The 72,089-nt window shown below is 40.6% G+C and overlaps 1 protein-coding gene across 1 annotated transcript; it reads left to right on the top strand.

Moving 5' to 3' along the window:
* The first annotated feature begins 14,118 nt into the window (after positions 1-14,118).
* ajap1 (adherens junctions associated protein 1) lies at positions 14,119-71,110 on the top strand. Its single transcript, XM_085393814.1, has 7 exons — positions 14,119-14,737; positions 14,921-15,042; positions 47,312-48,054; positions 62,960-63,047; positions 63,188-63,430; positions 64,763-64,895; positions 65,813-71,110. Exons 2-6 carry the CDS (start codon positions 15,014-15,016, stop codon positions 64,833-64,835), a joined length of 1,176 nt encoding a protein of 391 aa, XP_085249940.1. The 5' UTR covers positions 14,119-14,737; positions 14,921-15,013; the 3' UTR covers positions 64,836-64,895; positions 65,813-71,110.
* Positions 71,111-72,089: the final 979 nt, after the last annotated feature.

The following is a 72,089-nucleotide window of genomic DNA, read 5'->3' as shown; positions in this document are numbered from 1 at the left end:
CAGGGACTGTGACACCAGGTCAGATCAAGCAAAGTTATATAAAAACAGGACCAAAAATCTCTATATGTTTACACTGAAATAACATAATGCAGTAATGTTAAAGCAACTTGGAAACTCTTTCTTTTTTCCTTAGTGCTTCCAACAATAACTCTAATAAATGCAAACATTGAAGAGCAGCTAATTAAATAAAAAAATGTCTTGTCTACCTTTCCCATCTGTAGCTCAAAAAAGAGAACGGAAACAAAAAAGTCAAGACGGTAAGCAACAAAAACTAGTAAAGTTTACTGGCTGACAGTCACTCACAATAACTCATGCTGATGAGAGGGGATTTGCTCCATGTGGTCAAGCTCTGAAACAGATTACTCAGCAGGTTTTGGGACTCTGGATAGGGGTTTCGATTTGTGAGGGAGAGTTAAAGTTATTTGACTTCCTGATTTAAGGGGCAGTGGTGGAGCATCAGAGATACGAGCTGTAATTAACATATCGCTGAAATGTTTGCTTTGTACTGATAATCAAACCAAAATGACTAATGATGACTGAATGATGAATATTTCCCTGTTTAAGGAAGGAAGAAAAGTGTGCACACTTACAATATAGTTAAGCTTTTAATTTGACTAACTTGTGGAACAGAGTCTTTTAGCCAGAGCCGAATAGCATTTTACTCACTATTTCATGTTTCCTCATAGCAGAAGGAGTTTCATCACATTTCCCTGCATGTGCATCCTTTAATAGTATATTTAAATCCTGTATACAGACACAGTTTCATACAACTCATTTTTGAAAAGCTCATTGTGAGAAATAAGTGAAATAAGTGAAATAAGTGTAACGTTTACCGAAGACGGTTGTCTTGCTTTAATCTTTGTAAACTGATGTTTGTGAGCTCTGCTTCATACTTGGATTTGTTTTTTTCTTTTAGTAAGTTTACAGTTTGGAAAGTAGAGGACGCCGTCCCCTGCAGCACCAGATTCAGTTTGTGAAAAAACAAGTGAGGGGCAACCAATCAGAAGAAAGCCTACAGAGACTGTAGCTTTAAATTGAGACACTTGTTTCAGACAGGGTATTAACTGAGCACCCGGCGTAAGATAAATGAGGATTAGTTTGAACTATGAGTCATGTAAAATTATTCCAGTGGAGTCCAAGAATAAAAATACGGAGACAGCACAATAGGTCTACTTCACTTTGTGAGCCTCTGTGCGCTTTCCGCTTCTGCTTCCAGTCACAGGAAACTTCTATTAAAGACAGAGCGAGTTAACTAATACATTATAAATAAACTGTACATAATTATTATCGTTCACTGGAAAACCAAATCCATCTGTGTGCTTACAAGCTCTTTTCGTATTCTCTTAAACATCTGTGCTTGTGGCCGTTTGTATAAACCTCTTAAGATTTCACTTTAGATTAAAGCCTTGGGCAGTTCAATTCAGTTTTATTTGTATAGCACCAAATCACAACAGATCTGGCTCAAGTTGTCTCAAGGCGCTTTGCACAGTAAGGACAAGCCTTCACAATATTATAGAGAGAAACCAAACAATTCCCTTTGAGCAAGGACTTGGCAGCAGTAGGGAGTAAAAAAAACAACAACTCCCTTTTAACAGGAAGAAACCTCAGGCAGAATCAGACTCGGGGAGGGCGGCCATCTGCCTCAACCGGTTGGGGTGAGGGAAGAGTGAAGAGCGCAAAGAAGAGCACTGAGAAGCAACAAACAACAAATACTCACCAGGTTGCTGAGGCCAGTAACAGATCAGAGACATGAGTCGGAAATACCCGCAGAAAGGTATGGGGGGGGGGGGGGGGCACAGGAGAGAGAAGACACAAGAGACATAAATGGCCTCTTCCTCAGGGAGAGACTGTATGTTCTCTCCGTGTACCCCCAAGCAACACCACAGCTTTAAACTTCTGCAGCATCAATTTCACCCTTGCACACTTAACTGTACCCACAACTGCTGTTCAGAGTGACTCAGTCCAGCTTAGCAGACACACAGCAATACCCAAATCCCTCTTCCTTTTAATTCGCACTCTCTTGGCGGGGTGTTAATGGCTTACACAACAGATGTTTAGTATGCTGCGTTTAGGTCCATGTGAGCCCAAGCCACCCGCAGCCTTATATATGACAACCTGTGACTCTTATCTCGGAGGCAAAATAAGCCCGTTAACACTTTACTGCACATATGCTGCTCGCATGAAGTAACAAAGGCAAAGGCACGTGCGAGTGCGCACACAAACGGGAAAGGGAGGAAGACGGCATGCAGAAACAGCGAGTGTGGGATATGGAGTGTGAATGAGAAGGGATGAGATGGAGGAAGTGACAGAGAGAAAAAGAGTGATGACAGCTTCCATCTGCTGCGGAGCCACGGACCGCTTCCTCAGACAGAGATACCCACTTGGATCAGTACGTACGTATACACAGTAATGGAGTAATGAGGGTATTTGACAGAAGTGTGCTTTATAGCAACAATTAGTGGGGGAGGAAAGTCGCATCTTCGCGTATAGAGCAGTTGTTACGGGTCCCAGATGTGAAGACCACAATAACAAAAAGAATACAAATCTGTAAAAATAAAGGTAGAGTCTCAGAGAAAGAATCACAGGAGCACTCGTGTCTTTTCCCGAATTGCATCTCTTATTTCAGATCAACAAATATAATTTACATCCAGTGCTTTCACTTGTCAGATATGCTCAATAACTGTAAAAGGTAAATAAAAGGCATTTGGCAAATATATGCATCTATGGTCATTACATTTCTCCAGTTTACACTGTTAACCACACTATTCCTTCACTCATTTACATCAGCAGTGCAGATAGCATATAATGCCTTAAACGTCTTATTGCTCTTTCTCACATATAGGGCAAACTCAAAATAGCTTATCCACAAATCTGATATAAGTGCATAAATCTTACTAGATTAGACAAAACACACCTGGATGTATTACTTTGCAATGTAACAACATAAATGTACATTCATTCTTAGCTTATTCTTAACATTTCCACATCACTTGAACCATAAAGTATATATAAGATATTTTAATCTCAAATAATCTGATGTCAGGGCCTTTACAGTTAAATTGGAGCACCACACACACATATTTGCTTGTTAAATGGAGTTTACCAAGTTTAAATACATCCCGCGGGCTGGCGAACTCTCGCGGTAACTCTCGCGATAACTCACGGTAACTCTCGCGAGACTTGGGGCTGCGCGGCTCGGCTTTACCACCGCTGCGGTGCCGCGCTTCAGTAATTTTCAACTAAACCCCACTTAAGGTTACATCGGCGGTGTCAACATAACTCTCAGTAAACACCGAAGTAGAACAAGGCACAAAACCCTCATACACTGTATTTTTAAGACGATACTGACCTGTAAAAATAAAGGTAGAGTCTCAGAGAAAGAATCACAGGAGCACTCGTGTCTTTTCCCGAATTGCATCTGAGAGGACAGGAAGTTGGTCCGCACTAGGCAACCGCGGGCGAACGACTACAGTGTCAACAGTTCCGCTTATTATTTCTCACTTTTACTCTCCTCAATTGTTATGGACTACACGTAATGAATGTAAAATAATAATTGTCTTAATTGCTGACATATGTTTTTCTTAAAAATAATAAAATTTCCCAAAATGTGGTAGCACATTTGTGTTCACCACACGCTCCCCAACAGCAAAAGTGGCTCCTGACACTTATAAAAAAAACCTTTAAACTAACAAAGTCTCTTTACAGAAGTCCCTGGAATATTCCTCTTGCCCAGGTGTCCTTAGACTTCAGGCATTCTTCTTCCTGAGATTTCTGTTCGATTCAATAGCAAGGAACAACATATGAAACAGGTAAGTAAGGGCTAAGGGTGAGGGGAGAGGGGTAGGGGGGTTGGGAGTAGAGAAGAGGGTAGTAGAGGGAAGGATATGGCGAAGGTTGGACGTTGATGGTGTTCACCGCAGGATGAGCCTGATAGGCTGGTTGACCCAAGGATGGGTAGGTGAAGAATGTGGTGGGACGTCTCTGCCTGCTGGACTGCCTAAGATGAGATGGTGGCTCTGGATGGATGTCATCCCCTGGCTCCACCCTGGGTTCTGGCTCTGGGTCAGGAAGCTCTACTGGATCAGGACTGGACTCAGTGACGTCAACTTCTTCTTGAACCTGAGGCATCTCCTGATCGTCACTTAGCTGAGGTAGGTCTGGGTCTCTTAACACAATTAGATCCTCTTCTGGAACCATGGCACTTTTTTTTCTAGGTTGGACACGAGCCCTTAAGACTTGTCCTAGTTCACTTGGACCGGAGCTCCGTTGCGCTCCACTTGGAACTGGTGTGACTGGAGAATGGCCCCCTCGAGGGTATCTGGGTACACCAAGCCAGTACAATGGCTCACCCTCTTCCGAGTCAGTTGTGTCAGGGTTCGGCTCTGGTGTCATTGGTCTTCCGGTGGACTTCTTGTTTCTCTTGTGTGGTCTTGTAGCCTGACTTTGGATAATGTCCACTGGCAAGTCATTCACTTGTAACAACAAGTTCCTGTGCAAGGTGCGAACAGGACGGCCTCCCGCCTCTGGACTCACTTTGTAGACGGGGTTGTCGCCCACTTGCTCCCTCACAATGTAGACCGTTTGCTCCCAGTAGGGTCTCAGTTTGCCAGGGCCCCCCCTTTCACTCAGGTTTCGTACCAGTACTCGGTCTCCTGCCTGTAGCATTACTCCTTTGCATCTTTTGTCATAGTTTGCTTTGCCTTTGGAACTTGACTGTTGACTGTTTGCATTTGCAATGCGGTATGCTTCTGTCATCTTCCCTTTCCATCTTTCTGCATACCCATGTGGTGTCTCAGTGTTGTTTTCTGCCATGAGACCAAAGAGAAGGTCTACTGGAAGACGAGGGTGTCGACCATACAAGAGGTAGTACGGAGAGAAGCCAGTCGATTCATGCTTGGTACAGTTGTAAGCATGGATAACATGGGGTAGATGTTCCTTCCAATTTTGTTTCTCCTTTTCTCCCAGTGTACGCAGCATCTGTAACAGGGTGCGATTCAGTCTTTCAGTAGGGTTGCATTGGGGATGGTAGGGGGATGTCCTTGAGTGACCAACGCCTGCGAGTTCTCTTAGGGACTTGAATAACTGATTCTCGAACTCGCGACCCTGGTCGTGGTGGAGCTTGGAGGGGTAGCCGAATTTGGGAATGTAGTCATTGAAGAGGCGGTCTGCCGCGGTCTTTGCGGCCTTATTCTTGGTGGGATACGCTTGTGCGAACCTGGTAAAATGGTCTACAACAACCAGTATATATTCAAACCCACCTTTACAAGACTCTAAGTGCAGGAAGTCAATGCAAACAAGCTCAAGAGGGGAGCTGGATGTTATGCTACCCATGGGTGCTCTCTCGTGTGTCGTTGGCTTCTTCTGCTTGATGCACTGACACTTCCTTGTGACGTACTCTTCAATTTCTCTCTTCATGAAAGGCCAATAGAACCGCTCTCGAGCCAGGTTCAAGACTTTCTCCACGCCGACATGGCCCATGTTGTTGTGGAGGTGTGTGAGAGCTACCTGTCTGTAGAGAGTAGGTAGGACCAGCTGCTTGCGTCCTGTAGTCTTTCTATAGAGAAGGTCATTCTCCATGTGCAGCCGACTCCACTCTCTCAACAGTCTCTTTGTGTTAGTGTCAGCCTTGTCATCTTCTGTTGGTCTTATGTCCTTCTCTACCATGTCAATGACTTTTCCGATTGCTGGATCTGCTCTCTGCGATTGTACAAGTTGGTCATGGCTGATTGACTGTAGGGGTTCTTTGATGGGTAGGTTTGGTGCGGTGAGGTTAAAGGCTGCAATCCATGCTACGTCTCCTTGCTTCGCTCTTCTGCTCCCTTCCCAAACTGCACATATGGCTTCCTCCGACAGTTCCTCTGAGCACTCTCCCATGAACCTCTCAATGTCAAGTGGGCAACGTGACAGCACATCTGCATCAATGTTTACTTTTCCCGGCCGATATTTGATGTCGAAGTGGAAATCTGCCAATTGTCTGACCCAACGGTGTCCAACTGCATTGAGCTTTGCTGTGCTGAGGACATATGTCAAGGGATTGTTATCTGTAAAAATGGTGAAATGTGGAGCATAGTAGAGGTAATCCTTAAACTTATCACAAACTGCCCACTTGAGGGCGAGAAACTCTAGTTTTCCGCTGTGCAAGTGGTAGTTTTGTTCAGCAGGTGTGAGCGTGCGAGACCCATACCCAATCACTCTCATCTTGCCTTGTTGGTTCTGATATAGGACGGCACCAAGGCCCCTCTGGGATGCGTCCGTGTGCAATATAAAAGGGCGGGTGAAATCAGGGTACGCTAACACTGGTGGCTGAGTGAGCATGCCGATCAAGCGCTCAAGGATCTCTTGGTGTTCTTTGTTCCACTGTATCAGGGCTCGAGAAGGCTGCTGAGTGTGTTTTGCTCTGCCTCTAGTTGGCTTTGGTGGCAGTGTGTTGGACGGGACTTGGAGCAAGTCATACAACGGTTTGGCTATGCGGGAGAAGTCCTGCACATACGTCCGATAGTAGCTTAGGAATCCCAAAAGCTGCCTGACTTCTCCGACGGTCTGTGGCCTTTTGTGTTTGAGTGCCTGTACTGCCTCGGTATCTTTGGGGTCCACCTTTACTCCATCTGCAGATACCAATCGGCCGACATAGCGAACCTCTTTACGGAACAGCTCACACTTCTCGGGTTTTAGCTTTACACCATGCCGTTGTAGGGCTTGAAGGACTTTCTGTAGCACTTGGACATGTTCGTCAAACGACTTGGAAAAACAAAGCACGTCGTCAAGGTAAGGGATACAGCACTCGTCTCTGAGGGTGTCAAGCATTTCTTCCATGCTCCGTTGGAAGGCTGCTGGGGCATTAGACAGTCCAAAGGGTATCCTCACCCATTCATAGAGGCCCCACGGGGTAGTGAATGCCGTCAGGTACCTTGAGCCTTCTGCGATGAAACCTTGATGATAAGCTTTACCCTGATCCAGGATCGAGAACCAGCTGTAACCACCTAGCGAGTCTGTGAGATCCTGGATCCGGGGGAGTGGGTGTCTGTCTGGCACAGTCTTGTTGTTTAAGAGACGATAATCGATGCACAAACGTAAAGACCCATCCTTCTTCCTTACGCAAATGACTGGAGCAGCATACGGCGACTGTGACTTCACTACCCATCCCTTGACAATCAGCTCTTGACTATACTCCTTTACTTCCCTGTAGAGGGGTTTAGGGATAGAAGCATAGGCCCTCTGGACTGGTGTATCATCTTTGAGCCTGATTTCCATTTGTAGTGAAGGGATACAGCCTATGTCTGTGCTGCTACGAGAGAACGCCTCACACTCTTCCCTTAACACCTTTTCAACTGACTTCTGTTGGTCCGGACTCAGGTGGCTAAGATCAACTGGGGGTAGCCATGACTCAGTGGACAGTTCAGAAACAGGGGTGGCTGCGCTTACCTCAGCTATGGTGATGGGGCTCTGTGTGGGTTGAGTCAGCTCTGATGTGTTTGTGGGTCGGTCTGCCTCAATAACTTTAGCGACATGTTGAATAGTACCCAGGGCTGTTCTCTTCGGTAGAATTATTTCGTGTTTGGAGTGGTTAGAGATGGGGACCTTAACAAATGGCCTTTGAGGGTTGTTGATCTCAAGGAGCCCTTCCCCAACACTCAGGTGTCTCAAGGCAGTGTTCTCGTCGGGTTCGTACAGCACCAGGGGGTCACAAATGTCAAAACTTTGGGGTACTCTGCACCACACTTGGACTGCTTTTCCAGCAGGAATGGTCACATTGCTCTTCCCAATTCTCACTGTGGCTGGGTCACATTCTGCTCTTTGTGGTACTTGTATGAAGTTTACCATAGCCATCACTTGCTCTTCGTCTGTACCAAAAGCTTTGCGTAGGAGACTATACAATAGAGCACTGGCCTCTCGGTCTGACTCTTGTGTTTGGATAATGGCGCCAAGCACGTTCGCTCCCAGGAGGGGCTGAGGGAGTGACAGCTTACTGACAAGGAAAGGGGCTTGCACAGTAAGATTGGGATCTTCGTGACCAGCGAGAGTGACTGTAAGTTCAACCCACCCATCATAAGGAACTGCTTGTCCGTTAACCGCATAAACTTCAAGTCCATCATTTAACAGCTCTTGGAGGGGTCGCACCTGATAGTTAGGAATAAACCGCTGAACCCACTGTCTGTCCACTAAACTCACTTGTGAGCCAGAATCAAATAACACTGTCACTGGATAGCCACCAATCAAACACTTGAGGAGGCTTTTCTTTCCAACTAGGGGGACTTTACAGCTGTTTGGTGTTAAACTTTGGCAAGAGGTTACCTGTTGCTTTCTCTGGTCTCGCTTTGGCTGCTTTCTTTTTAGCTTACTGCGACGTCTTGCACACTCAGTAGTAAGCTGTGCAGAGGAAGACCTTACTGGCTGGGACTGTGACTCTGCGCCGGCCTCTGGCTGTCCCTCGACAGAGACCGATTCCAGTTTCCCTGAGTTTTGGTCCGCTTTAAACATCCCACCGCTCGGTGTCCTGACTCGCAGCATACAAAGCAATGACTACAGTCCTGCAAGTTCTGTTCCTTTGGACAAAGGAACGCTTTCTTTTGAGGAGGTCTGTTGGGGTTGGCTGGGGTTTGGAAAAGCGGGTTGGGAGGTGGTTGTGGGGACAGCTGGCAAGGCTTTGCCTCCTGTTGTTTAATTAGGCTGGCGACCATGTTAGTTAGAGTCTCTACTTGGGCGGCGAGTTGTTTGATTGTTGGTGAGGATTGTTCTTTGGCTATCTTGTTGTTTGCTTCGATCCCAGCACTTTGGGCTTGTGCACTCTTTTGGCGGGCGACTTGGCCTAACCTTCGCTGGTGTTCATTTTCATCACTGATAATCTTTGTGACCTCACTAAGAATCTCTTCGTCAGTGACATTGTTGTTTGAGGTGAGAGGTCTTAGTCTTTGTCGCAAGTCTGCGTACTTAGCCCCCAGGCCTTGATAGATTGTGTGGAGGAAAACTTCCTGGACAGTTCTTGGGTCATAGGAGATCTCAGTGTTGGCCTGCTTCGACTGAAAAATAAGCTTCTGTTTAAGTCCAATCATGCGATACAGAAACTGCTGGGGCGTCTCTTGTTCACTTTGTCTAGCACACATTAACTCCTGGAGCATTTCAGTTGTCGCTTTTTCTCCGAGATGAGACCTCAGAAAGCCCTGAAGTTCATGGAGAGACAGGTCATCTTTGAGCATTAACATGTCCCGGAAAGTGCCAGGCTTCACAATTCTCAACACACCTCGAATAATTTCAGCCTCCACAAATCCTTCTTTAACTCCTTCATTAATCTGCTTGGTGAGACTGTTGTAGCTGATTTCGGAACTGTTGTCTCCAATCTGTCCCCCAAAAACTTTGAATTCTCTGCGTGGTAAGTACGAAAAGTCTCTTACAGTGACTGGCTGCTTAGGGCTAATCTGTATGATTGGTTGTGGTTGCAAATTGCTCTGCTGGCGTGCTACAGCAGGTGACTGGGCCCTTACAGTTCCACATAGTCTTAGCCTCTCACCCAGTGTCTCATACGCTTTCCTCAACTCCTCTAACTGTTGTGTTTCTGCGTTTGCATAGGGGTTTGGTGATATATCTGGTGGATCTTCCGGCGGTTGTGGGTCTAGCACGGTATTGGATGGTTGTGGACTGGGCATGGCATGTACTTCATTCTCACCAGCTGTTTGCACGGCAGGATTACTTCCCTGGATGACTGGATTAATCAAATCATTCAGCGTCAACAAATGACTCATGCCCTCATCTTCAAGTTGCAGTAGTGTGTTTGACTGTATGTAGGAGGTGATATAGTCCATACAACCTTCTTTATCATCCTGACTGAGCTGTGTAGTGTCTTTGTTTTCTGATGCGAGGCTCTTAGCGAGTTCGAAGAGGTCTTGACCTTGGAGTGAAAACAAGCGTCTCCTGATATTCCAGGCGAGTTCCTTTCTCTCGGTCGACATGTTGTATGTATTTCTGATTATCCTTCAGCTCGATAGTGACTAGGATGCGTCACACTCCCCTCACTGAAGTACGGTTCCACGTTGAGGCAAAGGTCCCCTTTTCACCTCACTACCTGGACACCTACTCGCTGGCTTGGCTGGAGTAACGGCCTTGTCACGATTGTGTCGTGGTTCTGGTATCACTGGATCTGCCCTCGACGACTGTAGAGGAGAGATCCCGGACGAGCCCCCACAGTTTGTTACGGGTCCCAGATGTGAAGACCACAATAACAAAAAGAATACAAATCTGTAAAAATAAAGGTAGAGTCTCAGAGAAAGAATCACAGGAGCACTCGTGTCTTTTCCCGAATTGCATCTCTTATTTCAGATCAACAAATATAATTTACATCCAGTGCTTTCACTTGTCAGATATGCTCAATAACTGTAAAAGGTAAATAAAAGGCATTTGGCAAATATATGCATCTATGGTCATTACATTTCTCCAGTTTACACTGTTAACCACACTATTCCTTCACTCATTTACATCAGCAGTGCAGATAGCATATAATGCCTTAAACGTCTTATTGCTCTTTCTCACATATAGGGCAAACTCAAAATAGCTTATCCACAAATCTGATATAAGTGCATAAATCTTACTAGATTAGACAAAACACACCTGGATGTATTACTTTGCAATGTAACAACATAAATGTACATTCATTCTTAGCTTATTCTTAACATTTCCACATCACTTGAACCATAAAGTATATATAAGATATTTTAATCTCAAATAATCTGATGTCAGGGCCTTTACAGTTAAATTGGAGCACCACACACACATATTTGCTTGTTAAATGGAGTTTACCAAGTTTAAATACATCCCGCGGGCTGGCGAACTCTCGCGGTAACTCTCGCGATAACTCACGGTAACTCTCGCGAGACTTAGGGCTGCGCGGCTCGGCTTTACCACCGCTGCGGTGCCGCGCTTCAGTAATTTTCAACTAAACCCCACTTAAGGTTACATCGGCGGTGTCAACATAACTCTCAGTAAACACCGAAGTAGAACAAGGCACAAAACCCTCATACACTGTATTTTTAAGACGATACTGACCTGTAAAAACAAAGGTAGAGTCTCAGAGAAAGAATCACAGGAGCACTCGTGTCTTTTCCCGAATTGCATCTGAGAGGACAGGAAGTTGGTCCGCTCTAGGCAACCGCGGGCGAACGACTACAGTGTCAACAGTTCCGCTTATTATTTCTCACTTTTACTCTCCTCAATTGTTATGGACTACACGTAATGAATGTAAAATAATAATTGTCTTAATTGCTGACATATGTTTTTCTTAAAAATAATAAAATTTCCCAAAATGTGGTAGCACATTTGTGTTCACCACACAGTCACTGTTCTGAAACAGCTGCAGTTCTGATTGGGAGATGAGTGACTTTCTTCATGACTAGATGCTGATCAAGGCAACCCCAGACAGGCACGCCAGAGGCAAAGTCGGCCTCGGGTTTAGACACTGAGAATTGGAGTGAAAAGCAAATTTAAATTCAGTAAATACAATGGCTATACATGCTTTTTTCTTCTTTTCCAGGAAATTCTAGAGCGGCTGCAAAGGCTAAAAAACAGGTGTGATGCGTTCACCAGTTTGACACGTTGACCCCGAGGTGTACAAGAAAGGCCGGCACATCCCCTCTTTCTCTCACGCAAGAGCTGGTCTTGTCATGGGTAATATTTTCACCTATCTCGCTGTGCGGTCACATGAGCACAATGATTCTAATGAAATTGGATTTTGCCTACCGCTGATATCTTGTAGTACAGGTGTGCAAAAAGCCCCCAGGTTGACAGTTTAATGCTGCATTCGTGTCATATGGGAACGATGGTAGATATAAGCCCCTCACTAGAGAATACCTGTCGCTTTAGCTTCAGCACTCAGCTAGCAAATGTTACAAGGAAAGAACATTTAACCTCAGATTGTGGAGCTATTCCAAAGCTCAGGTGATGTGATTGATCCTGATGTTCAGAGCACTTCCTGATATCTGACATCTCATTGTAGCTATCTCTGTTTATACTGTGTATTGTACACTATGGACCTTTTTGACTTGTGGGGCAGGGAGTGTGAAAAGCACTGACAACATCAATCACAGGTGAAAAACACATGATAATCAATTTGATTACATTGAATGATGGATGAGATCCCACATTTCTAATGACAAACTGATCTAACAGAATACAGAAATGTGTCTCTTTTCTGTCTCTTTTGAGCCTTTTAAAACAGTTAAAGTGTTACAGACTTAACTGTAACTCTACTCACGTGTTACAGAGTAGGGGACCCTTAAAGTCTTACTTCTTTGGCATACAGTGAAATAATTCCTGCTCATTGCCTGCTGTTGCCATGCTTTCCATAAACAGAAACTGGTTCTCTGATGAAGGACCATGTCCTAGTGGCATCAACAGGAACTACACATTCTGGATCATGACACCTGTACCAAGGAATATAGGAAGTATGAGCCAACACCAAACTGAAAAAGGATGGGAGGTGGAATACAAATTATGAATAATGGTATAAAAACGTATTTCAGTCAGGCAAGTTCTAGTTTGCTTAATACCACTTTCTTACAAAAGTAAGAAAGTGGTATCTTACAAAAGTAAGAAAGTGGTTCCATTATTCATTCATTCCATTATTTGTTCCATTATTCGTTCCAGTTCTTTGGTCAATTTACACCATCAAAATAAATCAAATGAAAAAGGTTTGAAACTTCAATTTTCCATTTTTTGATTACTTCACAAATGGGCTTGTCCGTGCCTCTGGTTAAAATGTTAATGTTTCATATTGGGCTGTTGCTTCAGAATTGGACTTTTGAACAAAAAAAGGGACTCTTTTTAATTTTCCGGGCACTCCTTTGTGGTTGGACTGGATCATTAGAGCATTCGCAGAGTCTAGAGCCAGTTCAGCAATAGACCCTGTAATACAATTGCAGTATGTATCATATAGGCCAATATTACCTTGGCTAATTTATTATCACACTGTGTTAGACATGCATAAAATGTCTTCAGCCACAGGTCAATGTATTGTTGTATTATACCTTACATGTGCTGTAGTAGACTGTGTCATTGATTGGCTACATATTTATTAATCATTTTTATTTATTTCCCAGAGATTTTTTAATCCAAAAATATTGCTTCAAAAATTTATAAAGCAAATAAGAAAAAAACAACTTCTTATCTAAACTGAACAACAAGTTTTGCGGCTTCAACGAAAGACTGTATATAAAAAATGTATCTAGTTACTGTGATGCCATCTATTTCAGCTTTTTGAAACCAGATGCTGAAGAGTATATGTGATTAAATCAGCAATCCCGCTCCATCACAATTCACAGGTTATTGCTATAAAAAAACAACAAATGCGACGTTGAACACGAACACAGTTGGGGTGAAGACCCATTAGGCAATCATCGTGTATAAGTTTCAATAAAATCTCTTTTCAGAGTAAAATCTATTCTGAAGGGAGTAGCAAGTCTTGTAAAATTGCCCATAAAACAATAAATATGATTTTGACCTTGACAATTCAGATGGCTACTCATTAGATAATCATTGTGTAAGTTTGATTAAATTCTGATCAGTAGTATAGGAGGAAGATTAGAGGAGAGAGGATGATTTTGACAACCTCCTTTTGCAGCCAGACGCATTTATGCTTATTGATGTCCTTGTTGTGTCCATCTTTTATATACAGTCTATGGCTTAAAAAAAGAAATAACAAGAATAACAAGCAGTTTGTGAGCAAGCTGATATTGAGCAGTGTTGTCGATCTGCCTGGCAGAACATAGCAACACCCAGGCTAAATGAACTGGGTCGTTTCTATTTTATGTGTCTCATATCATATAAAATATAAATTATTTTATGATATGCTATCTTACAGGCTACAAGGTTATTTGGCAATTCCCTTAGCTGGCTACAAAAGTGCAGATACGTAATGGTCTCACTGTTATATGGTCTTCCAACCATAGTGTGCAGCTCTGCACACTTCTGTACTCTACTGGATTTGTCATACCCAGTCTTGCAGTCATGAATGTGCACCCATATGACGTGAGACACTCCAGCACATGACATATTTGGCTTTAAAGTGACGTCACGGCAGCGTGGGGCTCAGCAGGCAGATCGTTCGTCAGTCTGAGAGAAGAGGAGCAGCAGGAGGAGACGTGCCGGTCTCCTCTCCGCTGTAATGACAAGCCCTCACAGCCACTCTCTCCAACTCCTCTGAAACAACCCTCAGCCTCCAGGATTTTCCTCCGCCGCTTCCCCTCTTCCTTTTTCTTTTCAGTTGCACCTTATTTCATTTTACTTTCATTTATTTTACTTTATCTAACCTCTCAACCACCCCCCTCCACAGAGATGTCAACAGATAATGAAGATCCCCTGCCTCTGGTGACTTGAATCCTCCCTGCTTCAGAGAACTGAACATTCTCATTTTCCGCCCCCCATTTTTTTTTCCAATTTTCTTTTTTGGACGTTCATCTGCCGTTCAGCAATGTAGGAGAAGTGACGGCGTCATTTCAGCAATGAGGATGCCAACTGCATGCCCCGATTTCGGCTCTCGGCATCTTGCATCTTTGCCTTTTCTGCTGGGGCGACTGAAAAATGAACGATTTGCGTGAAGGCAAAGTTTGAGGGTACCTCTTTCGGTTTCCCGCTCACCTGTCCGCCTGCACGCGCCTACCCCCTCTCTCTCCTCTCGGCTGGTGAGCAGGGAGAGCAAATCATCGCCAACAGAAGAACTGACGGACAACTTCAAAGAGACCCGACAATTGTTCTGGTATTTTTAGTGGAATTTTTTTTGTTTGTTTTTTTCGGCAGTGTTTTTTTCCTCCTCCCCCCCCCCCCTGTCCTTTTTTTTGGGAGGAATTTGATGTGCGCAACGTAGAAGGATATGGCTTAAATGATGTTTGCGTTGACAGCTGGAGTAAGGTCCGTAACTTGAGTGCTTTCTTCTCATCAGCAATTGCCGACTTTGGTGGAAAAACCCATCCAAATGGGAGGATACCTGGAGGACTGAGTCGGTTTTCGACAGTCGAGAGAGAGAGAGAAAAAAATGTGGATAAAACGGAGTGTCGCGCGCAGGTAAGGCACAAATTATTTTGTTCAGTAATTACTTTGTACTTAAATTCTTGAATGATTAAGGGGGGAAATGTAGACTGTGATTGTGCATTGTAATTTCTCTTCAACAGCGTGTCTCAATTTTTTCTTTTAAATCTACGCCACTGCAAGTTATTAGAGTCTGCTGGAATTGATGAACGAATAACATAGATCAATTGGACTGTGAAAAGCGCGAGGCTGTGGCTGCCGCTGTGTTAGAGTTATACACATATTAGCTGCTTTAGCGTTGGTAATAAAGAATATCCGGGTACAGGCTTTCTATAGATATGTTGTGTGATTTTTAAAAAAAATTTTAAGGAAGAAAATAATTGGAAAATTTCACATCCTGTACGCTGGGGGTCGCCAACAGTACGGCGCAAGCGACGCACATACATTCGCAGATAACAGACGCGTGCTCAAAGCGACACGTGTGTAGACACACGCGCGCGTGCGCGTGCACAGTCTCAAGGTTAGGTCTGTCAATTCCTCCCCACTTGTGAGAATAAACGCGTCCAGGTGAGCTCCACGTGCAATTCGTTGGCATAAAGTGAAGGTAAAATGATGAAATAAATAAAACTGAGAAGCTTTGCCCCCAAAATATTAAAGCACTTGGTGTTCTGATGAGTGCGTATCCAAGCACAAGGAGAGGATGGCATACAAAATATCTGTGCGCAGGGGTCAGCTTGATCACACTGAACAACACATCCCTTATCTTTTTAGGCTACATTAAAGTCTTTTTGCCTGAGAAATAGTTTTTTTTAAATGATAGATATGATAGAACTACATCCCTAAAGTGAAGATATAGAAAGTAGGCTTCAGACTTCAACTGATGAGTGAGGAAGTCCAAACAAAAGCCCTAAGTGAGATCATTCATTTGCCCCAAAGTGGGTTTATAGGTAATGACACACTGCAAAATGAGACCAAGTCTGTTTTCTTGCCACCTGCTGGATCCCATTCCCACCGGCAGCTCATATTCCTGCCCAGTTGCAGCCGTACATTTGTTATGCATGACACACGCTGTACATCTTTAGGGCTGACCTCGCAGGGTAATGGCAATGCACGTCTTAGACAGTGCAGTTGTGCGAGATGATGAAATGAAATGCCATGCCTTTAGATGGATCGGCAAGGGGCACAGAGAAACCAATTTCCATCATCGGGAATTTCCTTGTCACTTGCTCACACAAACTGGAATGTCCAAATGGGACATTGGACGATCTGCAGCCGCTGTTATGGACTGAAGTCGCTTGTTATTAGCAGTAATGTACCCTGTTTTGTAGTCAGGTATTTTTACTGGCTTGGGCCTTTTCAGGGCGCAGAAGTTATTGTGCACACAGGAATCTGTGCACATGCATTAAAGGCAATAAAGTTGTTTATGTGACAGAGATCTGTCCATTTTCCTTTAAGTTAAACCCCAATTATCAAAACTCGTTAAAGAATATTAAAATGCTCTCGGTAGTTCAGTAGCTGTAGCCGAAGCATCTTCATGAGGTGCCCACGGTTACTCTGTGCACGAGAAACCCCGCCACAGTCTAAAGTTTTGCAATGCTGTCGCTGATTATCAGACATTGATGGCAGCAGTTGGTGGCGGGGCTTTTACTGGAGTGATTTCCTTCCCTGCAGTATGGGTGGTGAAAATATTTACTTTCCTTTGTTTGAAAAAAAAAAAAGGATGGATGAACTGAATGTGTACAGAGAAAGCCACTGTACCTGTTGGAAGAGACAAAGAACAAACCACCTACAGAAAGTAAATATGTGGGCGTAAATGCAACCGCACTGGCTTCAGTAGACCAGGAGAAAAAAAAGGGCTGATGGAGAGTTACAGATACAATTTAAAAAAAACAAGGCTTCTAGAGATGACTACAGTAGTTACTCATCGTTCTGGGCAAACCGTCTCATTAAGACAGCCTGTGGGCTAAGGCTGGGCTTTAGTGATTATCACTATTATTTATAGACTTACTAAAAAGACTGTAAAGATGTGATGATAACATGGGAACGAATTGTAATTGGGTTCTTATTAAAGTAGCCATCCCAAATTGTAAACCAGCTGTTTGTTGGTGTGCATTCAGTTTTTCTCGTAAATGGATAACAATGAACGCTCATGACCTGCGACATGCTTCACTGTCTGTGATGTGTGAAATCTTCCAGTCAAAGCTAAATGCTGGTAATTTGCAGCGTTATAACGAGCTTGAACCAGAGAGCATCTGACTCGAGGGTTAACCAGCGGGGATTCGGCTCTCACACACTCGGGATCTCTGGGCTGAGCATTTCATGGATGTCACACAGTTTCAGGTCCCCCATGGCGAGCTCTTGTACAGCTGAGGCACCGGAGATGCTATCAAGCCTCGGCACACTGCGGCAGTAAAAAGCGTTGCTGACTGAGACACCAGTTGCCTTTTACGAAGGCTTTATTTGTCTTGTTTCACTTTCCTGGCAGAGGATTGTAAAGCATAGATGGCTGTGTCTTTGTATGTTTAGCCTTTTCTGCTCAATAGGGATACATTGAGTGATCAAGAGTGATACATCGAGTGAATTTGACAGTAGTGATTCAGATATGCACTAAAAAAGAAAAGAGAGTGGTTTTAATGAGCTGTGAGCTGCCTAATATTGCTACACCTGGTGATAATTTCTTTGGTATTTTGCGAGTTACTCCTGTGTGAAAAAGAAAACTGTTATAATAGTCTAATTCTGATTAATATCACTGGCTTAATGAGAAGGGTTCCTCATGTATTACAGTTTGCAGTGAGGTGTTTTTTTCTTCCCCAATGAGAAAAAGTTGCACAGCATCATCAGTCTGCAGCTGGTTATATGACAAGCCGTGGTTCTCTTAGCGAGCCCTACTAAGAACTCCAGGGCTAAACATGGCATTACTGTGTTAGGGGCCATCAGATATTCAGATATTCCTATGATTTAGGTGCCATCTTAATAGCCTCTATGAGGGTTATTAACTGGGCCTCTCTGGAGCGTGATTAACCTAATTTGCAGTGAAATAGGCTGTGTTGCTTCTTGGAGATCCTATCCTCTGGAGGCGTGTGTGTCTGTGTGTATGTGAGAGTGTGTCTGCATGTGTGTCATTAGCACCCTGTGCTCAGCAGGAATCTGTTAGAGCCAGAAGGACCGGTACAGGTTGTCCCTTTCTAATGACATAAAAGACAAAAAAGGCATGGACGCTGTCCATCTAAACCTTCTGGAAATACCTCTGAGAAAGAAAGAGAACAAGAGAAAGGCTAGCTGTTGTTGAAGACGTGGGTGAAACATGAACGACCTGTCACTGACTGGCATAGCAATTAGCAGAGAGGAGTCAAAGGCAGAATGGGACCGTAACTGCTACTGTGCTTTAATTTCTTACTGCAACACATGAGTGCATATCGGAAGCTTGAAATGAGAAGCCTGGAGTTTAGCTCATTAAGTTTTTTCTTTCTTTTTTTTTTTGAAAACCGAACACTTAAAATACTTGAATTTATGCGCTGGTGATCAAAAAAAAAAAAAAAAAAATCAATAGCAATCAGAATAAGTGTTTTGCTTTGTGGAACCGGCTGTAGACCGCCAAATGACAGTAAACCTCAGAATAAAACCTCCATATTCAGATCTCATGAATTTATAGTCCGTGTTCTAACTTTATTGGCAGCAACCTTCAGCCTGATTGTGTTTAATCACCGGCTTGTCCGCTTTGTGCTACATGAAAAAAGTGTGCGTGTTTCTATCGCACTGGAGCACAACCATCCACAAAGTAAAGGAACTAACAGCACAGAACTCATACTTGATTCATGTAGTGAGCTTTTGCTGGATCAATACTGCCTCTACAAAGGATCAGACTTATCCGTCATGGCCCTTCCCACTAACTGGCCTTCTCCAGGCACTGGGGTGCCTCTCAGAGGGCCATTTTCTACTCCTCCTCCTCCACCAAAACCCCAAACTGCCACCTGCTTTATTTTGTGTTTAGCTACTTAGTGGTATTTGCTGTCAAGTTTGTCACAAGAGACAAACAAGACTTAAAGACAGTAAAGGGCTGATATGACCGAAGCATTGTCCTGTTATTTCCTTTTTCCACCATGTTTCTTTACAGCCCTGCTTATCTTTCTGAGCATGTGGGTCATGTACACTCTACTGCAGTGGGAGTAATTAATGGGATGATGCAACACTCTTGACTGTTGCGCCTTAGACCCCCCATATACACACATATACACACTCTGCCCCACCCATTTTCTCTTTTGTTTGTTTTCCTCGATGAATTATGTTCTGACCTCAGCAATGCAGCAATGTTTCTTACACTACGGCCATAGTAGCAGCTGCTGCAGCTCAGCCTTTCAGGCATGGATGGAGTCTTATTTGTGTGCATATCTGTTTGTGTGTGTGTGTGTGTGTGTGTGTGTGTGTGTGTGTGTGTGCGTGTGTGTGTGCGCGTTGCACACTACCAAAACATTTGGAGGATTTCATACAATATTTGCCTCCCAGAGGCCTGCTGCACCGAGGCAATCCATAAATCTCTGGAACTCTTTGGAAAGCCAACTGTGGTATTTATCTCCCTAATACTGGATATCTACTGAGGACAGCTTAACTCCTACACCTTGGAGCCTGCATTTTTACGAGCAATGCAAGCACATGCCGCTGAGATCCCTAAAAATAAAATAGCTAAATAAATAAATATAAACACAGCAAGCATCTAGAGATAATCATAAACAGTACATTTTGATTTATGATGAGAAGAGCTAGGATTTATTTTAGAAGTAGAGTGGGGAAATAAGGGATGCACTGAGGCATTCGGGCATCATCCAAAGTAAAAGGTCATAACAGAAGTTCATGTTTCTACACAGATGATCAGTATCTTCCTGCCAATGTTTCTGACCTTTCAATTTGATGTTCAAGATATTCTGGAACAAAGCTCTCATGTATTACAGATAACATGGAAAGGTACTGTATGTTCACTATCAGTAACTAAGGAGGGTCGCTCTGTATTTCTGGTAATTTGGAAAAAGGACAAAACATTTAGTTTCCTCAGAGTCAAGATGAAAGCTGGGCCACTGTGGAAGGGAAATTGTTTGTATAACCTGCATCAAAGCAGACAACTTGAGTGATATGCCTTTTTTCTTTTATTGCTGATCAGTGGGATATGTCAGCGGGGATTGTAAACATCTGGCAAGTCTCAAAGCTAATCACATTCATTTGATACTAGAGGCATGTTACTTGGTTAGAGTGGCATTGAGGAGGATTTAGCCACCACAGTCAACAAATTAGAAACACAACGTAGTGGGAATAAGCGATTTGGTTCCTGTGTATCTTGGCAATTGTGCTTGCCAATACAGAGCCATTTCCATGTAGGTATGTTAGTAGAGCTGGGCGATATATCGAGTTTTTAAAACATATCGATATATTTTTATACGAGATATAAGATGTGACAATATCCTTTATATCGATATAGTCTATGTTACGTTATAATTATAGTTGTGGAGCCGCAAGTTTGCCTCTCTTTCGTCCACTTTTGTCTCTACGCAACGTTACTCCGCCTCGCCTTCACTGAAGACAACTCCCCCTCCTCCCCCATCGCTTCACGTGCAGGCAGCGACAAGACGGACACGGCAAATCTCCGTTAACGAGTTACTGCGCATCGCCCCATGCGTGGGGCTGGACGGCGTCAACGTGCTAACGAGCTAAACATGCTAACAGCGCTAACCCTAAAATCCTTTCATTCTCTCAAAAGTTGATAGCGCGCCTTATGTATGAATTCTGGTTGTGCTTGATGGCCGCGAACCGATTTTATGTGGTACACGGCGCTCAGCAATCTGTCAAAATGTTTGAGTACGACTTTGGTCAGCTACGGAGCTGCACCGCTTGATAGGTTGTCGGCGCATTACGGCTACCGAGGAGCTTCGCGGAGTGATACGTACTGTGCATCAACGTAATATTACCGTATTGTGTGTGTATAAGGACCATAAATGGCACCTGTAAGAGACGTGGTTATGAAGCGGATTTCAAACTCCAGGCTGTCAGTCACACAGCAAAACTTGGGAACAGAGCAGCTGTAAAATCTGTCTGTCTTTGTTATTACGCTCAGCGTCTTTTAGTTTACATTTTGACTGCACAATTGTGAGCTCTTTGTTTAGCACAAAAACAACCTTGTTTTCTTTTATTTATGGAGCATGATTATTTAATGAATGCTCATAATTTAATTTTGAGTAATTTTTCATGTACATCTGTGCTGTATGTTAATAAAAGTGCCTGTGTGACATCTGGGACACAGCTTTGACTAAGAACTCTCTTTTTGTTCTTACTTTATGGCTTAAAAAAAAATATCGAGATATATATCTTATATCGCCATCCAGCTAAAAAATATCGAGATATGAATTTTGGGTCATATCGCCCAGCCCTATATGTTAGTGTGTGTGAGTGCGAGTGTGTGTATACATGCTGGGTTATATTTGCCCCATCACTTAGTCTGAGAGCTGAGAGCTTGAGCACACAGCCCTTTTCACTTTCCAACAAAGGCGTGATTGCATATTCAACAGGCTGCAAATACAGACTCAGGGTATCACGGCTCTTCCTTTAAGTGGACAGAGGATGAACCCCCTCAGGTCTTCTGGATGAAATGCAAATGCTTCTGCAATTGAAATGCAAACAACGACCAACAACCATGGTCTGATTGTCAGTTTAAGTATGTGGTGTAAAGCTGAACGGGAGGGTTAGAAAAAGTGCAGTACATAAATACACAGGTCAACTAATTAAGGTAGGCTAAGCTATCATATGAATCCAACTGTAAATCAATTCTCCCCTTCTGTTATAGATACATTTTACTTCCATATTCCACTTCCCAGTGTCTCTCTGTCTCTGCCTTCTCTCCTCCTGTGTGCACATACGCAGTCTTGCTGTTCTGTCTGTTCCACCACACAATTAGTGATTAGCGCTACAGCAGGTAGCTAGTGCTGTAAAAATCAAGTGCAACATAAAATTGTACCCACCCTCTCCAGTCACATCTAATCACATTTATATGAAAAACGTGATGCTCTTCTTCCATGTTTCTGCACTTATGTCTTCAAAATAAATGACTAAATAATACAACTGTTATTGTGGGTGTTGATTTTTATTCCACATATTAATTTGTAACATTTATATGTGGAATATTTTAACTATAATACATTAGAAATACTAATTTTATACATTTAGAGCCATAATTTGTTTGTAAATTAGACCATTTCTGTAATTCTGTACCAAGGGATTTTCTATCAAACAATCAAGATGTGATTGAAGTTAAAAAGAGGCTATAAATTAATTGGAAAAACTAATCTGATTTTTACATATAACGACTGTATTTATTACTTGGATTCTTTGACTGACTTGGCCATTGAAGAGTCCTAATTTTCTTTATCTCGACAAACTTCATTTGCACTGTTATGTACCATCTAATCAATTTTGAAGCATTCGAAAATCTGAACAGAATATATACTTCACATTTCTTCCTGCTTCCAGTCACATCATCAATAAACAGTGGCGCCCCGGTACCCCTGGCAGCCGTACAGCCACATCCTGTCACATTGCCTCCATCATGTTTCACAGATAACGTGGTATGTTTAGGATCATGAATTGTTTCTTTCCTTTTCCAAAGTTTTCTCTTCCCATCATTATGGCAAACAGTTTTCTTGGTTTCTTCCATTTTTCTTTGTTTTTAGAAGTTGCACAGGCTCTTGTTTTCTGACCTGGCCTTCCTGTTCTTGAGTGTAACCAGAGGTTTGCACCTTGTTGTAAATAAACACTGTAATATTTTACGAATGAATCAGACTGTTAATGTTGCCACTCCTAAAAGTTTTGCTGTCCCTGTGACAGGTGTGCTCTGTTTTTCAATGTCATGACGTCTTCTGTCCCTTGGACTAACATCTTGTGGAGCATATATTTAAAACGACAGCGAAAAGCTATAAAATACACATCCAACACTGTGAATCGACTTCACACATTCTGATTGTTTTGTCATGAAATAACAAGAGAACACAGGCTAGACCTGGCCATGAAACTTCCTGGCCAGTTAATGTTGAAGCTGTAAAACTTTCTGAAATAAAGCTGAAAGTATGAACTTCAATTATATTTGATTATTTGTGTGTGGTGTGGGGCGATAACTACAAAAACAGGTTTTGTTCAAAATTTATGACTCTTCCTGTAAATGCAAAAATCTAATAAAACAAACCTACCTAAATAAAGATACAATACAATACAATACAGGCATGAAACAAATAAGAATAAGAAAATCTCTGACAGCAAATAAACCACAGTTATTAAGAGTGAAATGGTACTTAAACATAAATACTGTTAAATGTGTGTAACATTGGGGGATGAAAAATAAAAACGGAAAACATGATGTTCATCATGAGGATCGCTTGTAGTTAAATGTATAAAGATGCAAAAACTCCCGTCCCACTAATATTCCCTCAGAAATAAAAAGGCCATTGGAGTCTTTTCCCTGAAAAGTTCTCTGCACATTGGGAGATAGTGGAGGGAAAAAAAGTGCCAAGCAAAGGGAAAAATGAAAAGTGAGCAGAAATGGATTAAAATAACAATAGAGCATTTTGCTAATAGTCCATTTTGAGCTGTTGCCACAATGTAATACTGTCTGTGAGAATTATGGTGGATAAGAAAGGTGCTGATGTCTCTAGAGACATACTAATGCTTTGCATGCCTTACTTTGTGAGAATGTTAGTGTTTGATAATGGATAATGCTGACTGTCATTCTTTCTCTAAGACACGTTGCCTATTAGCACATATTAAATCCTGCAGACAGTTTTAGTAAATGAGGCTTTGCTTTCTATTAGAAAATAATTAACTTTTGTATTTGATAAAAATCTAAAGCACTATTTCAACAGTGTCTCAAAGTTCAGTGCCATAAAATGTTTCCATTGTGTCTGGGTCTGTGGGCCAGGTGCCAGTTAAAATGAGTTTTAAATGGAATAATGGAACGAACTGTGTAGCCTCATAATTCACAAATATCCTGTATGCAGCACCATTCATCAAAGCTGCAGAGAACTCCTTTCAGCATTTTGTATACCTTCTGACATTTTCAATTTGCATTATCATTAGCAGTCTATTGTGTTTATTGAACTGGAAAAGCAGGCCTGCCATATTTTTCACATGAATAACATTCATTTCTCTGAGAAGTTCAGCCTTTTAAATGGTCGTATATTTTCTTAAATGACAACTGGGTGTTTCTTTCAGGCTGTACGCATGATTACACACTGTTCTGCAGATTTTTGTTTCTTTTTCAAGAGATGATCCCAGTCAATTTAGGCATTATCTCCCTGGAGACACATTAGGCTCTTTCAGATATGCACTTCTTTGCAGCGATGACACTGCGCCTGAACTTGTCGACTTCATCCTTGCACTCTGGTCATGTGTCCATAAAAGCGGTGGTGGCAGTATTACTAAATTGGATTTAGTAACTATAAAGATGACACAGTATAGTATTGGCATATTTTTCAGTATTATACACTAAATATTAATATTTTCTTAAATAAATTAAAAATACTATGAACACAAGGTCTCATCTCTCTGATGCCAACATGTTGCCATCGGTCTGAATGAGTTTTTGTCAGGGAACACAACTCAAGGAAACTCGACTCAATTGGTTGTCAGTTGGTTGTTTACTGGTTATATTCATATAGAACAGGATAACCATCCTGTTCTGCTGAGCACAGGTGTACTAATTAAATGTGAATTTCTGTCTATAAAGAAAGATATGCAATTTTGATGATTTATTACAGTTAATTGCTGGATAATAAAAAATGGATTGAATGTAATTGCCAACCTTTAATTGGCATTCAGTTGCAGACTGATTGCAGTCTGACTCTGTCTTAGGGCAACATCTATGGCAGGTTTAAATGACAGTCTTGGTGTGCTTGACAGTAATTTTGCAACGAAAATGACATAACAAAAAATTCTGAAGGGATTTGATAACCTTTTCCTTATTGGATAAAACAGACATTGATATGGTTTAATTTTAAGGACATAATTTGCAGTTAAAAACAAGGTCCCACCTCTTGTAGTAACTATACTGCATGCATTACTTTAAACACAATAAGTTTGAATACTTGCACTTGCACTAAAGAGCAGGCATGCACGGGGCATGTAACGTGTGCTGCATGTGCTCATAGTTTCTCAGTTTGATAAAGTTGTTTTGGAATAGCATTAAATACTATTAAGATTATAAACTATCTGTCTGGGAAACATATTCTTCTGCCATTTTTTTAGTAAGAAAAAAAAATCATTTAATGCAGCACACATGTACTGACCAATCGTGCATGTACTGTAGCTCTCTCCATCTTATCTGTCATGAGCAACATTAACATAAAAGAAAGCCCACTTTCACAGACTTTCACAGACTGATGAAGCCTGCAATATTATAGTATCAGCTGTATTAAAGTAACCCCGACTCTAGCTCTGATCTGCCTGTCAGGTTTAAGTGATCAGTGTACTGAGGTGAGATCAGGGTAGGCTCATAGAATACTGTGGCTACGAGTAACCGCTAGTTGCAGTGATATGACATAAATATTTTAGCTGTTAATGGCTTCACATTTTTACTAATGATGCCCTCATAATAGTAGATTTCATGCAAACCAGTGTAGAAGAATATTACTGTTATTGGAACCTTTGCATTTGCTTTATGTTACAAAATTTCTGCTCAAATTTGCTGGCAGCTTTTGAATTGATAGAGACTGCTTATTTTGCTTATAGAATGTGGTAGATTTAACTGACAGATAAGCAAGCTACAATAATGGTTAAATGAGATGTAAGTCAAATTCATCCAAACCTTTATCTTAGTCCATCAAACAGTTATAAAGGAAACTGAGTCTGGACTAACATGGTGGGCTGAACAACACACCAGTATGTGCTTATTAAAATAACAGATGCAGATTTAAAAGCAGTGACCAGGCTTATTGCCAGAAAGCAGTCTTTGTGTGATCAGTAGCAAAAGCACATTAACTGAGTAGTCTGTACGATAGGTCAGCTCTTCATGTAAATGGATAGGAGGATGAAAGCAAATAGCTGGGGGGAACAAAGGTGGTGTTATTTCTACCATAAATAAAGAACAGCAGATTTCATTCTTTTGTTTTTTCTTTTTTTTTAAAGGCAGAGCTAGTTTGATTCCACCCAGAATCGTGTGTTTTCTCCATTGTGTGGAGAAAAAAAGTGTGAGAGGAAAAAGAAAGCCTGAGAGACAGGTGTATTAAGGGCAGCAGAGTGGTCAGAGTGTATTTGAGTAAGTGTGTTTCTGGACCTTGTTGCGGTGAAGCTCCCACATATTCCCTCAGTCCCCCTGAGAGTTGTGCACCGTGTGAGCACTGTGCAAAAAAACAGCCTCACTTTTGTTCTATAACCTAAATGTCCCAAAGGTCTGCAGCCCTATCATCTGCTTCCCACCCCACACGCACACAGATGATGAAGCAGCAGTTTGAAATACAGTCTGAATACATTTAGTCTGCATCAGATTTATTCATGCACATAAAACGTCTGCTTTTATATATTCTAGATCTTGAGTCTATTTGCTCACAGTACACAGTAGAGGTTGGGCAATATTTTCTCAAAATGATATTACAATATTTCAAGGAATTTTGTGATAACGATATTTATGATGATACAGAAAAAAAATACTGAAGTGTATTTTCCACCATTCTTTTCAAATGAGCTCGTTTATGACACACTAACTGATTCAAAGTGAGAATCTTGTGCCCTCAGTTGTCAGCAGGAGCAGATTTATATTGCATTACTAGTGACATAGGAGTATATATAGCAACACAGGAAAGCCACAAAAGTAGCCAAGGAAATGTTATGTAAAAGTAAAACATAACTGCTTATCACTTTAGTTTAACAATAGCTAAAGAAACTTTACCTTTTAACTCTTCGGGAGTCTGGGATGTTGAGCTTTTTAACCAGCTGCTTAAAGTCCTGTTTTACCACCATGTAACCGCATCAGTAATTTTCCTTTACCTTTCACACAACTGGCAGATGTTCCGGCGTCGTCCAATCGAGTCATTTGTTAAAGCTCGGGTCACACGTGTACTTGATGGTTTGTTTGTAATGGTGAGCCAAGTTTGTTTTTTCCACTTCGGTGTTCCTGCATTGTAGTGTCTCCACCTTACAATATTGTTATTGTGATTTTGTATAAACAAAATTATATTGAACTGAATTGAATTGAATGTTTTGCAAAGTGCTGTGTTTGGTTGAAGTGACTTCTTTACTAAACATCAATGGAGGCTGACACATGGCCTTTGCTGTCAGACAAATTTGGCCTTGTTCTGTGTGCTAGGAAATATTATTGTATCATTGATAGCGTGATACCACTACAACACAGTTTATCACAGAAAGAGTTGCATACATACAGTAAAGTATGTAAAAAATAGAAGCAAGTTTTGAAAAATAGAAGTTTTCATGCATGAAATACATTTTTAATCTTTGTTTGCAGTTGATTTCTCTGTACATCATTTTAATCATAATTTTAAACCCAAACATATTCTGTGAGTAGTTTTGTCCATTGTAAAATTGTAGGGCTGCTCGATTATGGTATAATGATAATCACGATTATTTTCACTGAAATTGAGATCTCGATTATTTGACGATATTTATTTAACAATAACAATGTATTGAATAATGACTTTAAAGATTGTCAAAAAATAATATAAAATAGTGTGCAATACTGATAACAGTGCAAATGTTTGCAATATAAAAAATAAATGAAAAATGTAAACATCTATGTTTAGTGAACTTTGCAGTGTTGCTCTGTGGTGCAGCTACGACACTGTAGCAAAGTTTACACACTATGTCTACTTGATCCACGTCTGACTCCGCGAACCCATAATGTTTCCGCACCACTGAAGGTTTTTTTTACCTCTCTTTTCAACCAACGGCAGTCACTCTCCTCTCCAAATAACTTCTGCTTAGCTTTCCGAGCATCCCTCGGGTCCTCTTAATCAGCGGTCCCCAACCCCCGGGCCTCGGACCGGTACGTAAGTTGTTTGGTACCGGGCCGCGAGAGTTGAGGCTCAGGGGTGAAATGTATAGTTTTCAGGGTTTTTAAATCGGTTTTTAGTGTTATTTTGTTAGCGTTTTTATTGTTTACTCTGTTTTCCTGGGTCTTTTCACGTGTGCTATGAATAAATTTTCTTTTTTTCGGTACCGGTACTAGTTTTATTTTGTTGTATTTATCCGCGACACCTTAAAGGCCGGTCCATGAAAATATTGTCGGGCATAAACCGGTCCGTGGCGCAAAAAAGGTTGGGGACCGCTGCTCTTAATTGTTGTGACACGTGTTTGAAATGCAGAGAGGTGTGCTCGATTTGCCACACGGAGCAGCGCGAGAGTAAAGCACGAGGGAGGGGCTAATAATCGGCTCAGTCATTTTTAATGATCGTTGAAAGCCCAGATCGTAATTGTGATTAAAATTCGATTAATTGAGCAGCCCTATAAAATTGTTGATTTGTTTACCAAACACAGATGAACTCATTTCTACACCGCCACATTTTCTAACCAGCAGTCTCTGAATATAAACTAGTACTGATACTAATATATGCACAATATTATCATCATCAGTGCCGTCATACCATGACTGACTGAGATTGACCAAGGCTTGGCTGTTGGCATGCCTCAAACTAGCTATAAAAGCACCATCTCTGATCTTACTGAACTTGGTGGAAATCTGACTGGACAGAGGTACTGAGATCAGGTGTTCTAACCTGAACTTGTGGCATTCTTGCAGCAGCAGTCCACCTTTCAGCTATTTCAACAGAAGACTGCTTGTTGCCACACTGCCAGAGTACACAGCAGGGCTTTCTGGATCCCAAACATATCTAGACACTTCCTTGGCCAGCTTTTATTTATGTCTGCTATTGAACATGCCTAGGACATGCTGGGTTGACATGTTCATCAGAAGTAGCTACAAACAATGACCACTACACAGCTGCAACGACAGACACTTCTGGGTGCCAACTTGCATAACGTCCAAGACCTCATATTAAACATCTTTTAGTCCAAGCTTTATCAAGCTAGTATCTATAATATCTATTTAAAATACAAATTTCTGTTTCTGTTTTTGACTTGCTTATACACATACATGGAAACAACTGTTTTTAGTCATGATCTACTGTATTTGTAGTCACTTGTCAATAATCACTAGTTGACATGGTTATTTACCAAAAAATAGCCAAAACAGAACATTTGTTATTATTTATGATACCAGGTCTGTTAAGATATTTTACTTTAAAATCCAGGTATGGACAATCATGGTAGCACAAATATATTGTAAATGTGTGAAGAGTCAAGTTGGTAGCAACTAAAAGTGAGAATCACTTGACACCCCATGGTATAAAATTATCACAATACTTGGCAAAATACCACATTATAGCAATTTTAACATTTTCCAATATTCTATATATAGTATTGCAATAACATTCATTTTGATTTATTAGCTTTTCTAAACTGCAAATTTTGTCCTCATAGTTAAACTTGGTCAGTGTCTGTTTTATCCACTAATAAACTGATGTTATTTCACTCCAGTTTGACAGGCTACTAACACTATCACTTAAACCTGTCAGAAATGTTGCCTTAAGTTGGAGTCAGTTTGCAACTGAATGGGGTATAATTGGAACTTACATACAATCTTTTTCCAATAATACACCAGTTAACCGTGATAAACCATCAAAAGTCACATATCTGTTGCAATCTACAGAAATTCACATTTAACTACCACATTTGTGCTCAACAACCTTCCTGTTCTATAGGAATATAACCAGAATACAGCGATGTGACAGCCAGCTGAATTGATTCCTGTAAGTTTTGCTCATTGACAAAGACTCATTCATACTGATGTCCATGTGTTGCCAATCTGTGGATTTATAAATTAGACAACAATTATTTGTAAATTGTCAACAAGCTCTCTGAGGCTGATAGCAGTCGGTCCAACTTCATCAAGCTAAGCGTGTCCACTGTCGGATGGATTTTCCGTTGAGTTGACTTAATGCAAGTTTTCTCAGCGAACGTTATCTCAGGATCGTGATGCATGAGACGAGGCCTCTTGTTTGTTGTATTTTATTGCATTGAATAAAATATCGATATTTGGTGTCCTTATATCAATAAAATCTCACCACGCAAAATACGGCAATATTATGCCTTCATTTTTTACTCACGACTAGTAGTAAAAAAGTGCAGTTCCACCAATGATTCAAAAAAGCCTCAAACATTAGAAGCTTAATTTTATCAGTGGGGAATATGAAGGTTTGAGAGCCTCTTTATTACACACATGGATCAAAACAAAATTTAAAAAGGTTCATAATTTTACATGAAACTGGCTTTGTAATCATTCAACCTTTCCTTTTATCTTCCACCTGCTGCTGATGTGAGCCTGTCTGCTCTGCGTCTTCTGCTGGGGGAGAGCAGGATTTGATTCAAGTTCTACATAAAAAGCCAACTGTATGTCTGGTTATAAGTCAAAGCAACATGTTAAATCTTTCATGCACTTTTATTAATCTGTCTAAAATGAGCCAAAAAAATTATCACAGGATGTGTTTTAACCCTGTCAAATTGTCTTTCTGGAGCATTTGGAATTTTCAGGAAACTTACAGCTAACAGGAAACATTTTATAAATTTGATTGTAGGGTTTAGAAAAAATAAAAGCTTAGCTGACTAAACTGTTTCCACTCCAAACTTCCTTTGCTTTCTTGAAGTGGGATTGTATAAGGTACTTATCCATAGTCAGAATATTACCTACTGTTGGCATGCCCTCAAACAGATATGGAGATAAAGCAAGGTATTGATGTAGGCGTGTATTTTAGCCACCCACTTACAGAAATCAATATTAGATTAGGCTTAGGCTATATTTAAAACAGGCTGTAAAACATTTTTCTGCCTTGCCGTCAGATGACCATTTCACAATCGGTGTAATCGCCTTCTAAAGTCACTGGACTTTGTCAACACAGTAATTTTACCTCGGAGAACGCTGCATTTGCAGGTCAACTGCTGCCTCAAGTGATTAGCTTATTTTTCTTATTTTCTGATCACACAGTGGTGGTCCAGCAATCCAGTGCTCTGCACGGTAAAATTGCAGTTTGTGTCAACGGAGCCTGTTGACTTTGAATCAGCAAACTTTGATTGTAAGATTAACTCTGTAAGCCTCCCAACTTTGAAATATTATTTATTCTTGGACGAGTGCCGTGAGAGCAGCCAGACATTCATGTTTCATACCCCAACGTCAGAATATGTCATTGTCAGCTGTAATTTCTTATCTTGTATCTCCCTTAAAAATCTCACCTTGACAGGGGAAGTGTATAACATTGATCATATTGATAAATATTAAAGTAAATACCCCAGAGTGCGATGCTGCCAAACCTTTGGTCCTGGCATTCATGTGGATAAAATTTCACAGTTTCAAGTTTAAAAAAACTTTGCTTGATTTTTTTTATCATCTTATCTTAGCAAGCTTTCCATGATGACTCCCCCCTCATTGTTGTCGGATTATCCTCCTAATGATTGGACTTTATGTTTGATTCTTCAGTAAAACTGTGAGAAATTCTGAAATACAACACTAAAAATATTTGTAAGTTTGTTTTGATCATGTGTGGTGTCTTCTCCAGTAGCGCCTTTGTTTTACAGAGAGAGCCAGTTGTTTTGAGCCTCCCAACTTGAGGCGGTTTCAGCTGCACAGGACATCTCTGCTGACCTCCTCTTGAACACAGTGATTATTCTGGGTCAGACTCTTTTAAAGCTACATGCTGGAATTAATGGAACTGGGAAGGGCAAATAGGGAATGTTATTGTGCCCTTGTTTCTCAGTGCGCTGCAGCTGAAAAAAAAGACGTTTTACCTCGCTAATCCTAGAGGGGTCAGTCATTTCCATTCATTGTAAATTTGTGTTTTCTGTAGGAAAGCACGTCAATTCCCAGTGTGAGAGTGATGGAATTATTTAATGTGTGTTCTAGAGGTCAGAATTGAGTCTTTGGGGAGATTAAGCAGCACTTTAGCTCCCCAGGGCTTCATCCACTTGTGGTTTTTATTGTGAGGCTAAAATGACATTAATCCTCTTATTACTACTACTGAAACTGGAGGTCTGTTAGCATAATGTGACAGTGCATGATACATTTTATGTTATACATTTCTATCAGTCCTACCTGGCCAGTGATCTCTGTGGCAAAGGATTGTTTGATGTTTGGTGACTATAGACAAGTTAAGTTCACTACCAAGATAGTGATATTGTGTTGTGAGGTCAGCAGTGACCAAAACAATAATAACAACCAATTATAATTACCACATAAAGATTTTAGGTTAACTGAGCCACAATGCAATGCCAATATGCCAATAACATGTTCATGTAAATCTAGAATTTATCAATATTCAGTTTGCAAGTAAATAAGGCCCTGTTGTAATCTGATACAGCAGTCAAATGCAGCTAGCTTTGCCAGTGCATCCAGTCTGCAAACCTATGTGCATTGCCCTTAGAGTAAGTCGTCCTTGTTCTGTGGCCTGGATGTTATCAGAGAGTTTTTACCCCCAGAGGGGTAAGACTACCACACAGCTCCTTCCCTGTTCTCTCCTTTCTTTCTCCATCTCTGTCACTCTCTTAGGGTAATTCAAATGCATACTCCATATACTCCCATCTCTATTTTAAGAATCTTCTCTCTCGTGTGGACATGCTGTGCTTGGGGCTGGTCGAATTGGGGAAGGTTGAATGACTGGAAACAGACTGTATGAGCGCTCACAAGCATCCCACTGTCTTTGGTGTGTTCTCAATCCATAATCCTTTAAAGTTGTTCAATCTAGCAACATAGCCACTGGAGCGACTTAATAGTTGCCCCAAAGTGTATGACTTTTAAGGTATGAACCATCCACAAATCCCCTGCAGGCTTTTGCAAAAAGCCATGACCGTGTAATGTTTTTCAGACAACTTGGTTATAAATAATGTTAAAGGACTCAATACCAGAATTAATGCTTCTAAGGGAAAAAGTTAATTGCACAGACATAAGATATTAATTCACTGACTGATAATAACCTGGTGTTACTCTGCAAACATTACAGTAGCTATTATAACAGTGTTGGGAGAATGAGTATATGACCATGAATAATAAATGTGTCAACAAATACCTCCTTTTTGTTGATACATTTAATGTAAACAGGAAACCCCTAGAGACCTCCATCGAAACCCGAAAAAGCGATCAGTGTAAACACAGTCTACAAACTTGACATGCTGACTAATCTGCATTGTGCTGTTATGCTCAGTTCTATTGTTTGCTTTAGCCTAGAAGCTGAAGTATCTGAAAGTGGTTAGAATACAGCAGTTTAACACAAAGCATAAATCATGGATAAAGAGGTGCCTTTTTATGGAAATGTTTTAGTTTAAAAAAAAAAACAAACCCTTTTCACCAAAGAAAATATTTAACAGTTGGAAATGGCCTATGACAGATGTCACCTACAATCCAGTTTTGAGATCCCTTTCCAGGGCCTTAACAACACCCACTCACATACGTCAGTTGAGCTCAGTAGGTCTCATGATATATTGAGGCAAGGTCTCATAATAGTTTCACCTGAAAACTCTGGTGATAATGACCCACAACCCTTTTTCACACCTTGGCTCATGTGTTGAGGCACACGATCAATCGTTGGTCAATGACCCTCTTAATGGAAAGCTCTCAGTAGGACTGAAATACCTTTTCTTTACAAGCTCCTTAGTTAAACGAAGTTGTTATATTACTTTGCGTATTCCACAGATTCATTTGAGGTAATATTGAATTTTTTTTAAAATAAGGCTTAACAAGAAAACATTTATGGCAAAATGATGTCTTTACATAAGAGATATAAACTCCAACTGAGAAGCAAATGTTTGTGGATATCCATAACTGAATACAAATTGCGATCAAAAACTTAGCCATAGAAACAAAAATGAGACGTGATACGATGATACACAAATGATTAAACGTTGCCAGTTTCCCCATGGTGCAGCATGTTGTTGTGGTGGGTAGCACCATCACCTCACAGCAGTCCTGGGTTCAAATTTGCTTGCCAGCTTGGGCCTTTCTGTGTGCAGTTTCCATGTTCTCTACTTGGCTTCACTCTAGGTACTCTGGCTTCCTCCCAAAACATGCATGTTACATTAATTGGTGATTCTTAGCTGGCATGATGTGAAGGTGTGTGATTGGCTTTATGATAGCGCTGCAGTAGATCGGTGACCTGTTCAGGATGTACCCTATGACAACTGGGATAGTCTCCAGCCACACCACTCAGGTTCATGGAAGAAAACGGATGGATATCATCTTGATAAATACTATCAAATACGAAATTCTGTTACAAACTGAAAACTTGAAGGTGTGGCGTATCCTATAGTTTGCTGTTTATGTACAGCTCAACTTCAGTATTCATCAGATACTTTACTATTATATATGTCCCCAAGGGTCAAACTGCCAGTGTGTAGTTCTTCTGTACCATGCTGAGGCATCTAAGGGACAATGTTCAAGAAGAGCACACAGATTGAGATTTAACTACCTGCAACTGTATCTACTTTCAGTTGTCTCGATAATGGCAGGTGGGAGTAATCAAAATGAGGCCCAGGAGACCAGAAAGCGCAATAAAAGTACAAAAATCAGTCTTTGACCAAGATACAGTGGTCGGGAAAGTCAGCAGAGGAGGCTGCTGACTTAACAAGATTCAAAATATATCTTATTGTATGTTATTACCAAATTTCTGTGCAGTGTTTACATGTTTCACTGTAGCTGTATGTAGGACTCTGCTAATTTGAGATTACTGAAGATGACCACAACCTTAAGTGCAATAAAATCTCCCTAAAATCCTTGAGCTGATGCTACTGAATACCTTATTCAGCGATATCAAATCAAATCAAATCAAATCACTTTTATTGTCACATCACATGTGCAGGTACATTGGTACAGCACATGTGAGTGAAATTCTTGTGTGCGAGCTTCACAAGCAACAGAGTTGTGCAAAATACAAGAATGGCTACATCTGAAACTAATAAATATATGCACAATATATAATAGTATATGCATTTCTGGATGTGTATACTAAATATTTTTCTACGTGTGTGTGTGTGTGTGTGTGTGTGTGTACACATATTTTACAAATTAAATAGAGTAAACAATAAATAAAATATATAAAAATATACAAAGTTGAGACATGTATTATTAGGATGTATGTATGTATGTATGTATGTATGTATGTATGTATGTATGTATGTATGTATGTACGTATGTACATGTATTATTATATTAGGAATACTTTATTGATTTTCTGTTACAGCTTCTGCTCTCTACAAACATTATTATTATGTTTTTTTAAAGAACCCAATAAAAAAAGGCACACACAACCTCCACCACTACCCCGACTCCCTCTGCCCAGCCAAAGGGTTCTGTCTCGGGGAACAATATGAAAAAAGAAAAGTCAAGTTAGTTAAAAACAAGTATGATGCTGAGATGTTGTCCTCCAGTTTATGCTCATAGTCTCATTTTAACCGCTTGCTGCGCCTGCTTGGTCCAACCAGGGAAAACCACCCACTGCATTGTGAAACTTTCTGAACTGTAGCTGGTGAACCTTTTCCCCAGTGTATATATATATATATGTGTGTGTGTGTGTGTATTTACAGGTGCTGTTTTTAGAAGTGTGTGGGAGACACATGAATACCATAGTTCAACGTGTAAATACTCTATAAATTGCTTGTGCTACCCTGTATAACACCAGTTACTTTTTGTACTCTTGAGATTGTTCACAAAAGGCTGAATTGGAGCACTTTTCCTAGGGCATGCAAAGCCCCACTGAGAGATTATAAAAAAGGAAAGGAAACCACTGGTTCAGTCTAAATCTTGTCTGGCATATAGCGTCTGCCATTCCACCCAGATTTTCAGCAGAGGTGGAGTCACCTTCAATAAGGCACCTTTCAATGGCCAGCCAAGAAAATTAGGTGTACTCAGTGGCAGGGCTGTCAAGACCATGCTGATCAAATTTCTATGGATGGCAGCCTGGGGATCCAGGTTGAAGGGATTGAAGAAGGCATGCCTTTTTCACCTCCCTCAGGTGGGAAGCCCATCTGCTGAGGCCTCAGATCTGCAAACTCCCAACAAGTTCTAATTAAGACCTACTTCGCACAAGTGATCACAGTGTGATGATGAACCAAGAAATGGGCCAGAGATAGTGCGCAGAGACAATTAGGGGCAATATCTGATTAGCTTCAGAGATAATAGTTTTGTTTTACTGGGTCTAACAGGGTGAAAAGGATGAGTTCAAAGAGTCAGATAATCCTTTACTAGGCCCTTGTACTCTCATGACGATAATTTAAGTACACTATAGGGAAGAAATTTTCCTCTAAATTTAGACTTTTTAAAATAGTCTGTGTGTAGTATCACTTTAATGTATTCTTAACTGTTTTATCACTCTCTGTTAAGCTTGACTTCTTCTGATTACTAAAACATCGAGGCTCTGTGAAGCATTATAAAAAGGCTTCAGAAGAGCCTTTAAAGTTGGCCTCATTCACAGATGCTGTTTCCTGCCCTTTGTTTCTTTGCTTATCCGTGTCCCACTGGCAAATGGTTTGCAGAATTGCTGCGCATAATAGCCTACACAGCACTCAACTACTTTGATCTTTTCTAGGGAAAGAGCAGAATCATCAGGCACCGGGCACTGCTCTCCTTTTTCAAGATGCTTGACATGTTGCAAGCCGTAAGGATGTGATGAGTTTCCTCTTCACTCGGATAAAATGGTGGTTGTAACCGGCCCAAAAACCGTCACGATGCTGACTGTCACGATTAGATTATTTATTTAGATTGTGGTCGTTTGACATATTTAATACAGCAAATCTGGCATTGCATTGAAATCCTTAAAAGAATTTGACAAAATAATACTGCAAATATGAAGAAGATAATGATGATGCACAGACTGACTTACAGTTTAATGTTATTAAAAAACCTCTAAAAATGCAAGCTCCTCCCATCATTTATGTATTTATTGACCTCATTATGTGCACACGTCTATTAAAATTTTAATAATGTACCAGTTCAATTATTAAGCTTTCAGATTTGCTTTCCACCCAGTTTATACTGTTTTTATCAGCTGAGTTGGTTATTAGTGCCTTTGTAGGTTCTCATTCATCCAGGTCATGGTAGTCTAGGGTCTCGCCTCTTAGTGGGAAAAGTTTGTCTTGTGCCAATTCAAGTGAGTCGACGGAAAAAACAAAATATGCAACTAACCTGATGTTTGAAAATATTTTATTTTATTAATGTTTTATTTTGTTTGACCATTAAAGGAATTTGAAAGTGTGACTTTAGACTGAGATGTTTATAAACCAAAAGAATTAAGCTAGCTGACACTCAGAGAATTCAGACTGTGAGTAAAATAAAATTATAGTGTTTTTAATATATACAGTGGCTTGCAAAAGTATTCGGCCCCCTTGAACTTTTCCACATTTTGTCACATTACAGCCACAAACATGAAACAATTTTATTGGAATTCCACGTGAAAGACCAACACAAAGTGGTGTACACGTGAGAAGTGGAACGAAAATCATACATGATTCCAAACATTTTTTACAAATAAATAACTGCAAAGTGGGGTGTGCGTAATTATTCAGTCCCCTTTGGTCTGAGTGCAGTCAGTTGCCCATAGACATGCCTGATGAGTGCTAATGACTAAATAGAGTGCACCTGTGTGTAATCTAATTTCAGTACAAATACAGCTGCTCTGTGACGGCCTCAGAGGTTGCCTAAGAGAATATTGGGAGCAACAACACCATGAAGTCTAAAGAACACACCAGACAGGTCAGGGATAAAGTTATTGAGAAATTTAAAGCAGGTTTAGGCTACAAAAAGATTTCCCAAGCCTTGAACATCCCACGGAGCACTGTTCAAGCAATCATTCAGAAATGGAAGGAGTATGGCACAACTGTAAACCTACCCAGACAAGGCCGTCCACCTAAACTCACAGGCCGAACAAGGAGAGCGCTGATCAGAAATGCAGCCAAGAGGCCCATAGTGACTCTGGACGAGCTGCAGAGATCTACAGCTCAAGTGGGGAAATCTGTCCATAGGACAACTATTAGTCGTGCACTGCACAAAGTTGGCCTTTATGGAAGAGTGGCAAGAAGAAAGCCATTGTTAACAGAAAACCATAAGAAGTCCCGTTTGCAGTTTGCCACAAGCCATGTGGGGGACACAGCAAACATGTGGAAGAAGGTGCTCTGGTCAGATGAGACCAAAGTGGAACTTTTTGGCCAAAATGCAAAACGCTATGTGTGGCAGAAAACTAACACTGTACATCAGTCTGAACACACCATCCCCACTGTCAAATATGGTGGTGGCAGCATCATGCTCTGGGGCGCTTCTCTTCAGCAGGGACAGGGAAGCTGGTCAGAGTTGATGGGAACATGGATGGAGCCAAATACAGGGCAATCTTGGAAGAAAACCTCTTGGAGTCTGCAAAAGACTTGAGACTGGGGCGGAGGTTCACCTTCCAGCAGGACAATGACCCTAAACATAAAGCCAGGGCAACAATGGAATGGTTTAAAACAAAACACATCCATGTGTTGAAATGGCCCAGTTAAAGTCCAGATCTAAATCCAATCGAGAATCTGTGGCAAGATCTGAAAACTGCTGTTCACAAATGCTGTCCATCTAATCTGACTGAGCTGGAGCTGTTTTGCAAAGAAGAATGGGCAAGGACTTCAGTCTCTAGATGGGCAAAGCTGGTAGAGACAGACCCTAAAAGACTGGCAGCTGCAATTGCAGCAAAAGGTGGTTCTACAAAGTATTGACTCAGGGGGCTGAATAATTACGCACACCCCACTTTGCAGTTATTTATTTGTGAAAAATGTTTGGAATCATGTATGATTTTCGTTCCACTTCTCACATGTACACCACTTTGTGTTGGTCTTTCACGTGGAATTCCAATAAAATTGATTCATGTTTGTGGCTGTAATGTGACAAAATGTGGAAAAGTTCAAGGGGGCCGAATACTTTTGCAAGCCACTGTATATACATATATACGGTACATATACTACACCATTTCCTGATCTTTGAAGCATTTTCAGTGTTGGTAATGCAGACTACTGGTGCAGAGAGTGTAACAGAGTTTTAAACAACATGATAAATCTAACATTTGCATAAATTCAGTTTAACACAGACCTGCTTAAGCATCTCTATATGATGCTTCGGCTAAGCCCACATAACATATGCTTGTATAAGGGGAAAGGAAATGTAATTACTTTAGAGTGCCATAGTCTCTGTGCTGCTGAAAGCAAGAATCCGCAAACGCTGCTCTGCCTGAGTTCACAGACCATGAAAGAGTAAAAAACAATAGGCGGGAAAACCAGTGGTCAAGCACACACCACAGTAGTCCACTTTTCATGTCAACAATCTGACATATAGGATGCAGACGCTGTGTCTGCGAGGCATAATGGCCCGTATGAATGGTCTTTTTTTATTAACCGCTCACACCCTTTGCTTAAGCATTTGATTCAGGATTATGCCGTGAATCTTTTTCACAGACTTCAAAGGCTACTCTTCATTCATTTTGGTCTTTTGATGGTATTATGTTGGTTAAGCGAGGTTTCCAGTTTCAAGGACAGGTAAATGGTATTAAGTGCCGTACACAATGGATTACTCTCTGTTAGGGCTGGGCCATATTATACCGTTCACGGTAATACCGGTATAATGTTAGGCAACGATAGGAAAATGAAATATCGCGATAGAATATGAGTAAAACGCGCATGCGCAGTGCCTTTGTTTTCATACGCACATGGCCGATTGTTGAGTGAAACAGATGAACCAGAATTGGTTTGTAAAAATGGTGCAACTTCAGTGATGTGGAACTGGTTTGGTGTTTGTCCGTCAGATACACAACAAAGCACATTTTTTTGCAGAACATGCAAGCGGCCGTCGTTATTGTTGTATTTGTCGGACTAAGATGCTCTTAAATCTGGGAGTAATCTGGGTCCTAAACTCAGTACACTTCAGGTCAAACAAACACTGCAGCATCACTGAGAGTTAACTGTCTAAATTCTTTCATCTTTAATAAAACGATCAGCATTGCTGCTTTACCAGGTGTAACAATTCAGTTTAACTTCCAGGCATCCATGAAAACAAAATTTATTACATTTAACGGAGTTAGAAGTTAGCAGGAAGCTAGCGGAAGTTAGCTCGCTAGTTTCGCTAGTTACCTAAGCATGATATTGCATGTTCTGACTGAGAGATTTCTGAAAAAATTCAAACGTACAGCTCTGCTATCACTTCCAACATAAATGAAGACAGGAAACTAAACAGCAGTGACGTTTGTAGGGTTACTGAAGTTGGGCTAGCTGGTATATTATGATGTGCTACGTGATCGCTAGCGACACAGCTATGTTAGCATAACATAAACAGTGAAGCTGGAGGATGAACACTAAGGTTCCTCATGGTTAGAGACAAATGCAATCGCATGGCAGGATGCTGTAAACGGACCAAACGTCAGTCAGGAGAACAACTGAGATAATCCATCCACAATACAAGGCTAGTCATTAATATACTGCAACAACATGGGAATAGAGCAGCTGCCAGAGAATTCAACATCAATGAATCAATGGTACAGAAGTGGAGGAAGCAAGAAGAATGAGTTTAATAAAGTTTGATTTATCTAACTGCTTTGTTTAGCTCAATGTGCCTTATGGTCCAAAAAATACGTACTGCACACTACAGTTTAATGTTGCAAAGCACCTCTTTTTAACTTCAGTGGATATTATATATGGTTATGCTCAGGATATGTCAGCCCATTTCTACTGGAAATGCCTTTTGGTTAAACTTTCAGCAAGGAATTTGCATTTGCACTGTTACATTTTTATAAAGCTTTAATGTACATAAAAACCAGCTTCTTGTTTAAGTGAAAATTAATGGAAGGTTGTCTTTTTGCGCTAGTAATGTTGTGGAGTTGTATTTTGTCTCGCATCAATTATATCGTCAGTTATATCGTTATCGCAAATTTTCAAATGTATATCGTGATAAATATTTTTGGCCATATCGCCCTGCTCTACTCTCTGTAATGTTTTCCTGTTTTGCGCAACAGCACTGCATTGGCTTTTGAAGAAGAAAGTGACAGAAAATCGGAAAAGAATAACGAAAAATTCATTTTAGTTCCAGTGTTAGTGAGACAGTCACGCTGTGTGCTGAAATTCTGCTGGCAAAGTCTTCACTTTGACATTTGTTGTTAGATTTCGGATGACCTTTTTGGCATTTGCACATTGGAAGCTTATGTATGGTTTACTAATAATATATTTGTGGCTGACTGTGATTTTGTGCTTATAGATCATCTGTTTAATTTGGTGTGCCTGTCAAAGATAACCCCCCCCCACACACACACACACACTCACTCACACACACCACCCCCCCGACTGTGACATTTGTAAAAAGCTGCAGAATAAGTTGGAAGTAGATTTACTGAATATAGTACAGCTTAAACTGGCAACGAGCAGAGTGAGAAGTCAAGCTTGGTGAACCTTCCTCCAGCGCTCTTTCATATTTGGTAATCTAAATATATTGCTCCAAAATATCACATCTTACATACACTGTTACATCACAGAGTTTCTGTTGAAATCCTACATCACTTGAGTTTGGTTAAGGATGATAGAGGCTTGAAACACACGCACGCGCGCACACACACACACACACACACACACACACACACACACACACACACACACACACACACACGTTCCTTCCATTTCTTGCATTTTAGTGTAATTAGAGTCCACACATATAGCAAGAACCACGGTTGCTGGATTGATAAGGTACAAGAAGCAGTGAAGGATAGCAGCAAATATGTTGTTTACAAAACATATTGTGCTTTATGTGTAATATAATGGTAGAAACTCCTGGAATGTGTCTACGTGCTATGCACAGCAATTTTGTTTTGCCTGATATGTCTGCGAACAGAATCCCAAGGTACCTCTTTCATCTGCTGTCTGTCAAGTCTTGGTTAAAATCATCATTCCAGCAAGTCTTTCGCTGACCTTCAAACCTGAGTCCTCCAGGCCAGCAGACATGCTAATTAACAGATTGGTCCGTAACTTCACAAAGCAATTTCATTCCCTGTATGTCTGGGTTCAAAAATGGGGCTGGCATACTGAGATTCAGGACTAAAAAGTATCCCGTAGGGTCACTGAATGATGCCTGAATAATGCATTTAAATTGGCTTTCGGTTAACTTCACCAAGTCTCCAGTAAACATGTGCATGAGATACTCCTTCTTGTGCAAAGACTGCATGTAAGAAGGTGCCCGAGAAACTCATTAGTGAGTCATTAGATGTCACAAGCTCTACTAAAGGGATTTCCTGCCATATCGGCAAGGCTTACCTATATTCTGAAGTTAGCATTGACAGTATGATAGAGCATGTGCTCATAAAATAGGACACCAGACACACAATCCAACCAGAAAGCAATCTGGTATGTTCATGCTGTGAAAACTGCAATTATTCCGCCATCTGTGCGGTATACTTGTAGATTATATTTTCATTATGCAGGATGTCAAAGAGTATTAGCAATTCTGAAATTATGCAAGTGCTGTTCTTAGAAAACATCGGTTGAAGGAAATTTATCTGTAGCATGTGTTGTTCTTGCTGTAACTTTTTTTTCCTTTTCTGTCTAATTCAACACCAACATTGCTTCACGGTGTAGAAGGTATGTGAATGAAAGGCAAGTGAAAATACATCAGCATGTTAGTGAATCAAGTTTATGAACACTGCTTAATTTTAGATAAATTTTAGAGCAGTAATAACAGTATTTTTTAAAGATCTCTCATTATAGCTACTTTATATAAAACACTGGCCGTGACTTTTTTAAAAAGTTATGGTTTTGCTTCTTAATATTGATCAGACAGTTTAGTCAAAATAGGCTAATAAAACATAAACCTTGAAGTCCACAATGAAGTTAATCAGCCTATAGTTGACTTCTTATAGGTGCTCCTCCTTATGGTTCAAAGCATTTTGGTCCATTTATACATAATGCTCTCCTCTTTTTTCAAAGTAATTAAGAATGATTAAGCGAACCTACTGGACAACTCGGGGTTTAGCATCTTATCCAAGAATACTTAAACATGCAGGCTGGAGGAGCTAAGGATCGAACTGCCAGCCTAATGATTAGCAGATGACCCGCTCTAGCGCCTGAGCCACAGCTGTGATACTAAAGATGGTGCAGGCACAGAAAGAAGTTCCTTTTATTTTAGGAATAATGTTTGCATCTGTGCTCTCAATGTTCAGTTGACAATGAATAACATACAAAAGTTACCTACCACTCCCTAATGAATGAAGTTCAATACCCAGCATGAGCTCAGTATTTGTTGTCTGTGGTTGTTATTCACTTATGTACCGCTGGCAAAAAAGAACAACACTTCCATCTTACTCAATCATATCAGAGACTTGCGTGACTGAGATCATAAAAGTCCTCTCTGCTGCCTTTTGTAGGCATCTCTCCTCAGGGTTATTTTTGCTTACATTGTTCTGATCATGTTTGAGGTACAGCAAACAAACATGGTCAAAAAATGTTTACACCGCATTTTTCCATGCTGTAAAATAATAATATTCCTAACAGCCATTTTCCTTATCATGTATTGCCATAATTTGGATTGGAGTGTTAAAATTTACTCACCTGAAGTGTGCAGGTTGAGCAGGTGCCAAGGTCTCAGTCTGAGGTCAAGGCCAAAACACTCACAAGACAAATTATTATCCATATTTTTAACTGTCAAAAATCAAATGACCTTGTCACAGCTCTTTCCTGACCACATCAGTCACCATTTACAGCTCAATTAAGATGTCATTCTAAATTATTTATCAGTTAGTGGTCGGCTGGTCTCTCACACCTTAAAAATGGAACGCTGGTGATAATAAAAGCCTGTTGTCATTCTTCATGGGCAGCCTGTCTACATAATAATTGTAAAGGTCTCTAGTTAGCATGCTGGATTACCTTTGAATTATAATTGAACAAGTTCAAAAAGTGTGAAGCTCACCTCAAGTGACAAGCAGTGTTATAATATTACTGCCAGGCAGCAACGGTTTTATCTTTTAATACGTTTTTATGCCACTGAAGCGCTTTGAACCTTGTTTATAGCTCAAATCCAAAAACCACATTTTCTCTTCTTGTTTTTTACATTCGAGGCAACAATCTATGCAGAGGGTCAGGCGGAGATTAAATGTATGGGGACTGACATATGTACCGTCGCCTGTGAAATATACATTTAATTTGTTTTTAAAAATTGGTATTCTTAGTGAGTAGAAATGATTTAGCAAGGCTCTTGGCACGCTGTACTTATTTTGTCCTATTTGTGTACATGTGCTTGTAAGAAGCATTGTTTATGATCAAAGCAATTGTAGATACAACCTTAAAAAGTTTAGTTTGTCTCATCAAATGTCACCGTAGTATAGTTAGTAGGGTCATCATGATACTAGAACTTTACACTCGACAAATACTCAATACCATTTTCCATCAGTGGGTAGAAAATTAAGAGTTAGGCAGAAATAGATTAAAACAATATTGTTATGTGCAAATGTATTTATCTACATCCCAGTTCATTCTTTTTTTCTGCTGGTGACTTAGCACCCTATTTTCATTGCTTATCAAATGCAGTTGGGTGAGGTAGGCTGCCACTGTTTCTGTCACGCTGTTAGTAGACTTTTCTCTGCTTTGATCTGGGACTTAAAGGGAACCTTAACACTTAAAGTATAAATAACTGTGTTATACTATTCAACAAGCACTGCCTAGCTCCCACATTAATGTCACTTTGTTATTATTGGATTTAGCTAGACACTGTTTTGATAATGGTTTTGGATTCAGGAGATAGACACTATCTCTACTGTTAAGATTAGGGTTAAAACTTTCCTTTTTGCTAAAGCATATAGTTGGGGCTGGATCAGGTGACCCTAAATCCTCCTTTAGTTATGCTGCAATAAGTGTAGGCTGCAGGGGGATTCCTGTGATGCACTGAGTATTTCATTTTCAGTCACCTTTCTCACTCAACATGTGTTAATAGACCTCTCTGCATTGAATCATACTTGTTATTGATCTCTCGCATCTTCCACAGCATGTCTTTTATCCTATAAACACATCTTCTCTCACCCCAACCTGTCGCAGCAGATGGCCGCCCCTCCCTGAGCCTGCTTCTGCTGGAGGTTTCTCCCAGTTAAAAGGGAGTTTTTCCTTCCCACTGTCACCAAAGTGCTTGCTCATAGGGGGTCATATGATTGTTGGGGTTTTCTCTGTATGTATTATTACCTTACTGTTGTTGTGATTTGGCGCTAGATAAATAAAATTGAATTACATTGAACTGAATTGAATAATAACCCATGGCTAATGTGGCTGTCGCATAATAGTTAAATGGCTTAAGGTAAAGTTGTGTGTCAACTGGAGGAGGCAAAGATGGTACTGTCTGTATTGAGACTGTTGCAAATGAGTATCTAATCCGGTAGTAGTTTTTGTATTGATTAGTAGCTGAGTGTTGATTATTTGGACAACTGTAATAGAAACATGATAGAGACTTTATGATTATATGATCAAAAGATGTCTAATGCTGCTTCTGACTGTTGACAGACCCGTTCAAACTTTCCCACCCATCATTACTTCTCCACAAAAGTCCTCCGTATGGGTTTAAATTGGCCAAGGACAGCAGAGATGAAAGCTGCCCATAATGAGGTTCCTCCCTTAGGATTCAATGTGTAGCTTTGTCCCAGGGGCTCCTGAAGGTTGTCTCTAGAATCAGTCTGCTATGGGGCTCAAGCCCGAACAGCCAGCTTGTCTGTCACCTTGCCATGCAGTTAATGTTGTCTAGAGGTGAAGTTTACTTAGGGACAAAATCTATTTTTGGACATCATAAAATATGAAAAAAATGTACGCACATGTGATATAAGTGAAGCTTCTGCAACGTAGTCATCATGCCTCATCTGAAAATATTGCACCGTGATCCACACTTTTAATTTGCGCCCTTGTTCATAACTTCTTCATTTAACTTCACCCAAGTTTGTCACCGTGGCTTTTTCCGCAGTGTTCACAAATGTGAAACAATAAGGCTCTTCATTTTTTGTTGTCATGAAAAGACTGCCATGACACCTCGCCTTATAGGCGATCACTGTTCATTCTGACAACAAATGATAAAGAAAAGCTGCCTTGTATTAAACTGTCTGCTCCAGCTCCTCTCCTCTCTGACTAGAAGTAGGTTTTTGAGTTCACCGGGCATTGAGCGGCTGCACTAGGAAGTAACCTGCTAACTTCTCCACAAAGCTAGCATAACTTGATTCCTCACGTAATTTTTTTCCACATGCGTTATCGGCATCAACAGTCAGTGAAAACATTAACATATTCTCACGGACATTTTACAGAAAGCAAGTAAAATAAGGTAAATTATATAACTAAAATGCAATAACATTTAAGTCTTGAAAAGACAATAAAGCATGTAAAAAGACAGACATAGTAATTCACTGTTCTGTATAAGAGGGCAAGGTAAGTAAAAGTTAATATCACTAGATATCATATTGTAAGCAGTACTCAACCTCAACAAAGCTAAAATACAACGTCAAACTTCAGTGATTCGATTTTATAATCCAGCCGCAAACTACGGAGACACCTGCGAGTCAAAGTGCACAGTGGTGCATATTAAGGCAGGACCCAGCGGGAGTTCACAGTGCCCAAAGCAGCAGAGAGGAGCGAAGGAATCTACGACTGAAAATAACAGCATGTACACACCGAAGCAGACCTGTTATATGTGAAGCTCACTTGTGCATTCCCATTATTGTTACACTAAACCTTCTTAGATGTTTCTCTGCACGACCAGATTTCCCTTTTGGGAATCAGATGACTTTGTGTTTTGGAGGAGATAATGCTGAAAATGATGATGATGATCAGTTAAACGAGGACTGACCTTGTGTGTTGTCGTTATCATCACTGGGTTGATGTGAATCTGCAGCTTCGCCCTCCCTGCTTGTTACAGTTGAGAGTGAAAAGAGCAACTCCAGAATCTTTCCCATGTTCTGCAACGTTTACCCTGCGTCTGACCTTTATGTTGTTATTGAAGAATCACTTTGCGAGGCTAATTATTATCATAGTGTAATTGGGTGTGTTTTCCAGAACTTGGAGTTAAGCTTTGCTAAGTGTGTAAATAGGGGATAATTACTGCTGTGCATCTTGACAAAAGAGCTAAAACTTGGTAGGATGGGAGACGGAGAAAATTTGATTTGTATTTTTTTAACATTTAGTGCTAAATCTAAAACGCTGCCTCTCATTTACTCTCTCTTTGCAGTCCGTCTGCTTTGAAGCCAGGCAGCTGTGTGGGGCATCGGGTGTGGATCCTGCTAGCCATGACTCACCTTACCTTGGACTTTTCTGTGTGCAGCCCTCTCAGTCAAGGTCTGGGGATCAAACTCACGCCTAAACCGGTGCCTCGCTCACGGCCTCGCTTGCAGCCCCTCTGGGATAAGCCTAACATGCTTCACTGGAGAACAGTGAGCCCGTTAGCCCACCGGCTCCTCAGCCCTGTTCCTCCGCCCCAAGACAGCAGGGCAGGAATAGTGCCAAAAGTTAAAGGTCAAAAGCATTGGAAGCCAGCACACAAAGGACAAGCAGCGTGCAAGAATTGCCGGCTGAGATACTCTCAAAAAGAGACGGGCGATCCTTTGGCTGTATTAGCAAAAGCTCCAGTTGCTTTATCAAGCGGGAGGTTGTTAATTAGAACCAGGAGGCAGCTCAAATGGGACAGCTATGACAAGTCTCAGGAGGGCCGGACTACAACAGTGGCTGGATTTATTGACTGGGGACCCACGGGGACTGATAGCATAGATGAGGATGGCAAATTGGAGCCAAACTTAACGTCCACCAGGGCTGCAACTACTACAGTGGCCACAACCACTAGCACTACAACCAGGCTCTCCCAAAGGACGTTCACTGTGGTGACCACAACAGAGTCCAAGAGCACCACCAAGTCCTCTATGAGCAACACGGAGTCTGTCAAACCACCAAAGCTAGACCCACCAGGGGACACACCAGGTAAGAGATATAAGATATATATAGATATAGATATGTTTTTTTTCTCTCAGTAACTGTTAAACAGACAAACATAGAGTGCTGTGAAGGTAATTCTTCAAGTCAGCAGTGTCCAAACATGCTACTTAGATTTTCCTTTGCAGGTTGTCTTTTTAATAAAACATTTCTCAGGGGAACCTTAAGCGGATAAAGGTAACACATTTGTTAAATCAGCTCTGAAAACATTATAAATAAATTATGAATTGGCTTTTCTCTGCAGAGCTTTATTTTGTGATATGACAAGTTTTCCACAGTTGTGTTTACAGGTATATATACACGTAAAACAGGTTCTATAGGAATGAAACGTATGTTAATGACATTTCCTAACAAATTCATAATCTGTTTAAGCCCCAATGGATCTATGGATAATTGGCCACTCTCTGACAAACTGAAAATCAAATGAATCTGAAATATACAGCTTTGCTTTTACACTGAAAAGGGGTTAAATGTGTGACCATCACACATTTACCACCCTTACTGGTCTAGCCAGTAACGGTCCTGGCTAGACCCCCCATGCTTAAAACAAAGCCCTGGAATGGCGCGGCTATGTCTGCAGCCTGTCCGCAGCTCGGACGCAAGAATTTCACTACATGTTGTACCCTGTTTAATTGTCTATGTGATAAATAAAGGTTGTTGTTTGTTTGATTATAAGCCTCTATAATCACCTTTTCACTGTACATCTGATGATCTGCTTTCATGACTATAATATTGCAGCTTAGAGATATAGGCGCTGATACTGACAGACTATGCCCTCGACTATATTGTAGCCCTCAGGTCTGAAATACCGGTGGTGGGCATTTTATGGGCAAGGATTTTTATGGGCAGTTCTTCTGTAATGTGGAAACACAATCTTCTCCTGCCGGGCTTATTAGATTTAGTATGTCATTATGTCTATGAGGAACATGTTTTTTTTTATTAAAATGACCTATGTAAGTTATGTTTTAACAACTTAGGAACAATAACTGTGGTAAATTAAGTTTTCCCATTTAGTGCAGTAGCAAAAATATCATAAAAGTATGCAAAGATAAGGAAGGACTTACTCAGTTTCAATGATAAATGTTAGAGGAATCAAGAAAAGTTCATCCTGCAGTGGGAGTATTCAGATAATGAACACTTTGAACTATTTGCTGTTACTCAGTGCTGTTCAAGCCCTATACTGGAACAACGATGCCTCCCAAAACAGCCTTGAGTGTTAGTGGCATACATATAAGTTGCACTGTGATTGAACTGTATATAGCTCATGCAAAATGAAATGGCAGGACATAATTATCTTGTGTTGTTGTGATCTCTTCATTTTCTCTTGATTGGGAGGTAAGTGTGAGACCACCTGTGATTCAGATGATGGCTTGTATCCTGGAGGAAATCAGTCACCACAGCTAACTGAGAGCTGATAAGAAAGGAGAGTTGAGACTTTTTCTCCCTCCAACTGGTTGAATATTATTGTATCAATAAGCACATTGTGTCTGATCAGAGCAGATGAAGAGAATCATGTTTCAGAGCAAAGAGTGGGTGTGTAATCGCAGCAGAAATTTTCCCTCTGCCTTCACAACACGTTAACCCTCTGCCTCATATTAGCCCCAAGGCAAGATGTAATTACCACACGAGCAGTGCAGCATTGGATTGCTGCTGAATTGAAAGCATTGCAGATGGAGAGGCGCTTCACTGTATGCCTGTCTCTTACTCTCATATCTCTGAATTGTCTTAGTGGATGCATACAAAATTTCTTAGTCATGATTGATGAAACTTGCAGTGGGATAACCTCTCACTTGCAAACTTAAACTGATTCTGTTAAAGTGGGAAAAGTGTTAATAAAATTTATTTTAATTTATCTAGGTTTCTCCTTCTCTCTTACCACTATCCCTCACAGGAAATCCTTTCATAGAAGGTTAAGATCTATCCGGTTGTTCAGTGATGACGCGACGAATCCTACTTCCGGGTCTAAAGTAGTCTGCGTTTAATATGGCTTTTGTGTTGTTAACATGTTTAATGTTATGTATTTTCTTCTATTTGATCTCAAAAAGCTCCTAAAACAGTCAGCGACCACTGTTGACCTCCCTCGGCTTTTATTACCGCTAATCATTTATTTAAGCTCAGTTTTTAAAACCTTACGATGTAACTACAGCCCAGCCCATGCAGCAGTATATGAATGACTAACCTCGTATTGTGGATGGATTATCTCAGTTGTTCTCCTGGCTGAAGTTTGGTCCTTTTACAGCATCCTGCCATGCGATTACATTTGTTCCTGACCACCGAGAACACTCACGGTAACTTTTATCGAGTGGAAAAACATAGCTAACATAGCTGTGTCGCTAGCGGTCACGTAGCACATCATTATATACCAGCTAGCCCAACTTCAGTAACCCTACAAACGTCACTGCTGTTTAGTTTTCTGTCTTCATTTATGCTGGAAGTGATAGCAGAGCTGTACGTTTTAATTTGTTTCCAAAACCCCGCAGTCAGGACATGCTATATTGTATTTAGATAGAAGCTAGCGAGCTAACTCCCTGCTAACTTCTAACTCCGTTAAATGTCATAAATTCCGTTTTCATGGATGCCTGGATGTTAAACTCAATTGTTACACCTGGTAGAGGAGAAGGCTGATCATTTTATTAAAGATGAAATACTTTAGACAGTTTTTCAACTCTCAGTAATGCCATAGTGATCGTTTGATATATGGACCTGCAGCGGAGTTTAGACCCAGACACGGCTAGTGACGTCAGACTGAACAACCGGATGACTGCACTTCCGGATGTCTACTGTGTCTAACCTGCCCGCTGCATGCAATGTTAACTTTAACAGGCAGATGAGTTGACATCATCTGACAGCAATGCTAACAACGGCATCTAATCTGTCAGTGCCTAAGACATAAGGCTGCTTTGTCACAAAATAACTGCTGAAAGTAGGGCTGTTCGATATATCGGATGACGATATAAAAACGTCTATCGTTTCATTTTACGCTATCGTTTGTTTCGTGGTGTCGCAAAATAAACTGTTTACAGCAATATTTTTTCATCGTTTTGATGGTCACTGTAGTGGCTATATTAATTTCTTAAAGTTCTCTCTTTCTCTTATATTTTATATAACCACACTACGGACGGACAAGAGCCTGTTTTTATGCGTTGTGGTTAGCAACAACGACGGTAACAGCATCGCGTGTCCGCTTGTTTATGTTCCACGTAAACCTTTCACAATAAAGCTCAAGATCCTGTTGAGACTTTTCAAAATAAACTGAATCACGTGAAAGAGCAGATTATCTACGGATGAGAATTAAAAAAGAGCCGCCAGGTGCTAAAAAATAAACCTTAGACTCAAACGTTAGAACAGGCTTTTCCCCGCAGCACGCCGTGTAATAAATACAAAGAAAACGGCGGCCTTTACAACTTATGTCTAAAAATGTATGGTTCATGCATAGGTTAAAACACTAGACTCCAGCTAAATGACGCGCAGCTGGAAACACTTTCCGCAAGACGAGCTGCCCGAGATTCACAGAATTTACAGAAAATCTTACATTTTTGTGATTTATATCGTTATCGGACGATAGAATTCTTATATCGGGATATGAGATTTTGGTCATATTGCACAGCCCTAGATGAAAGTTATTTTTCGTACAAGACCAACCTAAATGTCAGTGCTTAAACAGAGCTGTGTCGAAGTCCATTTAAGGTTAGTAGTGAGTAGGAGAGAAGCTGGTGCACATGCATGCAATGTAGATGCATTGCTCTGAAAAATGCATAACCAGTGCAAAAGACTGTGCATGCATCATGCATGCATGCAGAGAGTTCAAGCGCATTTGGCACCCAGCTGGTATCTGCTGAATGTACTTTTCGCTCCGTGGTTGTGCCTTGCCATCCTCGAAGCTTTCACTCACTCTGCTAAGTTAACTGTGGCAGTTATTTCAGGTGAATGATACAATATTTTCATGTACATGGAAGTGCCGCCACATTTCAGTTCACATTCAAAACATGGTCAAGTCATCTGCAGCCAGTATGAGAAGATCCTAAGAGACTATTAGTTTCAATGTTATGAGGATTTAAACAACTTATGCTGTTTACTAACCAAGTTATTCTAAACTAAACATTTTTAATTACTGTTGTAATTCTCCTGTGCTTGATTGTTTCCTATATTCACAGTATCAATAAGCATGTATAACCCCAATTCTGAAAAATGTTGGGATGCCGTGTAAAATGGAAAAAAAATTAAGGTTTAAATTGAGAAAATCTGCCCTTTATTTATTGAAGAAAAAATATTAGCTCATTTTGAGTTTGATGGCAGCTCTTCTCAAAAAAAATTGGGAGAGGGCCACATTTTCCACTGTGCAGCACCAAGGGCACTCAAAAGTAACTGCATTCTTAAAGTATCGATGGAGAATGACAGTTAGCTCATAGCATGCATTCTGGATTCCGGGGTTCTGCCATCCATCCATCCCTCCATCTTCATCGATATATATACAATTTAGGGTCACGGACATTCTATAAAAAAATCTAAATTATTAAAAATGCCAGAAGTGTTATTTCAAGTTGGATGATTAATTACAAAAATGGTTTCTGCAATGCTCTGAATGATTGCTAAGAAGCTGCAAAATAGCTGAAAAAGATGTCTAGAAATTATGTATTTAACAGAGCCAGTTATTGACTAATTAAATATTCATTTGTTTGGTACATTCATCCTTGCAGTTACTTTCAGTACCTTCTTCTTCTCTTCATCTATAGTGTTGATGCAGTCTATAGACTTTCTAAGGCAAAAAGGTCCTCGCAGCATGGGCTGGTAGCACGTTTCCTAAAATAATTAGATACATATTCAGATCACAAATGAACTTCCTTATACTAAATCACTTAGTTGCTTTAGCTCAGCAGCTCAGAAAATGTCTATATCTTTGCTGCTTAGGCATTCACTGACTATGAGACCACAGTACAAGTACACAGCAAATTCAAAAGTGTTAAATGTTTTGGTGTTAATAGTCTTCTTGCAAAAGTAGAGTTAATTTTACTCTAAGCAGAGTCACATTCTTTTAATGTAACTCTGAGGTGTAAAATGATAGTAGTTAAAATCGAGTGTTAAAAATGAGTGTTTCTATGTCAAATCTGGAGGTGTTACAATGGAAACATTAACTCTTGACCTCTTAACTCTGAACTCCTAGAGGGGCTATGACACCAACAGAGTAAATTCACAGACTCCGCCCCCAGCACGGCTTCAATCGAAGCTGAAGTGAAGCCGTTTCAGAACATTTTGCTCTACATATTTGAGTTGTTTGCCATGCTTGGTAAGTCATTTTTTCAAAGATTGTTTCAATTATTTCTATTAGCTTTTACTTCTGTGGCTCTTTGGAGTTGAGACAAAGCTGTGTGGAAGGCATTAGCCATGTTGCTCGGTGATAGCATAATATTCTGTTTTAGCTAGCTGAAAGATATTGTTTGCGGGCAAATACCACAGCCTTGAAAAAAAGCTTGCATGTGAATTTTCAGTCAAACCTTTGGTCAAATACACCTAAAACAATGTCTAGAATGTGAAATGTTGGTATAATGGTGCTACTTGAAGCCTGAAAACGATCGCCCATAAAAAAAAAAACGAGCAAACAGCAGTACCAGACGTCCTGACTGGATTCTACGGTAGCATAGATCCCTCCAGAGTTTTGTGCACACGGTTTGGGTAAAAATGAAAAAGGTTGAGGTTTTACATTTAGTTCAGTATTACCTGTTGCCTGTGTCTTTGTCTTTTGGGAAAATACTTTACACAAGTAATGGCTCAAAGAGGATTCCTTTTTTTTTTTTTTTTTTTTTTACTGTGCTGCAATTGTTTACTGGATTATTTGTGCCGTTAATTAGTGTCAACTAATTTTTATTCAATCTCCGCACAGGATATGCTTGTGAAGATGGAATATGAGGGAGAGCAGAAGTGCGTTGAAGTTCCACAAAGGGATGAATGAAGGACATGCATATTGTACTGAAGAAATAAGTGATGAGAATGCTGTTATTTGCATTTACCAGCTTGCCTATGTCAGACCTTTTGATAAACAAAATTCTAATGAAAGTGAGAACATGTATACTGTTACATCTTTCAGAATAAATGTTTTTCAAAAACCATTGCATCTTTTTAGTAAATGTTTATTTCCAAAAGAAATTTCTAGAAGTTCAGAACAGTAAAATTCCTGCTTTTTAGAATGAATTAGAAGATAACTCTTACGTAGTTAAACTAAAATACTCTTTGAGAGTTAATATATAAACTCTTAACACCCAGTGTTAAATTATCAACTCCAGACAGATTTGGTGTTTAACACTAAATCAGAGTTAACGTACCAACTCTCCAAAAAGAGTTAAATTAACACTCTCTGGTGTGGACCCATATAGACACTTTAATAGTGTTGAAATCAAATCCGACAGTGTTAATTTGGACATGCTGGATTTGCTGTGTAGAGACATGCAGCCATGCAATAAATGCACATTATGACTCATGAATATTGTATGCTTGCACAAACGCAAGTCGTGAATGTACTTGGTGTCATCCCATATGGCGTGTGTGTAACATGACTGTAATCATTTCAGAGTGTAATCGCTGTCAAACATGAATGCAAAGAGCAGAGAGTGGCAGAGAGTAGAGGAAGCTACTTTCGACTGCTCTCTTATTCACAAGGATTTGCCAGTGATAGAGGAAGTATCCAAAAAGCCTTTTTTTTTAAATCAAAAAAGAAAGAAAATAGAAGTAATGTAGATTTTTTCCGACAGTAGTCTGAATGTTACATTCTGTTGCTTGACTGTGCTCCGATAAAATCATTAATACTTCAGGTGATGGTGAATTTCTGAACGCATGTTGCACCTGTATGACCACAAGGATAGAAAAAAATGTAGAAAAGCAAGCTCCACAGCACTTTGAAAACCAGGTTTATTCTGTCATTAGCGGAAATGTCTTCAGATATTAAAAAAAATTCCAACTTAACCCCAGGCTAAATCAAACCTAAGACTGCCATTACCATGGCAACAGGCAGTTACACCTGTGTTGACGATTGGGACTCGAGTCACAAAAGGAGGAAAACAGAGCTCATATTTTGTGCTTTTCTAACATTGATTTTGGTCACACAAAGCGAAAGGAAACTGTCCTGATCCTGACTGCAGAATTCACAGAACTATACTGAAACCTGAAAATAATCCCACCTATGCCACAGGATTGCACTGCGCTGAGCTTTTATGCAGCAGAAAGTTTTCTGTACTGTTTCTGCACCGTTGACTGTTGCTGTCAATTTTTCCCATATTTTTTTGTCATAATCTTTTCTGGATTTTCTGGAAGTCCTTATTATTCTTGAGAGACTGCAGCTCATTTGGATCCAACTACCATCAAAAGATTGTTTCTTTCTATATTTATGTCAGTGTCCAGAAATGAACATTTGAGCTGTATTTCCTCACGCCTGCCGTGGGATCCAGTCAGTTACTCTGACATTTCTCCAACCAGTTTGGGTTGGTAGAAAAACCAGCTACGTAGTGACACAGGGAAAGTACACAACAGCTTGCCGCAGCTTGACTGAGTTGCACTTGTTGAATACAGGCTATGTGTCTTAACTCCCACTCGCTGTTGGCGTGGATGCACAGGACAACAAAAGGGATGGTTCTTTCTGGCACTGGTGAAAATCCAAATTGTTTAGACCGAGATAAAGAAGTGAATGTTGCCCTTAATCTGTGTGAAGGAAGTAGCTTTCGCATGCCTTCTGTCTCATTAACAGAGATTGAACTATTCTCATGCATGTCATCTGTCAGGGCATCCGTTTAACACCTGTGAAGTTTTATTGGCTTGTAGCCGTAGGTTTTTATGATTATGTAATTAAATGCTTTCTCACAGTATTATAACCTTTGTGGTTAATCACCAACATGCAATCTGTAGTTTCTTGTATTGAGACAATATGCCAGCATTGTGCATGTTACACATTTTACTTTGTTTGGATTGGAGTTTTTCGGGATACTGTAAGCAAACAGGCTCCTGTTGATCCTGCTCTCTCTGGCCATCATAGAGGAGCTGAGGGTAGGGAGCGGAGGCGGGTGGAGGGGGGGGGGTGTTATAGCTGTGGAGCCTCCAGATGCTCACTGATTGTTCCTGTTGTTTGTGCTGCTAGCAACTTCAACCCCCCTCTATTCCACGCAGATGGAGCTGTCAGCTCCATTATGGATATGAGATGATTAAAACTCCAGTCAGCAAAGCCACTACTGATAACTTGGGCCTTGTTAGATGATCTGAGGGTTGCAAGGTTAAATGTTGCAGTGTTATGTTGGGCCATCGAACGCCACCACGTGTTCCCGAACGGTCCCGTTGAGCCGTGCGGACCTGTCGGTTGCTTGTAGAGGATGTTTAAAATGCACAGAACAGCATTCAGCGTATGAATTCGAGGTATTTAAACTAAACGGATCCATGTGGTAACAAATCACGTCACGCTATCAAGTTTGTGATGGACGTGTGGGTAAAGTGGATGGAGTTTACATCCACTACGGAGCAAAGTGAGAGCATGTAAAATGTACGTTAAGCATCCCAGCAATCTATTTTTAAAGAAGGCAGCGCGGCGAGCATTGTAATGCAGATTTTTGACCTGTGCACACCCATATAGGCGTACAATGCAGCCTCTTCAACAATGAGAGATACACATAGAGACAGAGAGAAATCACTTCTCCCAACAGTTACCATGGCAATCCAATAAGGTTGCCTTTACTCTCTGTATTGACTCTCAATAAAGTGAGTAAAAATGAATCTCCTTTTCTCAAGCATTAAATCTGGACTTAAATGCTGATGCCCGGCGACAGGCGTGCAGAGTCAAACCCCCCTGTTCCTGATTTACAGAAATCTCAGCCAAGAGGAGCTGAGCGGGCTTCACTGAGCAGATGCTGTTTCACTTTCTGTTTTCTCCAGCTCTTTCTCCGTGGCTTGACACGTCCGCCTCAAGGAAGAAGACTACAGATGTTGACCGAGACACTGTTTTGGCTATGTTAGATTGTTCTGTCAATCAAAAGTGCTTAGGGAGAATTTTTAATATGACTTCTCCAAACTCTTATTTGTTTTATTTTTGGAGGTTTTGTTGGAAAAATAAGAGAGTGAGAGAGAGAGATATTGTATTGCCTGCCAGTTTTAGGTCCAATCGCCTGGTCAGCAGTTCAGCTAAGCTTTTTGTTTGGTTTACAAAAATGCCTCCTGTCACCAGCATGATAGTACACAGATTTTTCAGAAGGTTGTTTGAAACTGCCTCAGTAGCAATGCCATTTTACACCCTCCTGAAAATTGCAGTAATTTTCATTTGTTTGTTGTAGGATGAGCTCTTGTGTGCTCCCTGCTGTTTCTAATACAGAGAAGGACAGAAGAGGAGCGCATGTTTGTGGGAAAAAAGGCCTTACTGGAGCAATAGACTCTAGCTACTTTTTCTTTTTGGCAATGGATTGTTGCATTTGCCATTGAGCTTGACTTATGCAGCAATGCTTTTGACATTGAGAGAAAAGATCTGTAGACTAATTGTTTCCGATCTTTAGCTTTCTTCCTCTCCCCCTCTCGCTCTCTTTCTTCCTCTCCCTGCTCCTCATTCAGCTCTCTTGTCCGCTTCTTCAGTGAGCATTTTAGATTGCTCGGTGACTCTGTGGAAATCAGCCCTAGACTGACACTTTGACACCAGCATTAATTGGCAGTTTCTAGCTATCAGTAGGCAAACCTTTGATGGAAGCCCTCTCCTAACCTGTTTTGCTCAGTCTTGGAGGGTTTATATAGGCATGTATTGGGTATGCCAGAACAAACACACATTGCTCTCTGTGGAAATGAGGTTGCTCAACCTCTATAAGCTAAAAGTCTGGTTTACAAATGAGGACCCTTTCCTACATTTTTCAGGTGCTTTTAAGCAAATACTGCGTGGGCTTTGGTGCCATTACCTCTAAATCACTTTGCAAATAATGCCTAAACCCACTACATGTAGACGATGCAGTATACACACACACACACTCACACTAACACAATAACTCATACATATGCACAGTGATTAAATATTGATTTTCTTTGTAGCACCATCACCATTGAGTTGTTGCATCATTCTAATTTACGAATGAAACAGCAGACAGACAGATCTTGCATCTCAACTACTGTTTAGAAAGGCTAAAGTAGATTCCTTGTGCATGGAGACGATTTGAATGGTGTTTGCACAAGAAGAAATTTTGATATGCCACTGAACAAATAAAACGACTACTGCTAATATTATCAAAATAAATGATGTCCCTGTAGCTTGCAGTCAGCATTTGCCTGGGTTGAGCCAATCCCAGGCCAGCTGTTTCATGTCAACATGCTGTTTTCTTGCTACACTTTCAGGTCTGACTCAACTGCCACTATTCAAAAGCTAAAAATAAATCTAATCTCATTTAATAACCCGTTAGCTATAAGGGAAAATAACAATTTGTGTGCATAACATTTTAAGCCAAAGTGATATTTCAAGACACTGACGGCTGAGGAGTTTTACCCATATAAATCATACTGGATTTTTAGAGAGAACTGCTGTGACTGTATTTTCCTTCATAAAAACAGCCATAACCATCACTCCACAACTCAAGAAATTGGTGACTTATAAATATAAATTAGTAAATCTTCTGATTAGAGATGTGATTCTTCAGATTAATGCAGCAACAGTGTAAAAAGTGGATGTTTTTCCACTTGGAGGCAGCAGAGTAAACACAACACCAAATTTTTTATACAATTGTAATGGCACACATGTCAATAAAATGTTTTTGCTTGACACTTTGAGCAGACTGAAAGTCCCATATTCACTGGTATTAGTTTTGTGTCCACTAAGAAATGTGCTGAGAGAAATGCCTGGCTGTTTAGCTGCTGACTGTGCCTGATGTTTGGTGCAAAACAGGTAGGAAAAGCTAACTACGGCATCCAGAATTAGAGAAGATAAACTATGTACATAAAGAGAAAGGTTGATGGTTTAAAACTAGAAGAGAACCTGGACTTCACAATCCCCTATCAGTTATCTTGCACTTTTAAAGAAGGCAATCTAGAGCTGCACCGACATAGGCGAAGTTTTCTTTCTCCAATGCTCCACCACTCTGTAAAGGTGGGGCTGTTATTTTTGGTGTACATATATCTGTAAAAATGTTACTGTATTTTTGTTCTTTTGACCTTTTTGCTTTGATGAGACAGATATTTGTCTTCGACGCATTAACGTCACATTAATTGACTCCCCAGAGTTTTTGTGTCTAAGCTGTCGCTCTTTTATTAAAAATAGGTGGCAAGGGGAAATTTAATTTAATTGTACTTCTTTTTGTTGACATGTTCATCAAACTGTCATAGCAATGAAGGTGAAAAATCTCATTTATTCCTTGCTGGGAGCATTGATGGGAGCTCCACAGAGGTTACAGGCCAGCAGTCCCTTCCCTTTTGTATCACTTCATGTCCCCATTTCCTCTTCCTTCCTCCCTCTGCCTGTGTGACTCTCTGCTGCTCTTTGTTTGGCAGTGATTTGACCAAACAAAATCTAACTGGGTATCTCTAAAGCAAGGTGACTGCCAAAGGTGATTTTTCAAGCTGACTGCCAGGACACAATGAGTTTTAGATAGAGAGGCCAAATTTCCCTCCCTCCAACTGGCAGTCGTGGATTAAAATAGAACTAGCCTCTGCACTCAGATTTGTCACCCGTGTCATTATCTGCTCCATTATTCCCACAGCCTTAAATGTACTGCCCTGAAAATTAAGATGCAATAGACTTAATGTTGTGTTTGTGTTGCTGGACCTCACATTCTTGGGTACAGTTGTTTCATTAAAGGACATGTGATGAAAGTGTGCTTGTTTTGGCTCCGAATGGCAGCTGGAAGTAACTTTGATTTAACCCTCTCAGGCTCAAATTAAGTTTTTGTTGCTAATGCACAAAAGAATACCTGCAGTGGTACTTCTGAGTAAAAAAAACTCATAAAATATGTATGTGGGGTAATCAGGTTGTTAGCTTTTACTTGTTACAAATCTGCAACGCCTGCCTTGAGAGGGTTAAATACCATTAAAAAATAGCAATAAATGGTAAATGGCCTGCATTTGTATAGCGCTTTTCTAGTCCCTAAGGACCCAAAAGCGCTTCACACTACATTCAGTCATTCACCCATTCACACACTGGCGATGGCAAGCTACATTGTAGCCACAGCTGCCCTGGGGCGCACTGACAGAGACGAGGCTGCCGGACACTGGCGCCACCGGGCCCTCTGACCACCACCAGTAGGCAAACATGGGGTTAGTATCTTGCCCAAGGATATTTGGCATGCTGCCAGGAGGCAGCCTGGGATCAAACCACTGACCTTCAGGTTAGTGGCTGACCTGCTCTGCCACCTGAGTTACAGCCACAATAAGATGTAAAGCCGCATCAGTAAGCCCTGCACAGCATGTGAATGTTTGCCTAGCGTAGCCAATCACATTCCCCTCATACAAAATTATAGAATTCTGAACATGTTTACAGACATCAATCATCATATTTGTCAGTTAATGGCAGTTTGTAATTTACTAATTGAAGTTCCACTTGTTTCCTGAGCTGAGGAGTGTCCATAGGAGGCTGGAAAGGAACACAGCCTAATTCTGTCCCATAATGGGATTTAATCAGTAATGGCTTTACAAATCAAATTAGTGCAGCTTTTGATTTTAAAATCTACTGACTGGAAAGTCCCCCTCTTTCAGTCTGACATCGATATAAAATGAAGCAATCCTCAGTGGACAACTCAACTATCGATCAAGGTCAGGTTGGAGCTGTATTGTGCCTGAATTTGGACAGATGTTAATTTACAGCTGAACACTTTCAACTTAACAGCTTCAGCACAAGCCTGGCACAGGCAGAGAGGGGGGTTAGAGGATACAGAGGGGATATGAGGCAAATGCAAATGACTTGCCAGATAAGTTAATGTGCCTTTGCCATGGCAAGGGACCCTGATTGCACTGGGAAGGTAAGGCTTCCCTGAGCCAGCCGGAGATATCATTAATCCAAGGTTGACCTGGTATGTCTTTTGCATGGTCCTGCCCATCTAAGTTTATTGTCTAAGAAGAGGCTGTTTAGACAGTTGGAAGGCAGAGGAGACGTTGTGTGCTTTCTAAAATGACCGAGCAGCACTTCCTTTTGAGCGTTTCCCGAAGACAAATTGGCTTGGATCAGCAGCCAGGCAGCTGGCTGATGGAGAGGTGAGATGTATAAGGCCCACGTGGGCATTTTCATCATGACGGCTTTTCTTTCCCTTTTTTCTCTTTTTTTGGCTTCCTGCTGCAGTGTGTCATTGTGTCCTAGTCTCTCTCATGCTGTATCACTCACCCACACAGATACACACTAACCTTACAGTACAATGCAATAGGCTTGCACTAATCCTTACTTTAGACATGTCCTGGGCAGTTTTGTTTGGATTACTCTCCTCTGGCACCAGTGAGAGATCAGCACACATGAGTCTGAAGTCTTTAAGTAATAAAAGCGCTTTTATACTTTAGTCATACAGAACATACAAATGTGGGCTTCATATATATGTGGAAGCTGATTAAGATGTCCTGCATAAACAAAAGGCTGAATACTTGTATGGCTTGGCACTGTCCAGAAAGCTTAGCAAACAATCGTAGTGATTGTGTGAATTTACAATGATATGGTTGCCACCAGGTTGACTTGTGATTATACAGAGATTTGCAGGTTTTATAATCCTCCTTAGATCAAATAATAATAAGCAGTGATTCATACAAAAGTGTTCTGTTCTAAATTGACCACTAAAGACTCAGTCCATATGAGTTATCATTTTGTCAGCTAGCAACCACTCTTTCCTTCTGATAGCCCTATAATTGGGGTTTAATTTTTTCCAATAATGATTTTCTAAGAGCAGGGAGACACGTCCAAATAGATCTTACTCAGCCCAGAGTATCATGAATATTAACAGTGAGTGGATAGGAATGTGACCTCAGAAGTCCTTGCAGTGACTGAGTCAGTGTTTACTGTGGTTCAAATTTTGACTTTATCAGTAAAGAAGTGAAGTACCACAGAAATGCAGGAGTATATATAACCTCAGTCACCGTATGCTACCTGCCCAGCACCAGACAGCTAACAAACACAGTTAGCAGCTAGTTGGAGAAATAGTGGTATATGTGACACCAAACTTTAATTTAAGGTTTCCAAAAACACCTTAAATGTGGAAAAATGTTTCAGTTTACACAACAAACCAAACATTCAAGTGAATGCAATCTTTCCTAGGTGGGCCATGACTAGTTTGCCATCTTAACGTGGTAGTACTTTTCTGCGAATTATATATGGTCATGTCTTGTTGCCCCAAATCAATTAATGATTCACATAATGTGCGTGTGTGTCTTTGTATGTATGTGTGTAAGTGGCCTTGGTTGTTAGCTGTGCAATGGCATGCCTCCCTTTAGAGCGTTCAGACTGCAGATCATCTTTCGATCTGTTTTTTTTTTTCATGCATAAAAATATACATCTATAACATATCAACTTGTTTGCTCTCATTTAATATTTAAATAAAAGCCTTGGGGCAGTATCTACAAAGACAGCATTATGGAAAAACATGTCAGTTCTTTTTTGTAGAGCTACTGATTGTGAGTTTGGTGACATAATATAAAGTTCCGATCTGCAGATTAGAAAACTCACTTACCCATTCGAGTGGACTGTACTGTAATAGAATAATTTCTAATTCTCAAACTCAGTCAGTGTCACCAGTACTCTTTGCAGCTTGTTATCCTCTACATTTTAAGAGGACGGCCTCGAAACTTTGTCAAGTGCAGCAAGTTTGTGCAGTTCAAAAAACAAAACAGAAGTGAAGTGCTTGGCCGTGTGCTGTGAACAACAGGGGAATCCATTTCCTATACAAATGATTGTAATTCTCTGCTCTCCTGCACATTTCTGCCCTTTTTACAGGTTTGGCAGTTCACCAGATAATCACAATCACTGTGTCTCTCATTATGGTTATCGCGGCCTTGATTACAACACTCGTCCTTAAAAACTGGTAGGAAAGATTCCTTTACTTTTTGCTTCACGACACGTCAGACGCACACCCCCGTTCCTTTTCAGAAACCCTAATAGATGAACGAAGGTACAAGGTATGATTTTATGTTTGTTTCTTGTCTTTGGTGCGTGTTTTTGTAGCTGTGCGCAGTCTGGAAATGGTCGCCACAATAGCCATCAGCGAAAGATCCACCAGCAAGAAGAAAGCTGCCAAAACCTGACAGACTTCACCCCAGCTCGGGTGCCCAGCAAGGTGGACATATTCACTGCCTACAACGACAGCCTGCAGTGCTCGCACGAGTGCGTTCGGACTGCCGTACCCATCTACACTGATGAGATGATCCAGCAGACGCCTGTCTACAAGACTGCTTATAACGGAAACAGGTACTGACTGTATGACAGGTGGATGCACGCTTCCCAGTCATTCAGCACTTGGAAATCCACAGTGTGAATGTTATTAGCATGTGGCTTATATTTTATGAAGCTCCATGCTGAGCAGCAAGGCTTGATCGGTTTAAAATAGGTTAAAAAACGTTCCAGTAACTCGTACTCAGGATTAAGAAGCATTAAGCAGAAACAGATGAGAATAAGAGCATTGAAATGTCGACCACGAATCCTCACATTCGTCTCCAAGCTCGTGTTTTTACCCCGCAGCCACAGTCAGCTTCAGTCGGTATTTTGCTCGAGCAAATCTACACATAAATTGGCGGACTGCTTCCCATCACCTCATCCATCTGCCGTATGCCTCAGCATGTTCAGGCTGCACACACACAAAAAATAACATGTTCTACTGATTTCTATTGGTGTAATGAGTCAGCTGATAGATGTCTTTACTGTGTCGTTTTGTGTCTGGCTCTTCATGGGAGTATTAAACGTTGGCACAAAGGTGTATGCTTTGAACTTCAATACCTGCAAGTTATGTAATATCAGTAAATACACTTTACATGCCCAAGTTTACTGAACATGTAAAGTGTTATATATACAGAGAAACATTAGGCGAGAGATGTGTCTTTGGTGAGTCGTTGGTGCGTTTGCATTCCGCTTTGCGATTTAACCGGACAGGTAGGTTTCACATCGAAATCGCACACACTTTGCATTGCCACGCCGACAATAAGTTGGTGGAGTATTCACAGTGTTTGCTGTCTGAGTGGATAACATAGTCATCTAAGCCGCAGGGCCAGCAAAGATGGTCACACTTACTCAGTGAATCCAAACCCTGTAACAGATTCATTATGTTGGCAAGGATGGCGGGATAATTCATCTGCTGTAAATAGTCTGCTTTTAAATTACACAGGGATGGTTAGGTTTTTATAGCTTGTTTTTCACAGGTTAACCAACAGCACTGCTGAAAAATCTAGGATTTTTTTTATTTTTGCAGAGCAGCCGTCCGAGGCTGACATAGACCTTCACCCAGTGCAGGTCTCTGTCACCCCGCTTGTGTACGTGACAGTGGTACCGTGTTGATTTTGGCACTTAAGGCTACCAAGAGACATAATTAGGCCTTGTAGCGTGTGCAGCATAAAAAAGAAGAAGTCTTATGAGAAAAAGACACTGCTCACCAATGATAATTTTAGAATCAATTATAGGAGGTTTACTATCAACTAATATGTTGTGATGGTATCTAATATAAAAATGTAACCAGTCTGATTACATCATTTATATTCACAAGTTAACTTCTTGCAGTGTGACTCTGACTTCTTGCGTTTTGCCTAACAGGCCCTCACCAACTGAAAGACAGCTGATTCCTGTGGCCTTTGTGTCAGAGAAGTGGTTTGAGATCTCATGTTGACGAGCTGAAGGCCTTGTTCATGTTCTGTGGGTGGAAGAGACTTCCTGAATTCACGCTTTGGTGGGTACCGCAGCACTTTATCCCCTTGTAAATAATCATCTGAGCCTTCGATCCCCATGGTGATGCTGCCCCACTTTGGGAATAAAAGGGAACTTGGCATATGTTTGTTATTTGTGACATGATTATGCTCCCTTTCCATCTTGTTCCCTTTTGATATAAAAAAAAACCAGGAGGAATCCGGTTCAATGCAGTAGCCGGGGTCTTTAGCTGAGATAAGAGACTAATTATGTGAATATCAGTACTATGGTCACTGTTAATTATTTCTCCTCTCACATCTGAAACATTTTCATTGATATTTTTGGTGCCGCTTTCATTCTTACACCAAAGGTGCATTGTTTGGCGCATTTCAAGGAGTAAGGGGCACTTTTGCTTGACTTGTGACACATTTTTATGCGTGGCTAAAATATGCCAGAATGGGCCAGCATTTGAAATTCAAAGCGTGAACGTTAAACACATGGTCTAGCCCCACAGTGTTGCTGGAAGGTCAAGAAGCGGTGTAATGTTTGCTATTGACCCAGATTTTTAAGAGGAATAGATTGCCAGCAGGTAACACAGAGAGGCAGGGACAGGGACCCTGGGTTATCTGGACACACATTAGTCTCACTCAGCTTAGCTTTCCACAGCTTGCTCCCTGTGCTGGAGTCATAAAAGACATAAGATCCCTTTTTATCTTTGCAAATCTTGTGTATTTTTTAGGCTTAAGTGTATGCAACAATAGACCTTAACTGTACTGATTTTTAATACAACACTGCCCTTTCATATCATGTAAAAAAGGCACTGGAGTCACATGTTTTTTGAGACAAACCCATATTCTCCCTATAATAAGTCAGAAGCAGGCTAGCTTTGTGTGTGTGTTTAATTTTGCACTGGCAACATAATGAGAAGTAACTGGGGTTGTGTTCTCTGCATCTCCACAGGATCCAGTTGGAAACAAGAAACACAAAAAAACAGCTTCTTTTGTAAAATAGCGTGATCTTTGGACACTGCTGAAGATATTTATTTTTCTAGAGTTGACAAGCAGCAGCCATAACGCTGCGAAAACCATATTTCCAAGAACCTACGGTCATTTAGATATAGATTATATATAAATATATTTACAGGATGTATGGAACTAGACTGTGGACGTCGCGGATGTCTCAAGGAAAACATTAGCCCTATCACAGAGGAACTCAAGGAGCTTCTTCGGGAGGAAGATGAACTGTATTTCTGAACAATGTGCCAATAATGCCACTATGTGCCACAACCTGGATGGACAGAAGTTTCAACAACGACTGATGGACTAAAAAACAAGCCGACAAAAAAAGAGCGTTATATTAACCCTGTATCAACTGCAGTTACATTTTTTTCTTTTGGTTTTTGGTTTTTAAAGAAATATGAAAGTACAAAAAAATGCTAAATGTATTTGAATATGTTATGAAATAGTTTTAAGAAATGTGTTACAAAAGAGTCTAAAAGATATTTATATGAAGCACTATTCTATTAGCTGGGGAAGAGAGATGATGGAAAACGGTATATGCTTTATTGGACGGTTAATTTAAGAAAAAAAAGAAGAAAAAAAGTTGTTTCTACCGGTCCCATTTTAAAATCAGAATAGTCGTGTCTATTTTTTTACACACAAGAGTCTGCCACAGCCCTAACGGGGGAAGTCAGAAGCGCTTGGAACCACTTTTTAAATACTCCCACCTAAGCTGAGGTAATATCAAAGGTAATATCTGAACACATCTGGTCCAAGCCAGTACAGCGCCCACCTCGACTGCTTATTATGTAAGATTTGCATCTGATTTAGGAAAATGGAAAAATACACAAAAGGCTTCTGTGGCGCAGGCGTGTGTCCTCGTTAGATCCCACAGCGGCACATTCACGAGTGAGTACAGCCACAGACTGCATGGAGCTTGACAGGACATTCATACTGCCTCAGGTCTGTCTAGCTTTCTCGCACACCTCGTATCAGTCTCTTGTCTCAGCAGCTGTCTGGGATAAATCTAACGGTTTAGATTTTGATCCGAGCTCCAAATTAAAGGGTAGAAGAGATTTAATCTGAACCTCCTGTGTTCAAATAAATTGTGGTCATTTGCATAAACAGCAAAGTTGAAAAACGGATAGTAATTGAACATCCCCACCCAACTCCCAACTCTCGACCGGTTTGACAAATTAGTTGTTGAGCCTGAAACTCTTAAATTATAGGCGGAAGTCTATGTAATTCCATCGTCAACCGATTTGTTCAAGGTGGAATTAAACAGAAGAAATGGGAAGCTAAAAATGTGGTGTCCCTCAGGATCAAAATGCATGGTTTGTTTAACTGTGGAATGTAAGCAGGAAGGAATCCCCCATCAAACACAGTAGGTTTTTTAAGGGTTCGCTCTCTCCAGACCCAAATAAACTCTTGAGGACAATGTTTAAATCAATCAGTAGTTAAGCTATCACAGCCAGGATGTTTGGGGTTACTCTCGGATAATTTGTTTTAATTTGTGCCGTAGAAAGCTGAGCAAAAAGGGGAAAAAAAGGACAGAATTAAGAGGAAAAAATTCTATTTTGTACTTTCAAAGGCCTAAAAACACTCCCTCTGTGTTTTGTTGTAGTAAGGGGAGTAAGACAAACCAATCTGCTGCTGCCAAATTGGTTTAAACTTCTGGTGAGGAAGGACAGTAAAGCTCTCCTGAGAGCTTCCTAGCACCAATACTTTTTATTATCATCTTCAAGCTCCTGAAACAGATTAGCTTTGTGCTACGAAGCTTTCGAGAAAGTTGTCTGTTAATCTACCTTTTTATTTTGCTGTGGGTTTGTACAAAGCACAACTACAATTCTGCAATTGTAAATGTTTATGGCTATAGACAGCAATATGTACAGATATCAATGATGGGTTTTACTAGGTATAGACGGTCGATCTCCAGTACTTCACTTGCTAGGTTTTCGGACTTGTACTCACTTCCTTAAAGGATTCAAGACAACAGGTTGTCCCAGTGATCAGTATCAGTACGTGGGAGCCATTCAGGAGGTGTCGAGATGGCTTGGGATAAACACTGTGGTGCAAAACTCCTGCTCTGGCCAATTCACAACATGAAACTCATCTCATGAATGACACATACCAGTGCAGCCTCACGATAGGCTGCGTTGCTTCTTTGACATAACATATATTTTTTTGAATGAACAGTGATATCTTACTAGTAAGAGGGTTATGAAACTTGCTGTAAATTATACACGTGTAAATGTATTTTCTATATATTTGCTTCTATTTGTGTACAGGTGTGTTCTATTTTTCAAGACCTCTCCCATTTTTTGGGAAGGTTTCAGCTAGGTCGGGGATAGTGTCTTTGTTTACATGTGTAACTATGGTATTTCTTTCAAAACACAAAAACTAACCTTGTGCCAAGCTTCTTACCTGCACTTTCAAGCAGTTACTTGTATTATATCTTTAGCTAACCAGTATAATACTTCAGTAGACGCTGCAATAGCTCAGAGACTGAAGAGTGATTTCCAGGTGGAAAGTAAAAACAGTACCGAGTGGTTTTAAACGGTGTTGTGATCATATCTTGGGTTCAGCTGTATCCATGGTTGGCTGGGAAACCAATGACTTGCTCTTCTTAACTATCATTTCTGCATCGATTTTAATAGACAGTGTATCATCACATGAATTAAAAAAAACAAAAAACAAAAAAACTGTTAATCCAACAGTAGCTGCCAAGAAACTAACTAAACTTGATTTAGACTGGATTGCAATCATTTGTCACCATCCTCATTTTGTATTTGTATATACATACTGCTACAACTGCCCCAGAAAATGTTATTTACTGTAATGACTCTGAAAATAAACCAATATCAGCATTTATTAAGCATATAAGAAAATCAGGGAAAGACATCTAAAGGAAAACTTTTGAAAGGAGGACCGTTCGTGAAGTACACTGTCTGTATTTTCCTTTTTGATGTGACTGCTAAATAGTCAGGGTTAAAAATACAAAAAGCCAACTTTAGCGTTGATAGGCAACGTTTTCATTTTCAAACTTTTTCAGTAATCCTGTTTTTATTCCAGCTTTGCCCTTCAGCTATAATCCCGGCATGGCTATGGCAGTGTTGGTTTCAGTCAGTATGCTAGGTGTACCTAGCATGCTAACACACTGAACTAGGCCAGTGAATATGACAAACCTTACACCTGCTCAACATTAGCATGTTAGCACTGTCTGTTTATGTGCTGTTTTAGCTGAAATCACAGCTGCTGTGCTTCAGTGCGGCCTCACAGGGCTGCTAGTTTGGTTGCAAATTCTTCTGCTTCTTTAGCTTTGGCCAAAATTTCTGCTGTTTATAATGACAATGTACTAAACAAGTAATTTGCCAAAAACTGGGAGCGCAGTCATTTTGCCTAATCAAGCCAGGTTATCAAATCAATTCAAACTCCAACTGTACAAAGAAAACCTCAATAATCATACGGCCCCATTGAGCAAGCGCTTGGCAACAGTGGGAAGGGAAAACTCCCTGATTACAGGAAGAAACCTCCAACAGAACCTCAGGGAGAGGCATCCATCTGCCTCTCCCTGAGCCCAATGAGGCTGAGGGGAGGGAGCCAACAACAACAGGACAATGAACCTTCAAAGTGGAAAGTTTGTGAGATCATTTTATAATTTGCCCATTTCTTTCTCTTTTAAATGGCTGCCTGATGTAAACAATTTCCCAGTTACTCTGTTGAATACAGTATATTAATATTATTGAATGCAGTGATGGCCAAATCTATGTAAAAATCCCCCCCCTAATTTCTAGCTGTGCTAAAGTTGACTGTCGTTTTAAGATTACATGCTACATATAAGAGACCTACACAGAAATTTGAACAACTTCTATTTTAGTCTCACAACTTTAAAACATTTGGCTGATTGACATTTGATGTAAACAGTTTCATCTGTTAACAACACCATATCTGATGATTGTGGAATATCAATGCAACTAGCTAGAATTTGCTGAAAGTGTCAGCTGAGATTATACCGATATTGTGGGAAAGATTCTGGATTCCTTGGAATATACTAAATGCTCTAATTGAACAACAGGAAACTTTAACTTTCTGAAGTTCTTTGTGTTTTAATACTTTGGGGAAAAAGTTTTTGAGCTTTTTTTTTCTTTTCAGGCATTGGGCGTGTTTCGGGCAGATCTATAAAGACTTGAAAAGCTTGATTTTAATGTTAGTATTTCTCTTTGAAATCATGAGGAGCTGCTAAAAGGAATTCTCTTTGCATTCCTGAAGGACATTTAGACAAAGAAAAATGTAACCAGCAGCTGTGATCTATATTTTAAACAGTCGCGGATGTCTGGAGACATCAGCATACAGCACGCTTCCCCCTTTTACCGCTGTCTGAAATCAAACTGATACGTAAGGAAGCGTCTTACTGCTTTCTTGCGTTTTCAGTTTACATTTCAGTATAGCAGATGAGTTTAGTTTATTATAACTAAGAGGCAGGAAAGTAATTCCACTCGGCCCAGTCAGATTTGATTGAAGAAATATTGTGTTGTTGTGTTAGGTGTGGGTGTGGGGGTTACTCGACATGCCTTTTTTTTTCACAGCAAATGAATATTTTGCGGTTCTCCTTTCTGTTTCTTCAGCAGCCCATAAAACCTGTGCTCTCCTCGACATAAACAAGCTATCAATCAGCGAGGCTTTTCCTGTCAAGATGAACGATGTGCCACATTTACAGAGACTGTGATTCCTCTTTGCATGTCAGAAACTCAGAGTGGAAGTTATTGACATGTGTTTTGTTTGAATGACATGCTAGCTGAAGGACAAAGTTGTTTTCTTTCCACATATTAATGGAAGCATTCATACCAGAGGAACGGTCAGAGGAATCCGTGTATTGGCTATATTGTGGACTTATTAGCACACTGTGTGATAACAAAAATATCTTGTGGACGCTTTATCAATGAAAACAAAAAGAGACGTTTAATTAGAAGGTGAGAGGACAAACTGAGAGGAAAGGATAAAGTTTATCTTTGCAGAATGATATATATCCATCCTCGGCCGGTGTTTTGGCCTTTTGTGAAATAGTGACAAAATATAGTCCACTCGTGCACGGACACATCTTTTCTCAGTCAGCAGGATTTTCAGGCTAATGCTAGTGGACGTGTTTCTTTTGAAACTGTCCTCTGACAGGCAACTTAGAAAATTGGATATTTCCTAAACATATTAACAAAAAGTGTTTTGATCCAAATCGTGAGTTTTTTTTCTGAACCAAAGAAACCAAAATCAGCAAGTCGACAGAAAAGAAAAAATATATAAAGAAGGTGTAGACAAGTCTTTGGTGAAGGTCTGTTGATGCCTAATGTGTTGCTTTTTCAAAATGAAGCACAAAAAACAACTGTGACACAGCTCTTTTCTGCCTGAGAACTTCAATAAAAGTGATTATATTGTTGTGACTATTTCACAAACTGCCCCGAGACTGTGGAGGTATATCGCTGGATCCATTTATTTCTTTTTTTCACTCCCAGTAAACTGTAGCTCCTCACTCCTCGCTTTTCCGCATCTTTTCAAAAAACTAAAATAACTAAAAATCACGTACTGTGCGCTTACTGTATTTTAAGCGGAGGGCTGCGACTCTCCTCTCGGGTCATGTTTTTACTTTTTCTATTCACAAGAGCTAAAGCACTGTCACTGTCAGTGATTATCAGTGCAGTCAGACTTGAAAAAGACTTGGAGAAAAAAAAAACGACTTTGTTTGCAACATCTCAATTCTCTTATAATCCCTCTGCTAGAATGAGACTAGCAGCGTGACCCAAATCTGCTGTCGTGTCAGCTAATTCATGCAGATGGCCTCTAGCCCTGGATCATGCCTTCGCGAGCTAAGTGCAGGCCTGAAACGAGTGACACAGCGAGGGAATTCGGGATAGCAGGCGAATGGGATAGCCTGCGATTGCATGTTCTGCGAGAGCTGATCAAAGTAGATGGAGCAAAAACAGCAACAAAACTAAATATGAAGTACAGTAAAAGTTCAAAGGTCAAGTCAAAGGTCAAGGGGTGAGGAGCTTGTATAGATTCTTTTCTCTCTGGGGCAGGGGGGAGGGAAGGGCTTTTCACACACAGTTCATTGAGGCTGACTTACAATCATGATTCATACCTACCATGAAGGAACCTGACTCAAGTTGTGTTGTCGCCATAAAAATGAAGAGTTTGTACTTTGTGACTCAAACTTTTATATTTGTGTTTAATATATCAATGAGTACCTC

Source organism: Rhamphochromis longiceps, linkage group LG20 (genome assembly GCF_057381845.1).
Source record: "Rhamphochromis longiceps isolate RC_006_pf linkage group LG20, R_longiceps_female_GT1.1, whole genome shotgun sequence".
Classification (NCBI taxonomy): domain Eukaryota; kingdom Metazoa; phylum Chordata; class Actinopteri; order Cichliformes; family Cichlidae; genus Rhamphochromis; species Rhamphochromis longiceps.
The sequence above is the reverse complement of the archived record's forward strand: the minus strand, read 5'-3'. Positions and strand labels throughout refer to the sequence as shown.

Excerpts from the sequence above, each read along its gene's own strand:
- ajap1 (XM_085393814.1), top strand. The coding sequence starts at position 15,014 with ATGTGGATAAAACGGAGTGTCGCGCGCAG. Across the intron at positions 15,043-47,311 it reads AAACGGAGTGTCGCGCGCAG|TCCGTCTGCTTTGAAGCCAG; the intron begins GTAAGGCACAAA and ends CTCTCTTTGCAG. Across the intron at positions 63,048-63,187 it reads ACACTCGTCCTTAAAAACTG|CTGTGCGCAGTCTGGAAATG; the intron begins GTAGGAAAGATT and ends GTGTTTTTGTAG.